The sequence below is a fragment of the Euleptes europaea genome, chromosome 13 (assembly GCF_029931775.1).
Source record: "Euleptes europaea isolate rEulEur1 chromosome 13, rEulEur1.hap1, whole genome shotgun sequence".
Classification (NCBI taxonomy): Eukaryota; Metazoa; Chordata; class Lepidosauria; order Squamata; family Sphaerodactylidae; genus Euleptes; species Euleptes europaea.
Window position 1 is genome coordinate 28,115,702 of NC_079324.1, and position 72,089 is coordinate 28,187,790.

Here is a 72,089-nt window from a genome sequence, read left to right on the forward strand (position 1 = left end):
CACCCCCAAAATCTCCAAGTATTCCCAACCTGCAACTGGCAAACCTAATCAAAACTCTCAGGTGAGATCACTTGGGAAAAGATCTCTACAAACACACATGGATGGATCCACACGGCTCTGCTCCTGGTAGGGTTGCCAAATCCTTCTTCGCCATCAGCGGGAGGTTTTTGGGGCGGAGCCTGAGGAGGGTGGGGTTTGGGGAGGGGAGGGTCTTCAATGCCATAGGGTCCAATTGCCAAAGCAGCCATTTTCTCCAGGTGAACTGATCTCTATCGGCTGGGGATCACTTGTAATAGCAGGAGATCTGAAAGCTGGCGGAGTGAAAGGGATAGTGATACATTAGTTGGGGGTAGGGTTGCCAGCTCTATATTGGGAAATATCTGGAGATTTTTGGGGGGGTAGAGCCTGGGGAGGGTGGGGTTTGGGGAGGGACCTCAGCAGGGTATAATGCCATAACGTCCACCCAGCAAAGCAGCCATTATCTCCAGGGGAACTCATCTTGGTTGTCTGGAGATCAATTGTAATAGCAGGAAATCTCCAGGTGCCACCTAGAGGCTGGCAACCCTCTTTGGTGAGCTTCCCTAGCAACTTATTGATAGTCATCTCTGCCAAGCTGGTTGCTAGAATAAACATGTGGCTGCCATCAAAATTAGCAGTCTGATGTCTAGTTCCCCCTTCAGCAACATCTAGTAGAACTTAACCCATGTCATGACACTCAGATTCTATGCTTTCTATTCTGTGCTTTCCCATCTCTTGAAAATGATACAGAATGGAAGGGTGCAGGATGACTTCAGTGGATTTAGAAGGGTGTAACTGCTTAGAATTCAACTGCTAGTGAATTTATTAATGGGTGAGGGAGATGGAACCAGGGACTTCGCAGCTTGCGTTCTCAGCCACTGTGTTCCATCAGCTGAATTTTTGCTCAGGTAGTATTACAATAGTACATACACAGTATTTTTTTAAAAAAGATACCATTCATCATGGGTTAGGATTATGCATGCTATTAAATGAATCTCGGTTATCTCCTACCCTCGGGACTCTGATGAAATTAAATTACAAGTTTTTCATGGAGATAGAAATTTTAAATTCATAAAGGAGCTATGCAAAGTGAACATTTTACTTTTATATGCTAAATAAGCAGATACACTATAGATATAAGGGTTGGATCCAGTGAACTTTTTTGCTCAGTCTCCCCCAGATCTTCCTCATTCCTACAGCTCCTGCCTCACATGGCTTTTGTCCAAGCATGTCCCATGAAACCCAGCACTGTCTTTTTTCCAATCAAAGGGGACTTTCTCCGTCCTTTTCACCAGCAGAAAAATTGGTTGTCTCCATTCCATATATTTTTATATACTTGGTGTTAGCAATAAGGGGCTGTTTCTTTTCTCTAGGGCCATTTATGCTTGGTAATTAGCACGTTTCAGGCTGAATTGCCCCGCATATATATTTTTTTAGTTTTTCACGGTGAACCGTTGATTAGGAAGTGACTGTGAAGCAGGCACATACCTGCTTTGCATTATTTGAACCCCTTTAACGTGACCTTTTGTGTTTGTTCCGCCCCCATACCGAAGAATCCCCTGGAGGAAGCATGCAAAACGACAGCCGAGTGTTAGCTATGTAAACGGTGGTTGGCTAACGGAAGGAACAAAGGAGCAGGGGGGTGGAATTTCTCCTTTTGTGTCAGGACCGTGAATAGTCATTTTAAAGGTCACATTTTAAAAAAGAGCTTTGAGCGAGCTTCAAAACTGACCCTGCATAAATGGCCTAGGTAATTTTAAAAATTCATATCCTGCTTTTTCCCCTAACAAGGAGCTAAAGCATATTATCACATTGTTCTCCCCTCCTCCACTTTATATTCAAAATAACTTTGCAAGGTAGGTTAGACTATGTGATAGACCACGGTCCTGTGAGCCAGCATGGTGTAGTGGTTAAGAGCGGTGGTTTGGAGCAGTAGACTCTAATCTGGAGAACTGGGTTTAATACCCCACTCCACATGAGCAGTGGACGTTCATCTGGTGAACCAGGTTGGTTTCCCTACTCCTATACATGAAGCCAGCTGGGTGACCTTGGGCTAGTCACAGCTACCCCACAGGGTGTCTGCTGTAGGGAGGGGAAGGTGATTGTAAGCTGATTTGATTATTTCTTAAGTGGTAGAGAAAGTTGCCATATAAAAACCAACTCTTCTTCTTCTCCAGCTAGCTTCCAGGGAACAGCAAGATTTAAACCAGATTGTCCCAGGTTCTGACAGTCTAACCATTACACTACTCTATCTCTCAGTGTGCTCTTACCTTGCCTTCATTTCTTTTATCCTACCTTTATTTTGTACATATTGCCACTACAGACTTAGCAGGATCTGGCCTTGTAGCTCAACTACAGAGTGACCACAGGATAATCTTGCAGGAACCAACTCTTGTTACATGCAAATGCATGCTAGGGTAGGGTAAAGGCCCTTTGCGAGGCTGCACTTCCGGTTCTAATCCGGAAGTGATGTGCGTGTGTCGGTGCGTGCACACACATACACACACACACACACACATTCCAACAACAGCCTGCCACCGGAGGAGAGGAGGGACCTGGCAACCCTAGCTAGGAGCCTTGTTCTTGCCACATAATGCCTAGTTCTAGCTTGACAGCAACCAACTATATTCCACATGTTCCACAGCTGAACTCTCAGGCTTTTATACTTGGCTGTTTCCCTCGCAGTCACCCCTGCAATGATTCCGGGTCTTTGTTTTCATTATGCATGCCATTTCCAACCGTCAGAGGTCGCCTTGCTTTCCCCCTGCGTTTCCTCACGTTTTGCCCGTGCTTTCAAATTCGAGATAAAACAGGTCTCTGAAAACGAGGGCAAAATGCGTAGAGACACAGGGGGAGAGTGAGGCAACCTCTGACAGTCGGAAACGGCATGCATAATCAAAACAATGACCCGAAGTCATCGGAGGGGTTACGGCGAGTGAAACAACCAAGCATAAAAGGCCCCAGTGATAACTTGTCCAGGGACTGAGAGCCAGTGATCCCTGACTCAAATATGGCTCCACCTGCTGCAGATGGCTGAGCAAGCTGAAGTGTAATTCTGTTTGTGGGATGCGCTGCGACTGACAGGCAATCCATTTGCAAAGGGGGATTGCTAGTAAATGTGCTTTGGAGATCCGTCAAGGTTTGATGTGAGTTTATCTGTCAGTATTAATTTGTCATCTTACGCAGAGCAGCAAGCTCAAACTTAGGCATTCCTGGCCAAAAGAAATGCTATATATTAGAAAATGAGGAAAGCCTTAATGCTCCCAGGGAACAAATAATAATAATTTACTCCCCCTCCAAGCACATTTATGGAAGATTAATCACTCATGCCATTGTTAGAACATAAAAATCAAGGATGAATAAATTGTGGCCAATCATAACTTCAGACGCATCTGGGTGCGTTTGCTTCCTAATGATGTGTTTCAACCTTACATTTTCCATTTGATTTACATGATAGGGAAAGATGTTAATCGTGATTTTAAGCATCCATTAAAATTTAAATTCATGGCTGCAAAAGGGGGGAAACACACAACTATGCCCCACCTTATATCAAAACACCATCCACTAAAAAAGAAAGTTAATATGGGACAAAACATCAATGTGCTTTACTTTGGTTGGATCATTGTTCAGTTTTTTAAATCGGGGGAAATCAGCACAAGGAAAGAAGATGATAAAAACCAGAGAATTACAGGTTGAATTCACACAAGAGAGATGTGAAACTGAAACATATTTTTGGATCAGAGCAGCAGGTATAAAAAATGGAAATCATTCTAGTTTCTAGAAGCCAAACTGTTGTTTTTAAAAAATTTCTTCCATTATGTCAGAATTGTGTGTTTTGTAGAGTGGCAATTTTTTTAAAAAAAATAGTATCACCATGAAACAGGATGAGATAGCTAGGGTTCAAGGTCTCCATTGTCCACTGGCAGGGGATGGGAGGTAGGGTTGCTAGATCCAGTTTGGGAAACTCCTGCAGATTTGAAGGTGGAGCCTGTGGAAAAGAGGGACCTCAGTGGGGTACAATGCCATAGAGTCCCCCTTCCAAACCATCCATTTTCTCCAGGTGAACTGATCTCTATCGGCTGGAGATCAGTTGAAATAGCAGGAGAACTCCAGCTAGTACCTGGAGGTTGACAACCCTACCTAGAGATAGCCCTCATCATAGGATAGATCTGAGTTTCTAGAAAGAATAGCAAAGTGACCCCTTGCCCACAATCTGCCAGAAGTCCTTCCCCTGGTTCCCCATATAACCCCATTAAAATGAACAGGGTAGCAACCACATTTATTACTATTAGAGACAGAGCCTTGAGGTTCTAAACAATTTTGAGAAAATTCACACAGAGAAAGCTGCTTCTGACAGATTTGTGTTATATTTTCCAACCTTTTATAAAATTTATTGAGAGACTGGGCTATAAGCAGAGTTTGCTGAGCAAGCAATGCAAGAGTATCAGTTTGACCTGTGCATGCATTTTTTGGCTTCTCAAATTCCTCCATAAACAATGAAGGAGTCTGGCTAGTTTCCACTGGGGATCGGAGAGGATCCTCATCTTCAAGGCAAGCATATCGATTTGAAGGGGGCAGCCAAAGGAAGTGGGCCTCCCAAAAAATCTACAATTCTACTTTGTTTTGTGGAACGAACAGGGTAGAACCCAAACTAGCATCATACTTATTTCAGTAAGGCCGTTGCTGGAAAACGTCCTACTGGATTGTGCCCTGTGTTAATTAACGAGAAGGAGACACACTTCTGGGTGTTTTTTTCTGCCAAAGGCTTTGGCCAGCCTGCTGGAAAAAAAATATCCACCGCACAATAGCGACTGTTCTGACTTGTAACAAGAAATCCTTGAAGTCGTGAAAATAAAAGCAGAGCGCGGGCTGTCTGCAGCAGAAGACGGACTTTCACCCCAGAGAGAGTTCGGCTTCAGTGACTCTGTGGCTGACTGCAGCTACAGCAGAAGCACTTATGGAGATCAGCAGTGTCTCAGCAGGTAAGATTCGAGCCATTTAGTGCTTTATGGTTCAAAACCGGCACCTTCACAGTTTGCTCCGAAAGCTCCAAGACAGTCAGCGCACAGAGGCTGGTGTCATCCTCGCGCTAACCGAGACAGCAGTCTGCTTTGTTCTGCAAGACCTCCAGCTTCCAAACAGCGTTGGGTCTCACACACACAAAAAAAAGAATATGCTGGCTAAAATCTGACCTTGAAAGGATGAAGGACGGTATGAATTATACTGACTGGAGAATTCCCTTGGAGAGACAGTCACCTTCTGGCCCTGTGCCAGGCAACAAAAGGTCCTCCTGCTGACTTAACTCTACTATATGCTGTAAAGACTTTAACTACATCTCTCTCTCTCTCTCTCTCTCTCACACACACACACACACACACACGTTTTAAGAGGAAAGGGTGAAGAAAGAGACTTCAAGGTCAGCTTTCCAGGTTGGTGGAGGGGGTTGTTATAAAAATTTATATAGCCCCACACAGCGATATATTTGGAGCTTTAGAACCCGACAGAAGCAAAAATTGAATCAAAGAAACTGCAGTCTAAGGGACAAGCAGTACATCACTCTCGGGATCCATGTTCAGATCTTCAGATGATTCAGCTTTAAAAAGCAGCTTGTGTGTGGAAGGAAACCAACATGGATCAGGTCAACAGCGCTGAGGAAATCAATTTTCTTCTCCCCGGTACTGTTTCTCCAATAAGTTCCCAACACCTCTGGGTGGCTTTAAGCCCATTGGGGGGTGGGGGTAGAGAAAGCATATGGTTCTTTCTTTCTTTCTTTCTTTCTTTCTTTCTTTCTTTCTTCCTTTCTTCCTTTCTTTCTTTCTTTCTTTCTTTCTTTCTTTTCTTTCTTCCTTCCTTCCTTCCTTCCTTCCTTCCTTCCTTCCTTCCTTCCTTTCTTTCTTTCTTTCTTTCTTTCTTTCTTTCTTTCTTTCTTTTTGCTTTGCCTTGGCTTCCTTTCAGCAGTGCTGTTTTGTGGGAGCATCCACATGGCATCTACCTCTTTTTGTCTTGTTTCTGTGTTTTCCAGCGCTTTGCTGCAGTCTTTTCCGAATCTGGTTTGATATGGTCTTTTTGGAAAGATCACAGCCAAAGTACCTTTGGACACTCTATAGACAGGAGGGTGCATATTTTTTCAGGTCCTGACCACATCAGCACCATTTTTCTTACCTCAGCCCCTGAGGTGGCCTTTTCCACTCCATTTTTATCAGTAGCAACTATAGCTCTAGAGAGCCAGCGTGGTGTAGTGGTTAGGAGTGGTGTGCTCTAATCTGAAGAACTGGGTTTGATTCTCCACTCCTCCACATGAGCAGCCGACTCTAATGTAGGGCTGGTTTCCCCACTCCTACACATGAAGCCAGCTAGGTGACCTTGGGCACGTCACAGTTCTCTCCAGACTCTTTCAGCTCCACAACAGACACCTTGTGAGGAGGGGAAGGGAAAGTGATTGTAAGCTGATTTGAGACTCCTTAAAGGTAAAGAAAACCGGGGTATAAAAACCAACTTTTCTTCTTCTTCTCTACCACACTGCAACAATGCAGTAGTTCTGAGCTGCTTTTTTTTTTTAAGTGACTAGACCTTCTGGATTCAGACTTATTAGACGGAGTACTGAAACCAGTACTCCTTAAATAAAAGTGCTAGAGACTACTTTTATTTTGCACTAGTCTGGTATAACGTTGTAACACTATAGCACTATAGTTATTGCTTCTTTTTTTAAGCCTGAAAGGGCCCTTATGTGGCAGGGGTGGAAATGACAGCCATGAAACGCTGATGCAAAGAAAGCAAGGGGCAAACTCGCATGCGGACGCTCTGTTGCCACCGTGAATGCCTCCGCAGTTGCAGCAGCAAGGAGACTGGTGAAATGTGTGTAGAGAGCTGACCCCTCTTCCCTAGCATGATGGCCCCAAATCCATTTCACACACGGACAAACAATAAAGCTGCTGGTTGAAGCTCAATTACACATCTGGGGATCCAAACAGGGTCACACACGTAATTAAAACAGCAAAGGACAGGGGACCAAGGGATGGATGATATACAAAAAAATCCAGCCTGAACAAAAATAGTATATATGAATGCCTCCTGGTCTTAATTTTCTTTTCATGCAGGAGGGATGTGCAAAGCGAATCTGATCAATTCACACTGCACATTAGAAACCTTTTAGGTTTTTTCTCAAAAATGCCTGAAACATTTTTGTTTTTTGAGGAAGATTCTTCAAATTCATTTCAGATTTCTCTTTTGTGGAAAGCTCCTCCTGCTTATCCTAGGAGACGGTCTTCACATCAAGAGCGTTAAACGAGGAGATACACCCAGTACAACTCTCTGGCCAAGATGACTGCAGATAGCATGGGAAATGCTGCCTAAAGCTTCTACCCTCCTTAGGTGTTGCAACAGAGTCAACCAGCTACAGGCTGGGCAGAAAGAAAACACTGAAACAGCAGCGTCAAGCTTTATGGCATTCACATAATTTATTTTATTTTATTGAGAAGAAGAATAAGGGTTGGTTTTTATACCCTGAAGGAGCCCTGTGGTGCAGAGTGGTAAACTGCAGTACTGCAGTCAAAAGCTCTGCTCACGAACTGAGTTCAATCCCAACGGAAGTCGGTTTCAGGTAGCCGGCTCAAGGTTGACTCAGCCTTCCCTCCTTCCGAGGTCGGTAAAATGAGTACCCGGCTTGCCGGGGGGTAAAGGGAAGATGACTGGGGAAGGCACCCCATGGCTCAGGAACGACCCGGTGCTTCGCACAGGGGACCTATACCTTTTTATACCCTGATTTTCTCTACCTTTTTAAGGAGACTCAAACCGGTTTACAATCACCTTCCTCTCCCCACAGCAGACACCTTGTGAGGTAGGTGGGGCTGAGAGAGTTCAGAGAGAACCATGACTAGCTCCAGGTCACCCAGCAGTAGGGTTGCCAACCTCCAGGTACTAGCTGGAGATCTCCTGCTATTACAACTGATTTCCAGATGATAGAGATCAGTTCCCCTGGAGAAAATGGCTGCTTTGGCAATTGGACTCTATGACATCGAAATCCCTCCCCTCCCCAAACCCTGCTCTCCTCAGGCTCCACCCCAAAAACATTCCGCCGGTGGCAAAGAGGGACCAGGCAACCCTACCCAACAGGCTTCATGTGTAGGAGTGGGGAAACAAACCAGATTAGAGTCCACCGCTCATGTGGAGGAGTGGGGAATCAAACCCAGTTCTCCAGATTAGAGTCCACTGCTCCTAACCACTACACCACGCTGGCCTGCACCATTCTCCCCTCCTCCATTTTATCCTCACAACCACCCTGCGAGGTAGTAGATGAGCACTTGCCCAAGCAGCTTCTTTGCAAGGCAATGATTCCCTGAGTTGCTCTGCCCTCTGCTGTATCTCACTGGGGCTTAAGCCATAGGGCATGGGGCTCCACACATTGCCCCTGCCAAGCACATGCCTGGTGAGGGCTAGGAACTCAACTCCCAGGCAAGAGGGCAGGCAACTCAGTTGGAACCACAGCAACCTGGACATCGCCCAAGGCCGTTGTAACATGTTGTTAAGTGCCCTCAAAACAGCACCCAACTCCATAAATGACATGAAGATACTGAAAAACACTGGGACAGAAAAGACCCTCTGCTACAAGTAGGGTTGCCAGCTAAGGATTGGGAAATACCTGGAGATTTTGGGGGCGGAGCCTGAGGAGGGCAGGGTTTGAGGAGAGGAGGGACTTCGTTGCCATAGAGTCCAATTGCCAAAGCAGCCATTTTCTCCAGGGGAACTGATTTCTATTGCCTGGAGATCAGTTGTAATAGCGGGAGATCTCCAGCCACCACCTGGATGTTGGCAACCCTACCTACAAGAACTATTTTAAATATGTAAAAAGAAGAAGCAGACCAATCTCCTTTTTTGCATTTGGATGAGAAGGCATGGCTTTTTGCGTTCCAATATTTTTTCTGCAACTCTATAGGCTCCAGATTTACGTTTGAGCCATTCACTGGCTGCAAGAGCACTCACGAGTACCTACAGCTCATAAATATTCCTGACTTTCAGCCTGCATTTAGGAAACACTGTCCGTTGCCTGAGCTGAACTGCTGTTATGTTTCAGAATATTAACAAAAACCTTCGCTGACGTAGGGAAAGGTCAGCTATGGAATGCAGAAAATAAAAACCGATGTCAGAAAGTAAGTAAAAGGTCAGTTTGGTTGGGAGGGGGGAGTCTCACACAGGAGACTGTGGAGAAAGGGCCATGGTGTACCTGGGAGTGTTGTGGACAGGGGGGCCAAGAAGATTGGCAGAAAACTTCATACAGAAAGTAGGGTTAAAGAGGTTCGTAAGAAGGGGAGCAAAAAGCTTTATTTTTCTCATATTGACTCAAGGCAGCCAGCCAAAACCTGGCTATAGTTTGCTACCTGTCTCCAAATATTTGTCCATCAATCAAATATGCCAATGGGTCATGCTTTTTCCTTCAGAATTTAGCGATACAGAAGGGATGGTGACTGAAAGGAAGCATTTTAATGTGCTGCCAACGTAAGGAACAGTTTTCTTTAAGGCTATTGGCATTTATATTTGAAAAGGAAGGAAGCTGTCATAGAAATTTCTAAATCCCTTTATTTCCATTCAGACTAGCAGGAGCTCAGCATTTAGATGCACTTTAAATCCTTTTCTGAGAAGAGAAAAGGTTAAATGGTCATTTTGGATGCCATTGAAATGGTCTTCAGAGGATGTATACGCAAAAGCGCGCCCAGTGTTTGTAATCATTTCATGTTCTGCCACTTACTGTCGATTGACCTTCAAAATAAAATGTAAGATATTTTAATGGTTCCAAAAAGCTGGAAAAATAATTCGCTGAGTTTTAAGAATCTTTAATGGAAACCTTCTTGAAGCTAGATCTGTATTTTCTAGTTAGAAATGTGAAGAGATCTCATATATCTTTTAATGCCACCAAAAACTTTTTAATAATGCTGAGGCTGAAAAAAGAAAAAGAAAAATCTTATGTAAGGCTATCATGTTTCCAAAGGGCAATTTTTAATAATAAACACTAACATGTAATATTGAAACTAACCATGCATACTACACTGTGTTAATCAAGCAGTAAAGTTCAATGGTTTGAATTTTTTTAATGAGAACATTCATTTGTTAAACCAAAGGCCACAGACCCAGGAATTTTAAGTAGAGGACCTGCTTTAAAGACTGAAAATGTAACGCCCTGCAATGCTAATATTTCTACCCTGAAAAAGAATTTATGTTTAACTTTCTTTTTCTTTCTACATAATGCAATGGAGTGCCACACAGTATGCCACTGGGGCCTCAAACATGGGGTTGCCAACCTCCAGGTGGTGCTGCTGGAGAAAAAAGGCACTTGGTACTTTGAAGGAAATCGGGAGAAGGTAAGTACCAATCAACAACAATGAGAATCAACAACTTATATTCTTTACTGTAGAGTACTGTATAAATTAACATCACCTGTAACCTCAATATCCGACTGAACGGAGCAGCTCTACGAGCGCTTTTGAACTGTCCTGATTCTTGCTTCACTTTTGCACTATTTTTCACTTGCACTAAAGTTGTGTTTGCATTCCATAAGTTGTTGATTCTCATTGTTGTTGATTGGTACTTACCAACCTCCAGGTGGTGGCTGGAGATCTCCCTCTATTACAACTGATCTCCAGGCGACAGAGATCTGTTCCCCTGGAGAAAATTGATGCTTTGGCAATTGGACTCTATGGCATTGAAGTCCCTCCCCTCTCCAAACCCCACCCTCCTCAGGCTCTAACCCCAAATTCTCCAGATATTTCCCAGCTCAGAGCTAGCAACCCTACTCAAACTGGGGATGCTAGAGTGTTACTCTTTGCCCCATTTGCGGCAGGAGGAAACTGCTGGCTTTCTATCTGCCACTGCAGAGGGCAGTATTTTGGCTACAGGTTAAGCAGCCCTTATCTGGACTGCCTGGGACCAGAAGTGGTCCGTACTTTGGATCTTTCGGTATATTGGAATATCTTGGAATTTTTGCATATACATGATGAGATATCTTGGGGATGAGACCCAAATTCATTTATGTTTTATATACACTTTATACACATAGCCTGAATGTAATTTTAAACAACATTTTAAATAATTTTGTGTACATTGAGCCATCAGAAAGCAAAGATGTAACTCTTACCAGAATACCTGTATCAGCTGTTAAATAAGAGCAACAACAAACTAACAACGGCAGGCTTTCAGTCTCCTCTTGCAATGTAGTGTACACTGTATTTTATTTTATTTTTTAGGTGAGAGGAAACATTGAAAGCAGGCAGCTCGGATCTGCCTGTATGCCGGCTCAAAGGGTCTGGTTTTCGGATCAGTCCAGATATGGGATGTCCGGATAAGGGATACTCTACCTGTACTAGGGATCAGGCAACATCAAGGGATAATATGGTTCTCCCAGGCTTCACAAAGCTGCTGATTGTGTGATTCCTCAATCTGCCCTATTCTCAGACTGCCTGCCTGTCTCCAATTGCCTATCTCCAATTTGCCAGCCCTGGCCAAAAAGCTAGTTTAATAAATTTGATAGCAATTGCAGGAACTTGTTAAAAATATTGAAAGCAAAGAAAACATGTTTTGAAACCCCAGGCTACATATTATGGCCCGACAGTGCATGTAGATTGACACAATTATATTTTTATCTCCAAGAAAGCAAGGTGGTAAGCATATTTCTCCCCTCTTTTATTTGATGTAGGTAGGGCCGGGAGAGAGTGATAAGTCCAGGCCCCACCTGTGTGCTTCTTAAAATTTCAAATTTCAAATACCTTTATTGGCATAGTACACTCTGCAGCCTGTGTGCTTCATGGAAGAGCAGGGATTTGAGTTCAGGTCTCTCCGGCATTCTAACCACACTGATTCTCACACATTTGCTTCTGAATTCCTGTCCACATTGAACTGTGTGAATTGTGGGCCATGGCAAAAAAACAAACAAACTAAAACGGCCATGTGTTTTTTGGAAATCCCACTGGCTGATTCTTCACTGGAGCTTCCTCCTCACTTGATTACAGCAACAACAAATCAAAGTTTGCAATTTGTGAATGGTCCATCAAATATGGAACACCATAGATAATAGTCCATATCGTCTCAAACCAATTTCAGTTGAGTAAGGTCATATGTTCAGCTGCCAGTTACCAAGTGCAAAATGAAGTCAAGTGATGGGTATCTACTTACTGGTGCACAACAGATGATGAAGTAGAGGAGGGCAGAAGCTATTTCATTCACAGAGAAGTCCATAAGATTCAGCCACTGCTTTCAATCACCTTTGATGTATGCCTCCTTCCCCACATCTCTTTATTTGCTTTTTTTGTACACAGAAAATGCTTCACCAAAACATTTTGTGGGTACAAAGAACATGAAAGAACGAGCAAGACATTGCTTTCTTTTCACAGCTCTGCACTTTGGGGGCTCTTTGCCCAAAAAGCAGGGTAGAAGCTTTATAAATAAACAAGCATGACATTAGCATTTCATTTGGTGAAGGAGGCAGGAAGTGGCTTCTATGGACCTTTATGCTGATGGCATGAAAGAAGAAGAGAAGAAGAGTTGGTTTTTATATGCCAACTTTCTCTACCACTTAAGGAAGAATCAAACGGGCTTACAATCACCTTCCCTTCCCCTCCCCACAACAGACACCCTGTGAGGTAGGTGGGGCTGAGAGAGTGTGACTAGCCCAAGGTCACCCAGCTGGCTTCATATGGAGGTCCAGTTCACCAGATTAGCCTCTGCCGCTCAAACCCGGTTCTCCAGATCAGAGTCCACCGCTCCAAATATGGTTGCCAGGTCCCTCTTCACCACCAGCGGAAGGTTTTTGGGGTGGAGTCTGAGGAGGGTGGGGTTTGGGAAGGGGAGGGACTTCAATGCCATAGAGTCTAATTGCCAAAGCGGCCATTTTCTCCAGGTGAACTGATCTCTATCAGCTGGAAATCCGTTGTAATAGCAGAGGATCTCCAGCTAGTAGCTGGAGGTTGGCAGCCCTAGCTCCAAACCACTGCTCTTAACCACTACACCATGCAGAGGATGTCAAAATCTTGATGCCGACAATTGCTAGGCTTCCACTGGAGCGCCTGTCTGCACAGCTGTCTAGGAGCTGTGTGGAATCTTTAATGAAGAATGCATAAACCTCCCGAAATTAGTCCATAGTAATTAATTTGTCCTTTGCAACTACCATGAAAACTAAGACAAGTGAAATTCCAGGTTTGTCTCCCTTTATAAAGAATCCTAACAAAATCTTCATAAAACGAGGGTGAAATAAACATTTGTTTCTAAGCAGGTAGCAATCTGAGGCTTAATAAAAACGAAACAGTGTAACCGCATAAGTGTCAGCTTGTCCTTCTACCTATAATCACAATAATTGAAGCTTCCACATTTGAAAAGCAAAAATAGCAATGTTATATTAGGAGGAGGGGGGAACCCTTCAGCAGTTTGTTAGTCATAGAACATTAGGGGAAAACACTATCTGAGGATATGTACATATTTTAAATTGTAGCTAGAAATCAAGCGTCACTTATGTGGTTTCCTTTGCAAATCTCTGGATAGTTTGCGGCACGACCTACCACAGAAGACGTTAGAGAAGGGTTGCTCCGGCACCCATCAGTTCAGCTCAGATCCTATCCACCAGTTGCAAACAGAGAGCCAGATTTTTCTCTGGCAGTTTGACTGTGAGAGCTTGAGTCTGTTCAGGAAGTTCCCTTCCATGTACTCAAACAGTATAACACAACCAACAACATTACAAGTGTATATATTCTCACACAGCCTCACAGGAGTCCTAGGGCACTTCCGCACATGCCGAATAATGCACTTTCAATCCGGTTTCAATGCACTTTGAAGCTGGATTTTACTGCGTGGAATGGCAAAATCAACTTGCAAACTGTCGCTAAAGTGCATTGAAAGTGGATTGAAAGTGCATTATCCAGCATGTGTGGAAGTGCCCACAAACCTGTTGTCAGTAGTCTAAGACGAATATATCATGGCTGGATAGGATGTGTGTGTGTGTGTGTGTGTGTGTGTTAAGTGTCGTCAAGTCGCTTCCGATTAGATTAGAGCCAGAGTAGTGTAGTGGTTAAGAGCAGTGGTTAGGAGCAGTGAGTGGACTCTAATCTGGGGAACCGGGTTTGATTCCCCACTTCTCCACATGAGTGGTGGACACTAATCTGGTCAACCGGGTTGGTTTCCCCACTCCTACACATGAAGCCAGCTGGGTGACCTTGGGCTAGTCACAGCTCTCTTAGAACTCTCTCAGCCCCACCTACCTCACAGGGTGCCTGTTGTGGGGAGGGAAAGGGAAAGTGATTGTAAATCAGTTTGATTCTTCCTTAAGTGGTAGAGAAAGTAGGCATATAAAAACCAACTCTTCTTCTTCTTCCGACTCATGGCAACCTTATGAATCAATGTCCTCCAAAACATCCTATCGTTAACAGCCTTGCTCAGATTTTGCAAACTTAGGCCATGTAAGGCTGCCAGGTCCCTCTTTGCAACCAGCGGGAGGTTTTGAGGGCGGAACCTGAGGAGGGTGGGGTTTGGGCAGGGGGAGGGACGTCAAAGCCATTGAGTCCAATTGCCAATTGACTGGATGATACAGACTAGTGGTGTACTGGATGTTGAAATGCATACTAGTGGTGAGCTATCACTTGGGAAATGTACAGCTCCTGTATCCACCCAGTATAGAATCTCTATATTTGGAGACAGGAAGAATGGATTACAAGAAGCCCATTCCCCTGTGAGAACTGATTCCGAGTTGTCAGCCACAGATTCCCCCCTCCCACAGTCAACCAATTTTATTGCAAACACAGAATTTGTTAAGGTTGAATTTAATCAGAGCAGCTAAATGAAGCATCTAACGTGACAAAACTGGGAAGAAATAAGATGAACGGGACAAAACATGCCTAAGGGCAACAAAACAGATTTTTAATTTCTTTTCTTTTAACTACAGTCTCTCTAGTGTCTGTCCCATGGTGCAGGAAGTGACACAAAATTTCTCATTAAAACCTAAATTATGTACAATGCAATGAATTAGTGAAGACCAAAGAGCTACAGCATCTTCCCTTGCGCTAATCTGTTCATTTCCCATTTATCTGTTCAGCTGATCTGGGAATGCCTTTAAGGATACATTGGCATCAGTTAAGATTCCTTAAATTACTCCCTACGTAGACTAGACAGTAAATCTTTGAAGCGTATAACAAAAAAAAAGTCACTTTGCACACCATTCCAGACATTCAAATAATCCATAGAACAATCATTAGCAGGCAGTGGATAATAGGTGCTTAGTTGACTGGCCCATTACCCAGAGTGGACTATTATCCCTTCCTCTTTTATATCATTAGGTTCTTTTGACAAAAATATATAACCTGGTTAACCTTGAAGATCTCTAACCTTGCTGGAGTTGTTCTTTGGGATTCAGCTATCTGCAGGATCTCCTAGAAGTCACATTCTTGAGATTCTTGGCTGGGGTGGGGGGGAGATGTCCCTGTCTCTAATGCACATGTATAAAAATCCACATGCATGAACCCACGTACCAGCTATTACAGAGTAAATTAACAAATGTAGCAGACAAATGCAACACATAGTGGAAGAGAAACACAAACTTGAGTAGAAGGGCTGTGGCTCAATGGCAGAGCATCTGTTTGGCATACAGAAGGTCCCAGGTTCAATCCCCAGCATCTCCAGTTAAAGGGACTAGGCAAGTAGCTGGTCGGAAAGACCTCAACCTGAGACCCTGAAGAGCCGCTGACGGTCTGAATAGACAATACTGACTTTGATGAGCCAAGGGTCTGATTCAGTATAAGGCAGCTTCACGCGTTAAGGGATAAGGGTATTACCATAAGCACGTGCTCCGAACCCAGAGCTGGCAACCCTATTCTGCACCCCACCCCACACATGATGACAGGCTTCGATGGTGCCTCATTTGAATCGAGTGAGTCATTAGTTAAAGCAAGATATTAGAGAGCCATCATGGTTTAAAGGTTAGAGCATCATACTAGGATCTGGAAGACAGAGGTTCAAAACACCAGTCCGCCATGGAAGCTTGCTAGATGACCCTGTGCTAGTCACACACTCTCAGCCTACCCTACCTCACAAGGTTACTGTGAAGACAAAATGGAGAAGATGAGAATGGTGTAAGGCACTTTGCGTCCCACTGGGGAGAAAGGCAGGGTATGAATGAAGTAAATAACTATTTAAGAATATGAAACAACAGGATCCTCAGCACCGGTGCAAACAAAGGCCTTGTCTCTATATTCAGGCACCCAGTCAACTTGTCCCCTTGGGCCTAGGCAGCCACCTGCTAATCCCTCAGCACTTGAGAACAGCTCTTATGCCATACAAGGGAATATTTTTCAGGGCAGTGATGGCAGGAGAGGACAAATGTCCTTATAATGCCCCTCTGCAGGAAGCAGGCTTCTTCCCTAGGCTCCAAAAGGGGGTGAGCTCAGAGGAAAGTAGCTCAGGGTGATACAATTTGACATATCAATCCACTTCCGCAGCCATCAGAACAGGCCCAAGATACTCACAATCAACTCATCAATGTATAGGGTTGCCAACTCCAGGTATTAGCTGGAGATCTCCTGCTGTTACAACTAGGGTTGCCAAGTACCTGTTCGCCACCGGTGGGAGTTTTTGGGGGCAGAGACTGAGGAGGGCGGGGTTTGAGGAGGGGAGGGACTTCAATGCCATAGAGTCCAATTGCCAAAGCAGCCATTTTCTCCTGGTGAACTGATCTCTATCGACTGGAGATCAGTTGTAATAGCAGATCTCCAGCTAGTACATGGAGGTTGGCAACCCTACCAGCCATGCATAGAGGTGGGAGCCAGGGGGGCTCTTGTCCTTTGGCTTTGAGCCCAAGGGTCACAGCCTTGATCAGGCAGGAAGATCAGTTAGGAGAAGAAGTCTGTTCAAAGAAGCCTCCCTGCACCCGTTTTTTGTTTGTATCTACTGCATTCCCCCCTCCTTTTTTTAATCATAAGCCAGTTTGGCTCCCCCACAGCAGGATACAAATAAATAAATAATGACTAAAAACTGCTTTCACTGTTGTGGCAGCATGTTTCTGCTTGCACCTGCTGCTGAAGGGAATTAGGATCAAGCTGCCTAAATCCTGGTTGCCAACCCTACAAGGTCAACATTGCACTGAGAAAAGACTTGCAAAGATGTGCTAAGATGCCCAAATGCAAAATGCAAATCTGGTTCCATTTGCAATGGTTGCCAAACCCCTGGAGCCTGTTTCTCTCTCCACACCACCCACACCACCCCATTCATAGCATCTAAGTCAATAGCTAGGGTTGCCAACCTCCAGGTACTAGCTGGAGATCTCCTGCTATTACAGTTCATCTCCAGCCGATAGAGATCAGCTCTCCTGGAGAAAATGGCCACTTTGGAAGGTGGATTCTATGGCATTATACCTCATTGAAGTCCCTCCCCTTTCCAAGCCCTGCCCTCCTCAGGCTCTGCCCCAAAAATCTCCAAGTATTTCCAAATCTGGAGCTGGCAACTCTATCAATAGCAAAGTTGACATTAGCAAGCACAGGCACAATGAACAACAACTTCACTCACTTTTAATATGCCCAATTCCTGGACTACTGTCCTGACAGTGGTAATAATTGAAGGCTCCTGTGGTAATGGGTGGGAATTTGGTATATGGGGAAATAACAATAAGCAGCTTACTGGAAAGACAGATATTGGGCGGGGGGGGGGCTTCAAAACACACTGCCTATCAGAGCACAACTTGGCTGCAAGTTAAGAACCAGAGCTTATTAAATTAGCTTGAACAAAGCGTATCCTGTTGGCGTGGGAAGGAGGGCTTAAGCCGTCAACAAAGAAATGCTGAGTCAAATGTCATTTGATGATGGATCTCATTAGGATTAACAAATGCTGACTGCTGGACAGCCGGAATACACTTTCAAAGCTTCTGCGGCTTTTGATGATGTGCACAGAAATTATCTTGATGGGACTGTGGGTATTGGGGGGGATTCTCCACATTGGTCAGTCATAGGACACCATGAAGCTGTATTCAGTTTAGCAGGGTATACAGCCTTCTGCTAAGGAAGCAGCCTTCTGATTACTCCAGGCGTAGAAATAGCCTCCGATTAGAGGATGCAAATACCTCTTGGTAGAAGATGCCAGCGTGGTGTGGTGGTTAGGAGCAGTGGTTTGGAGCGGTGGACTCTGATCTGGAGAACCAGGTTTGATTCGCCACTCCTCCACATGAGCAGTGGAGGCTAATCTGGTGAACTGGGTTGGTTTTCCCACTTCTACACATGAAGCCTGCTGGGTGACCTGGGGCTAGTCACAATTCTCTCTGAACTCTCTCAGCCCCATCTACCTCACAAGGTGTCCATTGTGGGGAGGGGAAGGGAAGGAGAATGCAAAACGGTTTGATCTCCTTAAAAGGTATAGAAAGTCAGCATATAAAAACCAATTCTTCTGCTTCTGCTTCTTGGAAGAGAACTTCAATTTTTTGCAGCATGTGCCAATGCAGGTGCTTGTCTGGTTGTGCACCTGCATGGACACTGTGAGGCACCATCAAGCTGCCTTGACTAGTCTTTGGTTGTAGCAGTACATTTTTAATCAGGGCCATCTCAGGATCTGAACCGCAAGGACCCTTCTGAAATTGAATTGGTGGAGAAAACCTGGAATACTGAGGGAACGGTGAAGCTAGCTTACTGATCTTTTAAGAATTCATGATGGCACAATGCACATCCATCATTTTGAGCCTCCCCCATTTTCTTTTTAGAAGAAAGCGGATAGGCTTTCAAGCAATCTCTCAAAGACACTTATTTTTTGACCCTTGAGTCAAATCTCTATGCTGATGCTTAAAGCATCATTATCCATTTCACTGTGTAACTCATTGTAAAAGATTCTCCTTCTTCTATAGTTATTTCCAAGAACATTTTCAGAATAATTTTCTCTGTATAATTTGTTCCATTTTTCCATGCTGTATATATTTTCACAATCAATTTAAAAAATACATGAAAACCCAACATGGGGAAGGGCTGTGGCTCAGTAGTAGAGCATCTGCTTGGCATGCAGAAGGTCACAAGTCCAGTCCCCAGCGTCTCCAGTTAAAGGGACTAGGCAAGTAGGTGATATGAAAGACCTCTGCCTGAGCCCTAGGACAGCTGGGTCTCAGCTCTCCTGAGTAGACAATTGTCTGAGTAGACAATACTGACTTTGATGGACCAAGGCAGTATAAGGCAGCATCATGTGTTCATTTGTTCAGAGTGGGCTTGAACTCAGTCACAGGATGCATGATGACTAGAGTGTCTTCATTTTTCTTATTAGCCGATAAGCATGCCTGCACCAAGCAAGTTTCTGATGGTCTACTGCAAGAGTTGAATATTCAGCCAGCACCACGATCAGACTACTTCTTGCTGAAAGCCAAGTTGGATATGACTCCTCCTAGATAGATAGATAGTTTATTTGCGGCCCTTGGCCAGATAAAACAAGATACATGGACTAAAATGGTCTTACCGACAAAGGTTTACAGTCCGAGTCTTAAGTCACTTAAAAAAATAATAATAATAAATAAATAACATCCAAGTTACATCTGACATTTGGACTAAGAGACTACTCTGTGGCAACGAATTTTCTTTGCAGCCGTACAAAATTTTACTACCTGAGAGGTGATTGAGGGATTATCTCCTTGTAGGAGCTTTTCTATCGTTTCTCTTTCCCTGTCGGGTCCCATTCTCAGTATGAGGGGCTCAATAAACTTAGAACGGGTATAGTGTAAAAGTTAAAGTTCAGGAGAACATGTTCAGTGGTTTCTAAATCCCTGGATTTGCAGGGGCATAGTCTCTCTGCCCTAGGTATCTTCTTGAATTTCCCCTCTAACATAGCAGAGGGTAAGGCTGCACACCTAGACAAGGTAAAAGCCCTCCTATATTTGTTTATAACAGAGATAGGCTGCCGGTGCAAGAATAAATATGGAGTTGACTCCTCCTCATCGCAGGGGTAGCAGACCCTTTAAATGGGTCTGCCCTTGAGGCTGATGGATCCAATAGATTTCAAAAATGCCCTGGGGGGATTTTGAGAGAGTGAAAGTCTGCTTCAGACACATCTGGGACCTGTAATACCAGGATTGTTCAAGGAAATAGATGGAATTGCTCCCCACTGTCTTTCCTCTACCTCGAACAGGAGACTAGTATTGTGCTCTGCCTCAGAGCTGGGAAACTGAACAAGGTTGAAAGGCATCTAGAACAACTGTGATGGAAATCTCAGGACAACAACAGCAACAAGAAGAAGAGCTGGTTTGAATATGCCTACTTTCTCTACCTTTTTAAAGGAGAATCAAACCGGCTTACAATCTCCTTCCCTTCCTCGCCCCACAACAGACACCTTGTGAGGTAGGTGTGGCTGAGAGAGCTCTAAGAAGACTTAATAGACTTAATAGACTTAATATGAAACCTTTATTGGCATTAGCTATACAAACAATATCATCTAAAGAGAACTGTAACTAGCCCAAGGTCACCTAGCTGGCTTCATGTGTAGGAGTGGGGAAACCAACCCGGATCACCAGATTAGAGTCCCCCACTCTTAACCACTACACCACGCTGGTATATGGTGCATCTGAAAACCTATGTATTTATTTATAGCACTTGTATGCCACTATTCTCTTCAAAGGGATGCAAAGAAGCTCACAGAGATTAAAGTGATAGTGGTGAAGATAGTTTGCTTCATCACTGCCACTGCATCAGCTAAATCACATCCAGCTCAATTGTTGAACATCATTTTGATATCTGATTACTACTAGGTGTGAGTCCCAAGCAACACAGTTGATCATTAGCTGTGATGTTTTACATTTTTAACACCGATAAGAGCTCTCAGATCTGCTCTGATCTAGACACCAGTTGTCAGCTGATCATGCAGCAGGAGTATCTGAAGCACCATCCAGTCCTTTTGTATGGATAATTTTGATTTGGTCTCCCTAAAATATGTTGATAGACTACTAGGTACTAGGCAACCACTCATAGTTTGGCCCCTGTGCCTCCTGGATGATCAAATCAATGGGGGTTCTTTTGATTATCACAAGTCTTTCCCTTAAAAGACCATTTCAAAAACACCTCTGAAAGAGACAGTGATAAGACCATCATTGAAGAAACCATATTATAAACAGCAACTTATAAATGCCCTATTCTTGGGGAAAATAACTAAATGAGTGGTGGCAGAGCAACCCCATGGATTACTGGATGACATATCTGCCCTTGACCCATTACAATGTGACTTCTGACCTGATTTCAGGACCAAGATGGCCTTGGGAGCTTTGAGGGGCAATCTTCACCTGCAGCCGCTCCATTCTTTGCAGCAGCTCCTTTTCACCTATCCTCATCCTGGGCAGGGGGATGCATACAACAGGTCATTCTCAAGCTTTTTCTGTTGGGGCCCCATGTTGTGGAACAGCCTATCAGTGGGGGAAAGCTCCTATCACGACAACATTCTTGTGAGGTGGCAGCTGTGCAGACATTTTGTTCCATCCCATTCATGCAAACTGGAAGCCTACTAGCATCCATTGAACCCACGTATAAAATCTATATCATACCCAATTCACATGAGATGGAGACTGCACATATCAGGTGCATCGCAGGGACCAACGCACTCCTGGGACATGCAGCTCGTGGTCTCCCCGTTCATATGAATGGAATGGAATGTCTGCCAGGGGCAACAGATTAAATTATTCAGGAGAATGTTTAGTGGCCTATGAAAGGTGTGAAATTTTATGGCTCAATAGAGTTAGAAGTTAAGCTGGAATGTTTTGTTTAGGCTTCGTTGGGCTGCTTCTGTGCTTGGTCAGAAATTATATATTATATTAGAGCATACATTCTTGTTGTCCCCCATGTGGTTTGGAATAAAGCAGGGTTTACAACTACTTTGAATAAACAAACAACAGCCATGAAAAGAAAAGAAAAAAACATTAGCAGAGAAGCCGAAGCAAGCCTATGCCACTTGAGACCTGAAGCATCCCCTCCAGTGTCAATATTGTGTGAGTGAACACATGAAGCTGCCTTATACTGAATCAGACCCTTGGCCCATCAAAGTCAGTATTGTCTACTCAGACCGGCAGCGGCTCTCCAGAGTCTCAGGCAGGGGTCTTTCATATCACCTACCTGCCTAGTCCCTTTAACTGGAGATGCCCAGGATTGAACCTGGGACCTTCTGCATGCCAAGCAGAGGCTCTACCACTGAGCCACAGCCCCTCCCTTTGTGTGTGTCTCTCTCTCTGCCTAACCTTCCTCGCAGGGCTGTTATGAGCCTGAGATAGAAGAGGGGAGATAGGAGATGGCAAATCCTACTGATACCTCTGAGGAGGAAGAGCAAGATGAAAACGTCCTAGCTGAATAAGTCCAGACTCTCCTTTTCCCTTCCCTCCTCTTACATGTTTGCAATGGCCTATGGCTAAATGCAAATAAACCTTCCCTCCTCTCTCCCACCCACCTTTCCTCACTCCAGACTACAAGAGTCTTAATGAAAAGGCGAGAAAAGTGTGCGCTTATTGCTGACGCCCGTGAGGAGGGCCTCTTTCTGCGACTTCAGCCTCCTAACGCCTCTTTCTAAGCCAAGCTATATATTCCTATAGCTTGCTTTAGAAATAGCATACATATCAAATTGCTCGCCGAAGTCCATACAAAAAAACCATCTTGTTCACACAGGATTCCTCTCAACCCATCACTGTAAAGGGATCACACTTAAAAAGTGAATTGTGTCACCCCTCATTCTGTGGATAAGTTTCAGCTTTTATTTCAGTGGTGTGTTATGTGAGTGTTAAGTGCCGTCAAGTCGCTTCCGACTCATGGAGACCCTATGAATGAAAGTCCTCCAAAATGTCCTTTGACAGCCTTGCTCAGATCTTGCAAATTGAGGGCTGTGGCTTCCTTTATTGAGTCAGTCCATCTCTTGTTGGGTCTTCCTCTTTTCCTGCTACCCTATCAGTGGTAGTTCTTGAAAACTACCAGGATTATGAAATTCACAGTGAAAATGTATCCACAAATCTGAAGGACTTTATATATGCTGGTGGATCCTCCTGCTACGAATCAGTAGCTTAGCTAGAATTGAAAGTGCCACGCCAGACCACAGCTACAGAAAATGGCGAGCAAAGCAACCGAGAAACTGCCCTTTCATTCTCCATAATGGCTGCCCAGTAGAATGCTAATGGAGACAAAATGGACCACTTAGTGACTTCTGTATCCATGCTACCAATGTTTCAAATCCATTTACATTCTTTGTGCAAAGTTAATCTTCGTTCCATTGACCTCTAACATCGATTATATCCCCCACTTTCTCTGTCAGGCAGCTCCCGGAGACAGACACCCAGCAGAGTGCGAGAGCTGATTCGTATGCACCGCAAACAAAATGGAGCGCCCAAGATTCCCTCTCAGAGAAATGTTCTTTTCCTTGCCGAAAAGTGTCGGCTGCCAAACTAAACCTGGGCATTTATTCGTTGCTAATCGAGACGTCAGTTCAGCTTCGGGAAGATTTCCCTCCCTCCAGCTGATTAAACAGGCTTCAAGGCAAGAAGGCACAACAGAGATAGAAGTGGATAGAAGTGTAATGTGGGTCTCGGCAGCTGTTCGCTATTGGAAAATAGCGAGTGTTCAGCAGGTCCAGAGAACTGAACGTTTCGTAAGGGTAGCAGGAGATGTACGACCGAAAAGATTGGCAATCATTTGTGTAATTTTCCATTTTGCATGAGAGAGATCTCCCCCTCACTGTGTGTGAGATCTCCAAATGCAGGCGGCTAAGTCTCCCCCCTGCTGGCCTTGGTAATTATGCCTTTCAATAATAACTCAAGACATCACAATTTACTCATTTCATTAGTGTCCCTTTAAGATGTCCAGGAAAATATTCACCCTACATAATCACAAGCGTCTGCCAAATATTTTTCAGCGTTTGGTCATCTTCTAAGGACTTGCTGGGCTCGAAACACCTAATTTCAGAAGAGTTTCAAACTTGCTCTAGAGTAACTCACTGCCTTTTGGGCCCCTGCCTATGCTATCCTACTTGTTTGAGAGACCTCATCCTTTCTTATCCCAGGATTCTAGTCTCTCTGTCCTTGTGTGAGCTTATTCTGCAGCTTCTGGGGAGGGGCTGTGGCTCAGTGGTAGAGCATCTGCTTGGCATGCAGAAGGTCCCAGGTTCAATCCCTGGCATCTCCGCTTAAAGGGACTAGGCAAGTAGGTGATGTGAAAGACCTCTGCCTGAGACCCTGGAAAGCCACTGCCGGTCTGAGTTAACAATACTGACTTTGATGGGCCAAGGGTCTGATTCAGTATAAGGCAGCTTCATGTGTTTACTTCCCTTCTCCTTCCCTCTCCTCTCCACTTTTTTTTTTTTTGCTTGTGCCTTCATCTTCTCTGTCTTCTTTTCCATCATGTTTCCATGTCTCAGTCCACTGGATCTGACCTTCTGCTTGCCAACCCACTTTAGGTTTCCTGCTCCTTACCTTCCCCATAGGGATGGCCAGCCTCCAGGTGGGATCTGGGGATCCCCTGGGATTACACCTCATCTCTAGCCTACAGAGATCAGTTCTCCTGGAGAAAATGGATGCTTTGGAGGGTAGACTCTGTGGCATTGTACCCCACTGAGGTCCCTGTCCTCCCCACACTCCATCCCCAAATCTCCAGGAGTTTCCCAACCTGGATTTGGCAACCCCCATCCCCAGCCGATAGCCAGAGGGGACCAGCCAACCCTACTCCCCCACTTCCAAGTCTACCTATCTTGCCAATTCACACTGTGCCTCAAGGTTTCGTAAGGTTCACTCCCACCCAACCTCACCTTTTACCTCCCTCATAGAAGCTAAACTCCTTACAAACATTCCATGGTTGAAATTTACCTTTATAAGTTAGAATAGTGGTTCTTAACTTTTCATCCCATCTCACCCACAAGTACATATAATCAAATGCCCCCTATTTAATTATTAAAATGCCTGTACCACCAAGCAGGTTGCCTCCTCCAGGTACTATAGGCTTTCCAACCTCCAGCTACTAGCTGGACATCTCCAGCTATTACAACTATTCTCCAGTCGACAGAGATCAGTTCACCTGGAGAAAATGGGTGCTTCGGCAATTGGACTCTTCGGCATTGAAGTATCTCCCTTCCCCAAACCCTGCCCTCCTCAGGCTCCACCCCAAAAACCTCCTGCCGGTGGCGATGAGGGACCTGGCAACCCTACCCATTGACCACAGTGACTCAAGGCAGCTTGCAAAACCATCTGACTCCTAGGTAACATATAATCACATTTACAGTTTCAACGCTTTCCCTCAAAATACCACACTCCTTTGGAAATACTCTGAAATTCCTCCCTAAAAGGAACAATCTGATATTGCTTGTGGAAGGCAGACAGTATAGGGCCCTTCGCACCTCCTTGGGCAGGGTGTTCCATAATGCTAGAGCTGCCACCAGGAAAAAAGCAGGCCCATGTTTGTGGCTGAGCAGGCAAGTTGAAGGGAGGGCTCCATCAAGAGGAGAGATCCTGGCAGATAGGAGGTGGTGCATAACATTTTTTTTTAAAGCACTCCAGACAAGACAACTTTATGATACATGCATGATGCACAGACATCAGGTATACATTCAGTGAGACTGTTTGCCTGATAGACGTCAGACAACTCTTTAATGTGAGTTTTGATTCCAATTTGCTGTGTGCATCTCCCACAAAAAAAAGGTTTGTGGGAGAACTCTGGGATTTTATTCTCAGATTGGAACCAACAATATAACACTATTCTCCTTTGCTGGCAGTCAGAAGCCAATACAAATGGGCAGAGTGGTTAGGGTTGCCAACCTTCAGGTATTAGCTGGAGATCTCTTGCTTTTACAACTGAGCTCCAGTCAATAGAGAGCAGTTCCCCTGGAGAAAATGGCTGCTTCGGCCTATGGCACTGAAGTCCCTCCCCTCCCCAAACCCCACCCTCCTCAGGCTCCGCCCTAAAAACCTTCCACTGATGGTGAAGAGGGACTAGGCAACCCTAAGAGTGGTCTTCCTAAAACCCTGAATGCCTCTCAAACTTCTCAATGCCCCCCAAGATTTAGAGCACTGGTTCCCAACCAGGGGTCCATGGACCCCCAGGGGTCCACGAGAATTAAATTAAGGTCCGCGAAACAAAGTTATAAACCCATAATAAATTAATATTTTCAATTAAAAGTTCTCTATTATAAAAATATATATTCAAATATTATTCTAAGTTTAATGTTTAACTAACAGTTATGATTAAAGTTTATTTTCAAATTCTCTGAATTTTTATTTTGAACCTTGGGGTCCCTGCACCGAACAAAAAAGTCCTAGTGGTCCCTGGTCAAAAAAAGGTTGGGAACCACTGATTTAGAGAATTAAGAATTACTGAATTCTATGGCATTCTAACAACTGAAGTAATCAAGTGCTGGAGGCATCACTCCCACCAAAAATGCCTTAGAATATGCACTTTGATTTGATTTAAAAACAAACATCTCATTGACAGTAGAAAATGCAAACAGTTTACATTGGCAATAGATGTTTTGTATCTATTAGTAAATTTAATGAAAACTGGAATGACTATTGACTTAAGAAAGGGAACAATGAAATGCAAATGACATAAAATCACAGTGCAAATGATGTAGGTTGTGATTAAGAGGTAACCAGGTCAGCAAAATGAGAACGTTTTTAGCGTTATTTAAAACGATGCTTGTGACAGATGACTCTTGACCCATTCCAACATGGTTTGTAATTCTGCATGCCATTTCTCATCAGCTTGCACTTAAGAGAAGGCCATGTTTCCAAGGAAACCAAAGTAAGAATTCCCACTGGCTTGAGGCAAGGTGACTGCTGCTGCTGTTAATGCAGGAGACTGTCTTTATCATCACTGATATTTATTATTATTGCAAATTCTCTCTCTAAAAATCGCAAAGTGAAGAACAGGAAGGGCCGTTAATAGATATGTCTCCTATCTAGGGTTCCCAATTGCCCAGCAAGGGTGGGCAATTACTCACTAATTCACCAGGCTGCCCACTGCCTAGGGTTGCCAATTGCCCGGTGGTGGCGGGTAAACTACCGCCCATCCACCGGGCTTCCCAGTGCATGTGCGCAGACTCGGTGCATGCGTCACTTTCGGGTAAACCCGAAAGTGACACAGACGCTCTAGCACCGTCGGCTAAAACTCTATGGAAACCATAGAGTTTTGGCTGAGTCTCCCTGTCACTTCCAGGTTAAACCAGAAGTGATGTAGGTGCATCGCGCGCACGCATTGCATGCTAATGCCACGGCCCCGCGAAGCTCCCGCCGGTAGAGCTGCGGGGCCTGGCAAGCCTACCGCTGCCCCTCTGCTGGCTGGCAGGTGGAAGTAGGCCAGCTGGGGAGGGTAAACCCGGAAGTGACCGAATCATGCAGAAGAATTTACCCCTCATGGCCGCATGGATGAGGCTTCCGCCAGAGGCCAAGAAGCAACCCTACTCCTATCACTATGAAACCATCTGGGCCAAAGTGGCAGAAAAGTAAGATATACATACGCCTAGTGAACAAAACCCGCTCAGAATGTGTGAAAGTACCATTTGTTTCATCGACTAATGACTAGGGCTGTCAATTCGGTTCGGCCCGAACTGAAAATCAGCCAAATTTCCCCTGATTCGGTGGTTTTTAGTTCGGGAGGAACCGAACTCACAACTGGCGGGCAACCGGGGGGGGGCGAATTCAGCAAGTTCGGGAGTTTGCGAATAAATTCAGCAAATTCGGCCATCAGTAAGCAGCATAACCGTCAGTAAGCAGCATTCTCCTCCCCCGGCCAATCGGTGGGCAAGCTGGGTCTTCTTCTGGCCAATCAGTCAGGATTGAGTACTGGAGGAATCAGCTGATGTGTGGCCCGGCCAGAGAGAGAGAGAGAGAGAGCGAAAGGAGGGCCCATATCTCAGCCCCCCCTGACCCAATCTTTACAAAACTTGGGGAGTCTTTCAATATACGTCCTTTGAAGCTCTGCTGAAAGTTTGGGACCTCTAACCCCAAAAATGCCCCCCCCCCAGCCGCGGAAAGGCGCGATTGTGTTTTTAACTGCTTTATTCGGCCGAATTTTTTTTCCGAACTTTGAATTCCCGCCGAATTGAACGGATCCGAAGTGGGGGAGTTCGGACTTCGGCACATCCCGAATCTAAATGGGCCGAATTCGGCCAAATCCGAACTATACCGAATTTTTAAAAATTCAACAGCCCTACTAATGACTTAATAATTTCAGCGGGTTGCCATGTTGATCTGCAGTGAAACAGCTAGATTCAAGCCCAGTAGCACTTTAGAGACCAAAAATGTTATCAGGTTTCAAGAGTCAAAGCTCCCTTCTTCAGATATATGGTATTTGAAGGGAGCTTTGACACTTGAAATCTTATACTCTGAAAATCTTGCTAGTCTCTAAGGTGAAACTGGACTTTAATCTTACTGGTCACTTGATACTGAGACTAGGTGCTTCTTACAATTGACTCTGTTGGGCACTGCTAAAGCATAGGAAGGCTGAAATATGATAGTAAGTCAATCTTCCTGCACAGCCATCAAGTAATTCAGAAACATGATATTAGAGCATTTAGAACTAGCTGTTTTTCACATGTGCCTGTCAACAACGGGAAACGGGCTGAGAAATGCTCTGAGAGACAAGATGTGAATTCAGCCTTAAAGTTTTGTAAATAAATTGCATGTATTTAGAAAATGCATATGCCACCTCTCCAGAGACATGCTCGAGGTGGTTTACAACTAAAAAAAACAAAAAACCACAACATTAACAGACAACCATTAGCAACAAAGTCATTAAACAAGCCACTAAAACAAGTCAATGCAATTAAAACAAACCCCTAAAAATAAGCCAATGCCATTAAAACAAACCAGGGCATAACAGCAGCATAAACTATACATTGAGCAGCCCAAATGATGTAGATAAAACGATCCCTTATCGCAAATAAAACATTTGGGATAAAACCACTTAGTTAACACCCTGTGTATAAAGGAATGTTGAGCCTGGCACCTAAAACCGGCTAACAGAAGAACCAGGCGAGCCACATGGGGGAGGCCATTCCAAAGATGAGGTGCCACCACTGAAAAAGCCCTGTCTCTGGTCGCCATCTGCCTCACCTCTGAAGGCAGGGGCACAGTGAACTTGCTCCATCCTGAAATCTATACTTAAAACACAACTCAGTAAGGGGTCAAGGGCTCTCCATAATGACCATCTCAGGGAATAATAAATTAAGTATTTAAAAATGGTCAAAGTAATAATATTATTTTATTGCCTTGATAACACTGATGAATCTGACATGGGGTGGGGGAGGGGATGGAAAACTAAACCTTCCCCAACATATGTGAGAAATCTGCTGTTCCAAAATCTTCTCTTCATTTTCATCATATCATTCTATATCCACGAATGTTTGGCAGAATTTTTACAAACCCAGTGGGTAGGAATGGTTTCAAATTTCTCATGTCTGCTGTTTCAATCCAAAAAAACCATTTTGATTTCTCTTCCCCACTGACAGAATCAAACTGCCAATTTTTTATTTTAAGACAATGTTTTTTCCATAGAAGTGTACACTTTTCAATGTTATTTGTCAGTCAATAAATCAGCATATTTACTACAAAACCCACAGAGAAAAGCAATTAGATGAAATTGTTAACCAAAACATAAATGAATATAAAATGAAACAAAGTAGGGAATGTTCACTCACCTCTACTGGTGGGTAGTCATGTTCTTGTTATGTAGAAAGGATCACTGAAATGAATATAGGATATCAAAGAGTGTCATATGAAGTTATAGTGTTTTTAGCCTAATCTTTGTAACGGCCATTTATCCTATGCAATAAACATGAACCTTGAATCTTTAATATAGGATTCTGAGCACAGGCATAGATGCATTTATAGTTTACATTGTTATTACAGAGTGTGCTCTTTACCTGGAGCCTAGGAAACCATTTGAGTTGCTTCATAAGCAGCAACTAGACTTTTGCTCCTAATACTATTCTTTGTATCTTAACATGGGCCACACTGGGTAATTCCCCCACCCCATTGGGTAGAGGAAAATAAGAATGATCTCTCCCCGCCCCCCAAGGACTTCTTGATGGGGGAAATTGTGACACTTGTTTGTTTAATTATAATATTTATATTGGGGCTAGAATGATGTACCAATTAACAACTTGGAGACTTCAAAATCTTTGGGGGGGAAAAAACTAGCTTTGCTTAAGAGCACTTCAGCTGCCTTGATGCAGGCAGACCTTGACCTTCCTTCATAAGGGCTCGGGTACACATTGCTTTAATTAATTTTGGTGTAAGCAGTCAAAAGCCCCAACCTCCCATCTCTCAAAGCACCTGGGCCACTAGATATAATTGTATTCTTAATCAATATTTTTTTCTAGTTGACTCCCAGGGGGTTACGCAGGTTAGCTCCAAACTCCGTGAATAGGTGTACACCTTTGATGCCTTGATGGACAGGCATACAACAATAGATTCCAAAGTGGATCACAACAGAGCCCATTACCTGTCTAGCATCATGTTTTACAACCTAAGATCAGCCATTACAGTGAATCACTTTCAACTAGAGTTGCCAACATCCAGGTGGTGGCTGAAGAACTCCCGCTATTACAACAGATCTCCAGGTGAAAATGGCCACCTTGGAAGGTGAAATCTATGGCATTATACTGCATTGAAGTCTCTCCCCTCCCCAAACCCTGCTCTTCTCAGGCTCCGCCCCCAAAATCTTCAGATATTTCCCAACCCGGGGGTGGCAACCCTGTTTTCAACTCATGAAATCTACCATGTTAACTTGATACTCTCTACTCATGTAAACAAGCTGCTCAGCATATTTCTGTCTGTGGTGTACTAGAGGTTGAAGATCTTCCTCACTACATGCTGCTTTGTCCTCTAATATTGGGAAACCAGATATAAATTTCTGGACGCCATCTTAGCCACTCTGACTGACTGCACAGTTGAAAAGAAAAGAATATTCCTTCTTGTGGATGTAGACCCCATACAATTCATACATGGCAGCCCTTTACACTCTGGCTGCCAAGAACATATGTGAAAATGTGACGTCTGAAAATTAAAATCTCTAGGTTTGTAATCCATTTTAATTTTGTGGCACCTTACCTTGATGATTGTTTTTTATTCTTCCCATGTTTTATCTATGTTTTCTTTAGACCAACTTTGTAATGGCCTTTGGCCACACACAATAAACATTTATTACTACTACTATTTATATTCCACCTGTTCCTCTGAAAAACAGGGCCACAAGTCAGCCCACAATATATGCAAAGCATAAACAAATATATAAAACGGCAGAATGTAAAATAAACACCAAAACATAATCCATCAACCAAGAAACGACCCACAATTTTTCATAGCCTGAACCAACATTAGATCTTTGAAATAATTCTGCTCTGCAGTTTTTTCTAATGACCGGGAAGAAAGAAGCTCCCCTAAGTATCTCCAATAGCCCATTCCACAGAGCAGGAGTCATGGCTGAAAAAGCTAACAAGGGAGAAATAGATTAACATACCATCCTATAAGCAAGGAGCAGGGGGAAGAGCAAAGATGACATACGAGTGCATACCAATACAGACAGTCCTTCAGGTATGTGGAGCCTAGGGTTGCCAGCTCCAGGTTGGGAAATACCTGGAGATTTGGGGGGTGGAGCCTGAGGACGGTGGGGTTTGTGAAGGGGAGGGACTTCAATGGGGTATAATGCCATAGAGCCCACCTTCCAGAGTGGCCATATTCTCCAGGTGAACTGATCTCCGTCACCTGGAGCTCACTTATAATAGCGGGACATCTCCAGCCATCACCTGGAGGCTGGCCACCTTAGTGGAGCCCATGTCTCAAAGAACTGGAATAGTAAGAACCAGCACTTTAAACTGAGCTCAGAAACAAACAGGCAAAAGTGAAGGTATTTTTACAGGATCATATGACCTCATCTTTGAGCTGTGGTCAGACAGGTCCCACATCTTGCATTGTTAAGGTTCCAAGTTGTCTTTGAGGGTAGCCCTATGTAGAGTGTGCTACAGAAGTCTGACATCCAGATCACAGTACCATGGATCAGTAAGGTCAGATTGGATGACTCCAGAAAGGGAAGATAAATTTTGCACAAGATGTAACTGATAGAAAGCACTCCTAGCTAGCACCACCACCAGCTTGCTTTTCCCTCCTACTAGAGTTGCCAGGTCCCTCTTTGCCACCGGCAGGAGGTTTTTGGGGTAAAGCCTGATGAGGGCAGGGTTAGGGGAGGGACTTCAATGCCATAGAGTCCAATTACCAAACGGCCATTTTCTCCAGGCTGGCGATCTGTTGTTATAGCAGGAGATCTCCGGCTAGTACCTGGAGGTTATACTCTATAAAGACAGCAGTATTAGACTAAAGTAACATTGCAAAAAGGTGCTATATTATATTTACAGGGAACCCTCTAACATAAACAAGTCTTATATTCAGCATTGCTTATTTAAACCAAACAAAAAAATTTCAAACTTTTAGAAGCATTTTCCATATATGTTCCATTCACAGTAGTAAAGAGTTCAATTTTGTGTTGAAGAGTGCATACGTGGAACTGTATCCCGTTAGCTGCACTATCTTGTGATGCAAGGTTGGGGTCTCTTGAACAATCCAATCGGGGGGCGTGTTTTACAGGGGTCCGGATAATTTTCGCCCTCTTTCGATCCTTTGCTTTCATCAGAACATGCTATAATTCATATGCATATGTTCATTCAGGCTGATTACTTGTTTTACCAGTACCTGGAGGTTGGCAACCCTACGTCGTACCCAGATTGGGATGATAAAGAGTTAGAGAACTGGCAGTACTGCAGATTAAGTGCCCCAGTGGATTTTGGGGGAAATGCCCTAAGGGTGGTTGCAGCAAAGGAAGTGATTACTACATTTTCCTTTTCGGAATTGTAGACTCATTATACACCTTTAAAATGTTGCTTCTCTGTCTCTTAGCCATAGGTTGGAGTTTGTGAGCATCCATTCCCTTTCCTTTCTTGCTACAGATGGGAAATGTCTAAAATGAGTGGGAAAAGGTTGAGCGTATGAAAAGAGTGCAGAGAGAGAGAGAGAGAGAGAGAGAGAGAGAGAATACTCTGCATGTAAGAAAAGCTAAACAGATACAGAAAGTTTTGTCTGTTTTTTTCAATGGATTATTTTCAGGCTCCGGCTCATTATTATCTCAACATCAGCCCAGCACTTGAACTTAACCACCAGGACTTTCTGCTCACAACACAGAGCTTTAAAATAAATATTCATTTAAGAGATTTCTAGTCCATCGTTCCGTTTTTAGCAAACCCTCAACATGATTTACAAGGTATTCAAACTACTGAGCATATATTATGTGTGTGTGTGCATGTGTGTGTGTATTAAAAAGCCTTTAAATGAAAGCACAAACAGCTACATTACATATAAAAAAGGTATAAAGCATTCATACTAATCAAATGCATAGAAAAATAATTATGTCTTGATTGGGTCGGATCCAGAGTGGCATTTCCATGAGCACAAGGATTTCCACCCACAAAGCTTTCCCCTCCAATGGCAGCCCAAAATGTCCCCCCAAAATCTTGCTCCTTGGGAACAGGAACAGGATTTCAGGGAAATTTCAGGCAGGGACGGGGGAGCTGCAACAGTCATGCTCCTTTAATGGAAATCCTTGTACTCATGGCAATGTTGTGCTGGGTCCAACCCAGCGGTTTATTATTACATGAGCATCTATGGAGAAGGTCATATCACTCATACATATACTGTATATGCCAGGGGTCCCCAACTTTTTGTTTCTGTTGTTTTAGTTTTGAAAAAAAAAGTAATAGTTATCTTGACACATTATAGCACAGAAGTTCAGCAAGCGCGCAGAGAAACACCACTTATCGTAAAAGCACCACTTATTATACTGGCCACTAATCTTCTAGGACTGACAACCTCTCCCAGTTTCCCTTGTCGGCATTCAAGTTTTAAGAAAAGAGTGTTTGAAGTAAACAAAGGCTGTTACCACACTCTGTATTCCCAGCGATGTATTAAGAGTTTGAAAATATTATAAAAAATACTGTTCGCACTTTCTATGTATTCCCACCGATGTATTAAGAGTTTGAAAACATTATAAAAAATACTGTTCGCACTTTATTTGGCCCCTTTAGCTGTGGACATCTTCCAACCATTTATTAGCCGTGGTATCCAAAAACCCTTTTACAGCGATGTTTTTTATAACATTTTCAAACTCTTAATACATCGCTGGAAACACAAAGTGCGGTAACCCCCAAAGTTAAGTCTAAGGTTGCCAACTTCCAAGTACTAGCTGGAGATCTCCCGCTATTACAACGGATCTCCAGCTGATAGAGACCAGTTCACCTGGAGAAAATGGCTGCTTTGGCAATAGGACTCTATGGCATCGAAGTCCCTCCCCTCCACAAACCCCGCCCTCCTCAGGCTCTGCCCAAAAAACCTCCTTCTGGTGGCGAAGATGGACCTGGCAACCCTAGTTAAGTCTTAAATGCTTGGGAAAGACCCATACTCAGACCAAATATATACAGACATACAGACACAAGGCCACATTAGAGGGCATGGGAGGGTAAAATCTATTAACAGGAAGAGGCTCATACATGGTCATTGTCAGAGGCATTGTGTTCAGCAAGGCAAGGGGACAGGGGGACAGCCTTTCTGCTATGCTTTCCTATTCTGCTGCATCCTGGTTTCTCATTAGAAACCTAGTTCTCCTTCTCTGAACGCTTTGGGGACTGACTGAAGAACTTTCTGACCTTTCTGCCATGGTGGGTGGGCCTCATACAGACTGGATTGCCCCCTGCATACTTGCTTTCCATGAAGTAGGCAAGGAATCCACATTAGAGCTGTTGGAGCCTAATGCTTTCCGAGGAGCCCTGGCGGCCACCGCTTTCCAATAAGCCCCACTGGTCCCCCCGCAGCCCGCCTTGGTCCGCACCATGTTGCAACAAAGCAAGGCTTCTGTCTCCCAGCTGGAGAAAAATCTCCAGGGGTCCCCAACCTTTTTGAGCCTGCAGTTGCCTCTGGAATTCTGACATGGGGTGGTGGGTTCAACCACAAAATGGCCACCGCAGGAAGTGGAGCCAGCCACAAAATGGCCACCGCAGGAGGTGGAGCCAGCAACAAAATGGCCACTGCAGGAGGCAGAGCCAACAACAACACATCAGGGAGTAAAGTTATGCATAGCCCTAATAGTAACTCTTCAACATTTCAGACAGAACCTCAGAATGCCTTTTAAAATTAACATACCGTTCTTAAACATTTTCTCGCAATATACACACAGCTTTCCTTCAGTCATCCAGTGAAGATCCTCCTGCTGTGGTGGCAGCTGCTCCCAAAGAAGCATTTTTTAAAAAATCTGCTCAGCCAATCAGAAGCCCTCCCAGGCAAAAATGCCATCTGGCCCCACTCACCTTCTAAAAACACTTGGCAGATGCCACGGCACAAATCCTGAGGACGGTTAGGGTGAGCGAGAAGGTCACGTACAATGCAACCCTAAACAGAATTCATAACCCAAGTCTATTGAAGTCAACGGATTTAGAAGGATACAACGGTGGTTAGAATTGCACTGTTACAGTGCAATCCAAAGAACACTCTCCTTGGAATAAGCCCCATTGAATAGAACTGCTTAGGATTCTCTCGTTGTGAGCTTCATGCCTGAGTGGGGATTTGACCTTGGGACCCCGCAGTCATGGCTAAGCTCTCTAGCCATTACATCATAGTGGTTCCTTGTGTGTGTGTGTCAAGTGCCGTCAAGTCGCAGCCGACTTATGGCGACCCCTTTTGGGGGGTTTTCATGGCAAGAGACTAACAGAGGTGGTTTGCCCGTGCCTTCCTCTGCACAGCAACCCTGGTATTCCTTGGTGGTCTCCCATCCAAATACTAACCAGGGCCGACCCTGCTTAGCTTCTGAGATCTGACGAGATCAGGCTAGCCTGGGACATCCAGGTCATGGCCCCTACTTTATCCACTCCCTCATCCTCGACATTCCTGTTTGGTCCTATCATCTTTTGGTGAGCTTGAAACTTTGAGTGGTGGGTCAATAAGAGAACCGCCATAGTTAGAAACGTTGGCACCCCTCAATATAAATAAACTGGCAATACTAAGTGTCATTATGGAAAGAGCTTTGGTTACAAGGTTCCAAAAAAATCTATTTCTAGTTATTTTTACTGTCCTGTAATGACCTCTGAACAGAGATTACATAACAGTATATCAGTGCCCTGCCTTTCACAATGGTGAAAAATGACCCGGCGCAATCACAAATGTGACTACGTGAGGCAACATCCTTGCATTCTGTCCTGGAATATAGTCTGTGCCACAGGGATTAAAACATCTCCTCCTTCTAGCATGTTACTGAGCGTGCTGACATGCCAAATTGCATTTCAGTCATTCAGTATGTACTTAACTTTTTGAATGAAAATGGTGGAGTGTCAAAATGACAAGATGAGGAACAAAATGGCAGCACCTCTGCCATCCACCAACGAGTCAGATCCGCACTATTAATAGCCCCCCCATAAAAACCCCTCCCCTTTGCTAAAATGCAACTGGATATAAGGTATGGAAATGAGGCAGGTGACGGGAAGCAGATTTTTTTTTTTTTTTGAGCACCACCAGAACTTTGGTGATGGTCAGGTGGTGGTGATGATGTTCAAGGACATACGTCACATTATGTTTTTATTTTGCTTTTCAGTCAACAGTATCTCCCAAAGAAGCCCACAGAATTCAAAAATTGAAAGTGTTCCAGCATCTAACCCTTTTTTGGCCTGCTTGGATCCAGTGATCAAAACTGGGCATCTGTGATGAACAAGAGTTAATCTTTGAGTGAAGCTCAGGGGGAAAACACTGGCAGGGAGTGGGTGGAGCTAAGGAGCTCACTCTCTCTTCTACCCCACTTTTTTTTTGGGGGGGGGGGGGCTGTGGCTCAGTGCATCTGCTTGACATGCAGAAGGTCCCAAGTTCAATCCCCAGCATCTCTATCTGAAAGACCAGGCACCGGGTGATATAAAAGATCTCTCTGCCTGAGAAGCTGGAGAGATGCTGCCAGTCTGAGTAGACAATACTGACCTTGATAGACCAAGGGTCTGATTTGGTATACGGCAGCTTCATAAGTTCATGTGTGTTCTCTCTTTTCTGAAAAAAGGGAGGGAGTCTGTTTTTGGTAACCTTCCCAGAGTAGGTTCAGCAGCTGTTTTTTACTCTGGGAACCTGAGGGTTCATTTGCCTAAATGGTTGGAAAACAACTCCCGTGGAGTGACAGGCAGAGATTGGGAGAAAAGGGGACCCTTTCTCAGGTCACTTAAAGGGAATAGGCTCTGGGAAGGAGATATTCCAGATACAGGGTTTTGTTAAGGGATTACTGCCACAAAAGTGGGGTAGATCTATGGAGACAACTGGAAGAAAGATTTGAGGAAGGATCTCCATACTTCTGTGTTTTCTGGGGGAGAGAGATTGTATAATCTCCATACTTCCCTGTTAGCTAGGCAGCAGAGTCTGAATGGGAACACCTATAGGAAGTTCTGTGAATTTGGGAACTTAATTTAAGAATTGTAATTCTATACTAACTAAGCCATCCAAGATCTATGACTTATCTGCAGTAAAATTTATAAACTAGCTCTGGTTCTATGCCTTCCTTACATACCGTTTCCCCTCCAGGTCTATCTCTCGTACAGTGTTTAATAAATCTCTGTTACTTAGTTGTTAACTTGAAAACGCCTCTGGTGTCTCATTTCTACTGAGGCAAAATAAGTAAAGGGACTAAGGAGAAAAATTAAAACTCCAATCCAACATTTTGGAAAGTAGTATCTCTCTTGCTCGGTATGCATGAATTGTGATATATTTGGTGGGATTCAAACCCATGCTTCCAAAAATATCGCTATCCGTGTGTACCAAGAGAAGGGCTGCTTTCCAAAGGGGGAAAGGACAGGTTTTAGAAGGACACATTTCCCCCCTTTAAAACTAATACCAGCATGAGAACTTGGTTTCAATTAGCAAAAATGAGCAGGGCCCTCATTTTTGCATCCAGAAGAATCTTTTTTTTCCCTTTTAAACAAGAGCCTTTTAACAACTGTATATGGCAGCACTGGCAAGTGGGTAACAGGAAGAGGAGAAACAGCTACATAAAAGCAGTCTAATTGCATAGCCATATCGAAACTGTCCAGATGCAAACAAATAGCCTGTTGAACAAGCAGCTCACTGGCTGTTACCCACAAACAGGAGACAAGTTGAACTGGTGGCCAACAAAGTCGAGGCCCGTATTCCCTTTCACCCTCAATTGCCCCTCAACGGCGGCAGCGCAGCCTAACTTCCAGACAACTGCCCCAGCAGCCACTCTTGATGGAAAGCCTGAGCCAAGAAATAGCTTCTAAATTGGAAAGGGGAATCTGCCTGTCCCCACCAATCCAAAACCTACTTTCAAGCTGATAGCCCCTGAGATATGCTATCTGGGAAGCTATCTAGAGCAGTAAGGCCAACTCTGACCTCATTGTTGTCAAGCTTCAAAGATGAAGAGTTCTGCCACACAATTTTGCTCCGGCAGTTTGGAAGAGTTCACAAGGTGTAATTTGTTTTTCAGATGTTATTGCCTGTTGTTGGCAAAGTCTGCTTTTAAAAACTGTTTCCTCCACCCCGGGAAAGGGAAATAACGTGCCATCACATTGCAATCTTTTGTACCGACATCTGTGTTATCACGAAAAGGAACTACGTTCATTCAGACCCTTGTTTTCTATGAAAAGCTTTAATTGTAACATTTAAGAAATCCATTGTATAGTATTATTGCAATCACAGAAGTTCAGAATAAATGGAATATGTTGAAATGAATGGTAATCTGTTAGTGGAATTGTACTGCAAAGCAAGATTTGTGTCTCATTGGAATTACTTAGACATAGACTCCACCACAATATATATAACACGTATAGGGTTGCCAGGTCACAAACCTTCAGCAGGAGGTTTGTGAGCAGATCTTGTGTGCACACGTGTGCGCGCGCCAACGCAGCACTTCTGGTTTACAACCGGAAGTGCCACCTGGCAAGGAGCCTTAGACCACTCAAACTCTTAGTGCCACAGCGACCCTTTACCACTCAAAGTGGTAAAGGGTCGCTGTGGCACTAAGAGTTTGAGTGGTCTAAGGCTCCTCGCTAGGTGGCACTTCCGGTTGTAAACCAGAAGTGCTGCGTTGGCACTAAGAGTTTGAGTGGCCTAAGGCTCCTTGCAAGGCAGCACTTCCGGTTGTAAACTGGAAGTGCCGCATCAGCGCGTGCGTGCACGATTGCCCGCCAACCCTCAGCTGGTCGGCGGGCAGAGGGGCATATTACTGGGGGTTTGCCCGCACCAGTGGGCACCTGGCAACCCTAAACATGTAGGTTCTCCCGCTTCACCAGCAGGAGGTTTTTGGGGGCCACTGTGTGAACAGACTGCTGGACTTGATGGGCCTTGGTCTGATCCAGCAGGGCCTTTCTTATGTTCTTATGGGGGCGGGGGCGGGGGTGGGATTTTCGTGCTCATATCACTGCTGGGTTTAGCCCTGGAAGCGCCACATCGCAAAGGGGCCCTTTACCCACCTGGGGGTTTGAGTAATAAAGGGCCTCTTAGCGATGCAGTACTTCCAGGACTAAACCTGGCAGTGACGTAAGCACGTCATGCATGGCCACTGCTCCAAGCAGGATGCCGGGTTGGCGAGGGCAATTGCCCGCTGGTTCCAGCAACCTGGCAACCCTAACAACGTAAGAAGTGGCAACAACTGCTGCCACTGAAGCTTCTTGCAAAATTCTGTCCCAGTGACGGAGTTGCTTCAGTAGCAGTTTGATTTGGGGCCTGCGCTGGAAGATCCAGTGCAAAAGTTGACAGGGCCTCTGCACCTTTAGCAGTCTTAACCACTGCAATACGCTGCAGTACTGCACTCAAAGCTCTGCTCATGACTTAAGTTTGATCCCAGCAGAAGGCAGTTTCAGGTAGCCAGCTCGAGGTTGACTCAGCCTTCCATCCTTCTGCAGTCAGTAAAGCGAATGCCCAGCTTGCTGGGGGTAAAGTGTAGACGACTGAGGAAGGCAATGACAAACCACCCCATAAACATAGAGCACTTTCACACATGCCAAATAATGCACTTTCAATCCACTTCCAATGCACTTTGCAGCTGGGTTTTACTGTGTGAAATGGCACAATTCACTTGCAAACGGTGCATTGAAAGTGGAATGAAAGTGCATTATTTGGCATGTGTGAAAGGAAAGTAGTTAAGGGAAGGTAGATAAGGGAAGGTAGTTGCACCTGCTAAAATTCTCTCTGCAGCAGATCTATTAAAGTTGCCTCATCCACATTTGCATCTGGTATTCTTCTCACATGCTGACTGATTATTTGTGTCATCAAAGCAAAGAAATCTCATTTAGCAACATGGGTATTGCATGCAAACAGCCATATAATGATAATGCCTGCTGAGAACTGTATGTGAACTGAAATGCTTCCTTCTGGATAAAGAATAGCTCGCAAATAACACCTGGAAAAAATGCATTAAGGTCTGCTCCTTAATGCAACAAGTCTTCAGAGCACGAAGGTCTGTATTCAATTATCTTCACCGTGAATAATAGGCAGCAAGTCACACATGCGGAGTTTCCATTTCAGATCTTTGGTTATCTTAAAAGTTCATTAATCTCAGTCTTGATTTTGTTTTGTTTCTCCTCCCCACCCACCCCCCTCCAGGTCTCCAAGCATTGCAACAAACTAAGAGATGTATGCAGTGCTGATGCCCCTAGTGGTTAAGAGGGGGAAGAGCTTGCTTGTACATGAATTGCGCTTTGTTCGAACATTTTGGTGCTGAACATGGTTGTGACGGGCCTCTCAGGACCATTTCACATTTTAGAGCAAAAGGAAAGTCCTTTAGTTTTCACTATGGTCAACCACATTCACAGACTTTTTAAAAAGTGGGAAAACACTATTGCACATAAGGTCCCCAGTGCTGCAAACCTGAATGCACCTTTAACAAACTTTGAAGGACAAGTGAATGTTCCCCATTTCATTTACTTTAATCTTCATTTATATTTTTGTCAAGGTTTAAGTTCTCTGCTTTTCACTGCTGGTTTTGTGCCTTAGTTTCTGTCATGTATGCATGTTGTACCATTTTTATACATAATCTATACAATGTGTGTCATTTATTAAGAACATAAGAAACGCCCTGCTGGATCAGACCAAGGCCTGTCAAGTCCTGCATTCTTTTCACACAGTGGCCAACCGGGTGCCTCTAGAAAGCCCACAAACAAGCTGACTGTAGCAGACAGCGCAGAGGATTTCCAGACCCCCCCCCCAGCCCTGCCGGGACTCCCGGAAGGCTGGCGGGGGGCTGGCAGACAGCGCAGAGGGTCCCGGCAGGGCTGGCGGGGGGCTGGCAAGACCCTCTGCGCTGTCTGGGTCTGCCAGCCCCCCGCCAGCCCTGCCGGGAGTCCCGGCAGGGCTGGGGGGGGGGTCTGGAAACCCTCTGCGCTGTCTGCGCAGACAGTGCAGAGGGTCTTGCCAACCCCCTGCCAGCCCTGCCGGGAGTCCCGGCAGGGCTGGGGGGGGTCTGGAAACCCTCTGCGCTGTCTGCGCAGACAGCGCATAGGGTCTTGCCAGCCCCCCCCCCAGCCCTGCCGGGACTCCCGGCAGGGCTGGGGGGGCTTTAAATAGATCTGTTTGAAGTCCCCCCACACACCTCCAGGGAGCTTAAATAGATATGCGCCTCCTGGCCGGGAGGCACAGATCTATTTAAAGCCCCCCCAGCCCTGCCGGGAGTCCCGGCAGGGCTGGGGGGGTCTGGAAACCCTCTGCGCTGCCTGCGCAGACAACGCAGAGGGGCTTGTTTAAAGGGCCCCCCGCACGCTGGGGGCCGAATTTTCCCCTGAACTCCGGATCCCCCCGAATTTCCAGGGATCCGAAGCGGGTGAGTTTGGACTTTGGCACGGCCCGAATAAAAACGGGCGAATTTTGCCGAAGCCAAACTATACTGAATTTTTTTTTCAACAGCCCTAAAGTCAGCTGTGGCTCATGAAAGCTTATACCCTACCAAAAATTTTGTTAGTTTTTAAGGTGCTACTGGACTCTTGCTCTTTTCTACGGTTAGTGACAGACTAACACAGCTACCCATCATGATTTATCTCCACAAATAAGGTTGAAAAATTAATATGTTTTATGAGGGGAAATTTGGTGCAAGGAAATAGAAAATGGCACAAAAATAAAAATTCATGGGTTCAATTTGCTTAAGGAAGATATGAAACGGGAGCAAGGCAGGGTATAAACGAAGTAAAATAAATAAATCATGTCCCCATTCAGAAGAACAGCCAGCAGTAAAACAGAGCTGATCAATTCTTGCACACCGCCAGGTGTGGTAAAGCTGCTGTCTTTTGTATGCAATTTCAAAAGAAATGTTTGCAGACGTACTGCCTGGGACACAAATTTACTTTGGTGGTGGAAATTCACAGCATCCCTACCCCAGATGTAGAAGAACAACTGTAAATATGGGGAGGGGCAGAGAAAAGAAGGGAGAGAAACCGATACTTCAGAGGCATTCTGTACTGTATTGTAAATTCACACGGTCCAGGGTTGCGCTACGGCTCACATTAATCTCTGCCACTAGCACTGTACTGATTTGCTCTATCCATACCCACTTAAAAAGGATTAGCTGTCCAAAATTGAAACAGTGGGCCCCCGAAGAACTTTACTAAGCAGGAAAGAAACAAAACAAAGAAATTCCTAATGGACCCAATAAAAACCACAAAGCACGGTTGTTATGTATAAATGTACCTCACAGGCTTATTTTTTATACATCGGCAGTTTTTGATGACTGGCGATTCCTAGCATCTGTTTCCCCAACTCTGCTGCTTTTAATTAAACCTGTATATCTACTTTCCGATTGTTCCCCCTGCCTGCGGATACTTAAATCCACAGATAGGGGGCACACTTCCCCCAACAGATGCTTCTTCAAACTTCGATTTCTCCCCAGGTTTGCAGAAAAATCTGAAAGTGTTAAAAAAATACATTTGGACGAGCTCAATCCCTCCTCAAAACAAAAATATTGTCTGTACCTGTGCAGACAGCGAACATACCTCCTCCTGCTCCAGGCACTGTCATCAGCAACAATGGGGGGGGGAGGGAGAGGAGCACAGTATGCCCAGCAGCAGAGGAAGCCGGGAGCCACTTTGGGGTTGCCTGTGGGAACCAAGACCAAAAAAGCTACACCGTAGCTGTAGAGAGAAAGGCAGGAAGGGGGGGCTGAGGTATGGCTGCACTCCCAGTAGACAAGGAAGAAGGAATGGAAACTGCTCCCCACACACACACACTGAGTGGGAGCCACCTAGGCTTGCCTGGCCCCACAGGTCCACCGGAGGGAGCTTTTCGGGCCATAACGGACGTGCACGGTGCGCACGTGCACACACCCCTCGCGACACAGATGCTCTAGCGATCTAGCGATCCTGGTCGAAACTCTACGGAGTTTCAGCCGAGGTTGCCAGAGCGTCCGCGTCGCTTTCAGGTAAACCCGGAAGTGATGAGCGTGGAGCGTGTGCACCAGCCCTCAGCTGGCCGGCGGGCAACCCGGTGGATTGGCGGGATTTTACCTGCCACCACCGGGCACCTGGCAACCCTACAGCCACCGAGTGGGTGACTCAGTAAGGGGGTGAGAAATAGAGAAGGCAGAGTGAGTGTGAGACAGGAAAGATGCACGCGAGAGAGACCAGAGGGACGGAGAAAGAGAAAATGATGACAGAGGAATGGAGAAAGAAAGAGAAATTAAGAATAGTGTGTGTATGCTTGTGTGTGAGAGACCAGAGGGACACAGAAAGAAAGCGAAATTAACAACAGAATGTGTGTGTGTGATGGGCGGCACTGGGGGATGAGATAGTGTGTGTAAGTTTCAGAAGGCATTGGTGACTCAGAAAGAGTTACCGCGGGGGTTAGGGGGACAAATAACAAGAGATCGGCATGCAGGCATTGGGGGAGGAAGAACCAGAGAGAAAGAGAGAGAGAGAGAGACAAAAAGTGAGAAAAGGGATGGAAAGGGAGTGTGGGAGAGGAGACGAAGCAAAAGCAGAGGGAACGGGATGACCACTCACCCAATTTACTTGCAGGCTCCCACAGTCTTTGATCAATATATCTCACATTTGCACCCTACCCTTTCTAGATGGATCCCAGGGCATCCATGGGGATTATACTATATTACTCACACAACAACCCAGTTAGGCAGGGCTGGCAGACAGTTGGTGAAGCCTGCCCAGTAAACTCCATGGCTGAGCAAGGATCTCCCCATATCTTATGACGCTGCTTTACATTGAGTCAGAATATTGGTCTGTCAAGCTCAGTATTGTCTACTCTGACTGGCAGCAGCTCTCCAGGGTCTCATGTACAACATGATCATTTCCAGTATCTTCTACTTGAGATCATGAGAACCTAAGAGCCTTCTGTAAATAAGACCATGGAGTCCAACATCCTGGTCCTCCCGTTGGCCAACCAGTCACTCTGAAGAGACAACAGACAAGATATAGAGGTCATGGCTTCCCCTTGATGTTGCCTCCTGTATTCAGAGGTTTACTGCCTTTCTGGATGTGGGGGTTCCCTTCAGTCACCACAGCTAGTAGCCATTCCATTATCTATCCTTCATGAATCTGTCCAATCCCGTTTTGGAGCCTGATCTGGAGAACCAGGTTTGATTCCCCACTCCTCCACACGAGTGGCGGAGGCTAATCTGGTAAACTGGATTTGTTTCCCCACTCCTACACATGAAGCCAGCTGGGTGACCTTGAGCTAGTTACATTCTCTCAGCCCCACCTACCTCACAGGGTCTCTGTTGTGGGGAGGGGAAGGGAAGGTGATTGTGAGCCGGTTAGATTCTTCCTTAAGTGGTAGAGAAAGTCGGCATATAAAAACCAACTCTTCTTCTTCTGACATCTAAAAACATCTATGCTAGTGGCCATCTCTAATCTACTAGCAGTGAATTCCACACTGGAGATGCTGGGAACCATTTGCTTGCAAAGCATGTGCTCTTCCACCAAGCAATGGCTTCTCCTCCCAAGTTTACCAAGCTCCTCCCATCCTTATGTGGTGGTTTAAAAAGTTCCATTCACTTTTGTCCAAAACATATTGATGGACTGGGCAAAAATGTGAATGCCCTATCTAATGCATGCTGCAGAACAACAACAATATGTGGTGCCATGTATTCTCTACTGCATCCCCCGACAGCTAATTCACTGCAGTTTTGTGCTGCACTCCTTTGACCTTTGCAGTATTTTATACGTTGAGCAGCTGGCTGTTCTTCACTCTCCCAGAGGCTAGCAAGGCTGTAAACAGGGAAGAAAGTAGAATAGCAGCCAATCTAATTACAGAATATTGAAAAGGTCAAAAGAGCATTGCACGCTGCCATGATTTACAGAATGGGGAGAGTCATCCAAACCCCAGTGATAAAAAGAAAGGGTTCGCAGGAATGACAACACTCTTACCTGGTGGGGCCAGAGACACTCATCTGTTCAGTGAAGTTTCCGAATGGATGTTTATGGGTTTTGCACAACACACATACAAAACCCACTTGTGCCAATAAGTCACCTGTCTTGTATGCCAAGGTGATGGCACAGTGCCTATCAGTACGGGTGTCGACAAATCAGGGGGATGGGCAGATAGTTTATCTTTTTAAATCCCTGGCCAGAAAACAAAGGGCGTGTTCATTTACTTTTGTTTTGAACTGAGTTCCCCCCTACATGTGCACTAGGGTTGCCAGCTCCGAGTTGGGAAATAGCTGGAGATTTTGGGGGTGGAGCCTGAGGAGAGATTCTACTTGCAATATTCTTTGGTTCCCACTGGAAACTCATAGCTCTAGCTTTGCTTCCATCTGTTCCAGACTTAAACTATAGTCAGTCCTTTCATGGCACAAACACTCCCACCCACCCCCATTCCCTGCCAGGGGCAGGCTGACTCATCCTTGGAGCATTGATGCTTCTTTGTACAAGAGAATGAGAGAGCAATCAGGAGAACATCTCTTGACAATTAGCTCCCATTGAGGAAACATCTACAGCCATTAAGGAACATTAACATTCTTTTGTCTATAGGCCCTGGCTCTAGTGATAGACCCATTCACAGTTCTCAGACTGCAATCTCACAATAATATTTTATTATATCTTCCACATCTTCACAATAGAGTTATTGTTCTTGTGTTCTTGGGGAAGGGTTGGCGGAGGGAAATCTATGAGATTCTAACAACAGTTCATAAAAACTCAACAGCCCTCATATTTGGGAAATACTGTTTTTCCTGTGTACTGTGCTTCATCTCTATACTGATTTTATGTTTTTTCTTATATCTGAAAGAAATGTTTAATAAAAGCTGGATTGTTTTTTTAAAAGAATCATTTCTACATTAGAAACAAGACCAAATCATTCAGAACTCTAAAATCCAGGAATAAACTGGGATGAGGAAACACCAACCCTTCAGAAAAATCCCTTGCTCTTTTTTTCCCCCTTCTGGCAACCATGTTCTTGAACAATTTCCTCTTTTAGGCAAGCCACAATCTTCATTCTAAGAGGAGTCTCCACAATTCTTTATCTGAAACACACACCATTTTACCAGTAGGTGAGCTTCTGCACGTGTGCACCTCTCTATAGTCTGTCATAAAAGGGCTCTGTGCTCCTCCCTTACAAGGATCCAGTTGGAAGGAAGGATGCTGTTGCCCAGGAAACCAGTGGGATCAAAGAACAACAGGAACACACGCTGAATTCCCTCTCTGTAGCCTGTCTGCAAAGGTGATTGGCAGGGAATGCTAGATTGTGCTCCTCCCTTTCCAGGATCTGATTGGCAGGAAGGATGGTGTTGCCCAGAAAATAAGAGGAATCAAAGAACACCATGAAGAGAACATGCTGCTGCTGGCTTAGTAAGCACCCAAACCTGAAAACAACAGGATTTTTTTCAAGGAGGTTGGTTTCATTTAGTTAAGAATCACAGATTAGTACTAGCAGTAGCAGTAGCAGAAGCAGAAGCAGAAGAAGAAGAGTTGGTTTTTATCCCCTACTTTTTATCTACCGTTAAGGAGTCTCAAAGATACTTACAATCGCCTTTCCTTCCCCTCCCACAACTGACACCTTGTGAGGTAGGTGGGGCTGAGAGAGTGTGACTAGCCCAAGATCACCCAGCTGGCTTCATGTGGAGGAGCGAGGAAACAAACCCGGTTCTCCAGATTAGAGTTCGCCGCTCTTAACCACTATACCACTCTGGCTCTTAATAATTTACTTCATTTATAGTTCCAAGAAATTGTTGTAGTGACCCGAAACTGCAATTTTCATGTATATTTTTGGCTCGCTAATGCACACCTCTAGTAACAATATGCAGTGTACAACACTGGTTCAGATCTGCATCATAAAAACTGCACGACTGCTTTTGCAGATCAGTTTTCTGAGCTTTGGCAGCAGCATATTAAAAAGTGGAATTATCCACTGTCAAAAAGGATCAGGTTTTGCACATTCTGGTATTTTACTAAACCATTATAATTATTTGGGTAAACTTGGTCATTGTACTTCAGTTCTTTGTGAGTTCTACCTGGTGGAATGTCCTATCTGAGGAGGTCAGGAAGGCTCCCGCCCATTTGTCATTCCACAGAATATTTTAAAGGGATTTCTTCAGGAGGGCATTTTTATAATAGGGAATAAGACTGTAGTCAACATCTGTGTTTAACTTTTGGTGCTCTGCTCTCTAATTTTCTAATCCAATTTTATTCACCACGTTATGCTGCTCTTATTGCATTGTTTTAATTGTGCAATCTGCCTTGAGTCTCTACAAAAAAGACAGACTCTAAAGGAAGTAAATAAATAAGAAGTGAAAGGAATAGAACCCCTCGTACATAACCAGGTATAAAGCAGTAGAAAAGAGCAAGAGTCCAGTAGCACCTTAAAGGCTAACAAAATTTCTTGCAGGGTATGTACTTTCGTGAGCCAAAGCTCACTTCTTCAGATACAGCTAGAATGTGAGTCCATCTGTCCTTAAGTAGAGAAGAGTGAATTAGAAGCGCAATGGCAGTGTAGAAGAGAAGAAGAATAGTTGGTTTTTATATGCCGACTTTCTCTGCCACTTAAGGGAGATTCAAACCGGCTTACAACCACCTTCCCTTCCCTTCCCCACAACAGACACCCTGTGAGGTTGGTGAGGCTGAGAGTGTGTGACTTGCCCAAGGTCACCCAGCTGGCTTCGTGTGTAGGAGTGGGGAAACAAATCCAGTTCACCAGATTAGCCTCCGCCGCTCATGTGGAGGAGTGGGGAATCAAACCCGGTTCTCCAGATCCGACTCCACCGCCCCAAACCACTGCTCTTAACCACTATACCATGCTGGCTCTCAAATATCAAAAGCAAGTAAATGATATTAGCAGGCAGGATTGGATTAGGTGAGATGTGCAGAGGGGTAGTAGGTGGGGAGAAATTAGCATTGGTAATGAGAAAGGAATCCCAGATCACTTAGAGCTCTCTCAGCCCCACCTACCTCACAGGGTGTCTGTTGTGGGGGGGGGGGGGGAAGGAAGGTGATTGTAAATCGGTTTGATTCTTCCTTAAGTGATAGAGAAAGTTGGCATATAAAAACCAACTCTTCTTCATCATCTCTTTTCAATCCAGGAGAATGCATTGTCGAGTTTCATTATTAGTTGTAATTCAGCAGTTTCTCTTGTCTAATCTCCCTCTGAAATCCCTTTGTAAGAGATCTGCTACTCTTAAATCAGCAACTGAATGTCCTGGAAAGTTAAAATGTTCCCCCACTGGTTTCTGAATGTTGTGGTTTCTGATGTCAGACTTATGTCCACTCAATCGTTGTCTCAGGGACTGGCCTGTTTGTCCAATGTAGAGGGTGGAAGGGTATTGCTGGCATGTGGTGGCATAAATCACGTTAGAAGATGAACAGGAGTATGAACCTGAGATAGTATGGCTGACGTTGCTGGGCCCAGTGATGGTGTCACTAGGATCTCTATGAGAGCAGAGTTGGCATCTTGGTTTGTTGCCGGCCTTGGTACCAGAGTCCATGCTACTGTTAAGTAGCTTATAATTGCAGGTGAGAAGTTGTTTTAGGTTAGCAGGCTGTCTATAAGCAAGAAAGGGTCGGGGGCTCTGTGCCTTAGCGAGGGAAGTATCACAATCCAGCACTGAAACACTGACCCGGGCTCTTTCAGTGTACAGTCAGTAGCAAGGGCACTGCTGGTTCAGGAAGAGAAAGGGGCACGTGGTCCCCGGCATCTGAAGCTACATTCATCTCTCAGTGTTTTGCGCACAGTTCCTGACATGGGATGGCAAACTGCAACACAGTGATGATCACCAGCATTGGGTGGTAGAAGAGTCAATCCTGGCTTCCCTCCTCCGCGTCCTCTCTGTCAAACAGTCTGGATTCACACCACCACCCCTCCCCACCAACTCCAGACAGAAAATTGGGATCCAGTGCTGTCAAACCTGACAGCAGCCACGTTTCACTCATTTCTCATTTATCTTAATGCCAAACATCTTGGCCATGCCTAAACACCGCCCTTCCTCTCTTCCATCTGATAAGGCAAACTACCATTGTCAGAAAGACACAGTCGTTTATGTCACTCATTGTTTGCTTACAGGCGTTTCCATTGAAGACATAATAAGCTATTGTCACATGAGAATGACAGATTTGAGAAGGGGGGCTTGCCTTGCCTCTGATTGCCAACATTGTACTCTCCTCTCCGTGGACTGGTGAGGTTCACGGACAAGAGGTGCCGTTTAATGTGCGTCACTGAGGACAGGCTTCCTCTAGCACAGTGAATGCTTCCCCACCTATCATGCATGGCGTGTGGCCAGTGGGTGGAGCCAGTCTCACTCGCTAATTAGGGCTGCCATGTTTTGGGAAGAGAGGCTTCAATTGGCAAATCAGTGGATTTCCTCATCATAGGCAGAAAAATCCACACACCCTATCACCCCATGTGTTTTTGTATATTTCAATATCCATGAATTGTTGTGGTGTAGTGGTTAGAGTGTAAGACTAGGATCTGGGAGTCCCCAGTTTGAATCCCCACTCTGATAGCCAACCAGCGTGAGAGTAGTGGTTAAGAGCGGCGGACTCTAATCTGAAGAACCAGGTTTGATTCCCCACTCCTCCACATGAGGGGCAGACTCTAATCGGGTGAACCGGGTTGGTTTCCCTACTCCTCCACATGAAGGCAGCTGGGTGACCTTGGGCTGGTCACAGTTCTCTTCAAGCTCTCTCAGTCCTACCTACCCCACAAGGTGTCTGTTGTGGGGAGAGGAAGGGAAGGAGATTGTAAACCGGTTTGATTCTCCGTAGAAGTAGAGAAAATTGGCATATAAAGAACAGCTGCTCCTCCTCCTGCTCCTTCTTCTATGAAAGTTCACTGAGTGACCTTGGACCAGTTATACACTCATCCTAACCTACCTCACAGAGTTGTTGTGAGGATAAAATTGAGGCGAGGAGGAGGACCTAAGCTCCTCTGGGTTCCCACTGGGAAGAAAGGGGGTATAATCGGAGTACATAATAAATAAAAATAAATGTCAGAAATCTATACATTGCAGAAAAAAGTGATATTTAAGTTATGACTCTTTAGCATCATTATGAACCAACACCATTCTTAAATAGTAACAGTTAGCCCTTATGCTCCCCCACCCCCTTGAATTGCCCTATGTGACATGGGGGAAATGTTCAATGCTCCCAGTGCGCTGCCCTGTTTCACTGATCAGGAGAGGCCCCTGCGGCCACATTAAGTACAGTTATTTAGTGTCACTCTTTATTATTCACAGCAGATCTTCAAAGTCCATACAATTTTACAAAGTAAAAAAAAAAAAAAAACAGGTCCCTACCCCAAGTAACTCAACCATTTGATGTGGGGAGATATCAAAGGGAAAGTTGGGAGGTGGGAAGAAACAAAAAAATAATGTGTGTTCTTTCAAGGCTTCATTTTTTCAAGGTGGGGGAACATGAAACAAAGGTCTTGCACCATAGCATGTACCTTGCCCCCAAATGAGCTGCATACCCCTGAGTCTCTCCCCTTGCAATGAAACCCAGATTGGCATACTGGAATGCGCATTTTAACTCACTACACCTGGTTTCATTTGGTATAAATCAACTTAGTTCTTCTTTCTTTGATGGAAGAAAGTAGACAATTGGTTACCTTAACACTCTGCAGCAGTGATAGTCCTTGTTGCTGATGAATGGCCTTGCTAATGAAACATAAATTCTACTAAATCAAGCAAAAGTTTGCTACCGAGGCCAGGAGACACACTCAGTGTTTGCATCTTTGGCTCATTAATCCTTGTAAAGCCAGACTCAGGAGATAATGGAACTAAGGAACTTTCCAGTGATTATGTTCCTGGCTATTTTTTAACAGTGATGTTTTTTAACTATAAGTGTGAGAGCAGGGCAACCCAAATTATTAACAATGATACGACCAAATCCCGACTGGATCCTCTTGCTTCTTGAATAGGGGTTGGTGAAATAATGTATTCACCTACTAATCTTGCAAGCAAAGATTTGTTGCAAAGAGCGATAATCCACTGAGAAGGCGGCAGCACATAGAATCAAAGCTATGTGCCAAAGCATAGATTTAGATAAAAAGCCCAACTTAAAATTCAAATCCAGAGTAAAAACTATCACTTCCACAGCATTCAACACTGTCTAAACTTTGCTTCGATATTTACTCCTTAGAATACCCTTGAAACTCTTCAGAACAAAAGGGTTGATTTGGGGTTTAATATTTGGAACACAATGCACTTTTTGGTAACACTTTCCACAGGAAATAGGTTCCAGCCAGTGAACTTTAAAAAGGCATGATTGATAGTGGGAGAAAATAAAATAAATAAGTGTAGATTCTAGGCTAATCTAGATGGAACCATTTTGCTTTGCAGTGAAATAAAGTTCAGAAAAAGCATTCCCATGGTATATCAACCAAGAAATGGAATGAATGTTGTACTTTCTCAAAGTTCTTGCTAAAATAAATAAAGGTTCTTTAAGGGAGACTTTAGAGGTGAAATATCATTGAGCTATTTGTCTCCTTAATGCAGGATCTTCACGGAAAGCAACATGACTTATTATCTCCCGCCTTTTCTAAATAAAGGAAGGGGCAATATATAGCTTTAATTATCCTTCTCTTGTTTCCCCCATGAATAGTTGACAGAAAGTGATATTCAATCATATTACATAAAAGTTCCCAAACTGCTAAACTAATGGTCAGCTACTCTGACCAGAGGGTCAAACTACCATTACAAGAGTTGAAGGAAAGTCTCTTCCTTTCTCCTTTCAACTAGAAAAGTAGTAATTTTAGTGCATTTGCAGCTGACTACTACCTCTAATTGACAGATTGATCTATACCCCACTTTTGCCCAACAGAGACACAAAGCCGTTCACATCATTTCTTCCCTCCTCCATTTCATCCTCACAACCTAGGGTTACCAGGTCCCTCTTTGCTACCAATGGGAGGTTTTTGGGGCAGAGCCTGAAAAGGGTTTGGGGAGGGGAGGGACTTCAATGCCATAGAGTCCAATTGCCTAAGCAGACATTTTCTTCAGGTGAACTGATCTCTATTTGCTGGAGATCCATTGTAATAGCAGGAGATCTCCAGCTAGTACCTGGAGGTTGCCAACCGTATCACAAACAGCACCCTGAGAGACAGGGTAGGTTGCAAGAGGATGATTGGCCTAAGGTCCCCTACTGAGCTGCCCTGAAAAAGTAGGAACCTGAACCTCGATCTCACGGATCTTAGTCAGATCCTCAACCACTGTACACTGCAGTGCCATAGTTCAGTGATACAACATATTTTACATGTCAGAGATCTCAGAGTCAATCCCTGGCATCTCCCACTAAAATGTTCAAGTAGGAGGTGTTGGGAAAATCTTTGCAAGACTCCAGAGCACTGTTGCTAGTTAAAGTAGCTTTATACCAAATAAGACCATGGGCCGAATTAGCTCATCTCAAGCAGCAGAATCAAACTCGGAGTCCAACAGGCCAAGGGGGGCTGAAATCTCATACTGCTCTATACAGGGAAGGGACAGAGAGAGGTGGACAACCATTCCAGTTGGCTATTGGCAGGATGAGAAGCCTAGAGCCTGTCCTGCTACTATAAGGGAGCAAAACAGTGGAAGGCAAGGGTGTGTGTGCATACCCTCAATCAGGGCACAGGGAGTCTATTCAACACTCAAATATTGAACCACTAGACTACCAGCCCCTTTCTCCATGCCTCCTAGTAGCTTAGACTCTTATCTGGCAGGAACTGTCAGTGCAGCCTAAGTGATCTGCCCTTCTCATCTACTCTACACTATGTCATGTAGAAACCAAGTAGGGTTGCCAGGTCTCTCTTTGCCACCAGCGGGAGCTTTTTTGGGTGGAGCTTGAGGAGGGTGGGGTTTGGGAGGGGAGGGACTTCAGTGCCAAAGAGTCCAATTGCCAAAGAGGCCATTTTCTCCAGGTGAACTCTATAGGCTGGAGATCAGTTGTAATAGCAGGGAATCTCCAGCTAGTACCTGGAGGTTGGCAACCCTTAAACCAAGCCCACTTCCACTTCTACAGTTTCTTGCTACTACCACTACCCAGACTGCCTTCCGGACACATCCAAAGAACTAAAGTTACAAGCCCATTCTCCTCCTCCAATCTTGATGTAATCTGCCACTTAATTGATCATTTCCAGATCTCATTTGTCATGTCTTCTTTGCTAAACTTGTTGGGGTACAACAATGAAATAAGAGGCTTAGGGTCTCATTGCAGTGGGTAGGGGGGGGAGACCAACATGAGAATTTATTGGGAATATAGCACTATATTAAGTACAGTGCAGAAGTACAACTGCAATTCCAGCTTCAACTGCTTGCATGGAAACGATCCGGCAGCAGTACTGCTAGGGTTGCCAACCTCCAGGTAGTAGCTGGAGATCTCCGGCCAATAGAGATCAGGTCACCTGGAGAAAAATGGCTGCTTTGGCAATTGGACTCTATGGCATTGAAATCCCTCCCCTCCCCAAACCCCACCCTCCTCAGGCTCCAGCCCCAAAACCTTCCACTGATGGCGAAGAGGGACCTGGCAACCCTAAGTACTGCAAAAGGATCTTGTCATGATGAAGCAACCCAAACCTAGCTCAGCACCCATCCTGGCTCTTGGCCTAGCTGGTCCAATATGCTTGCTTCTTACCAGTTGGCTCCTGGGAGTGGGTTGTGATACTCAACACATTTCCTGACTAGCCAACCTTAGTTGTAACCAACCTGTTGGATCCCTGATTGTTTCATTCGAAATAATCTAATAAACACACTTGAAGTCTCTGCTAAGGAAAACTTCATATTACCTCCATTCCTGTTTATAGGTCACAATATTGTAAGGAATGTATTATTCTTTATTACACTGCATGGATTTTTTTTTTTGTTAAAAATAATTATGCCAAGATTGTTCCATGAGTAAAGCAAAGTCTCAGCAGTTACATCCCAGGATAAGAACACAAGAATTGCTTTGCAGGCTCATATGAAAGATTCGTCTAATCCAGCAGATGCCTCAGCTGGGGACCCATCTGATTCACAAGCAAGACATAATGGATATAACCAGTTCCTGTTGTTTACCCCCCCCCCTTTGGTAATCAGAGGCATATTGCCTGCAAACATAGAGGCTCATTCCTAGTGTGGCCAATATGAGCCATTTATCCAACCTCAAATCAGACTAAGTTTCTAAACTATGCAGTTAAAAGGCTGTGCAATGCACATACAGAATCACATAGATGTGTAACAAACATTATTTATGCTCCTTTTTTAAAAATATCTTTGTAAGAGGAATTGGATCTGGGGTCTTGGTCTCCTGGCCATGTGCTAACTGTGAGCAAAGTGCTTGGACGGCATCTCCAAGCCTTTGGCAAGCTAGATGTGTTCATTTCCTGCAATGCTCAGGCTACAGCTTTTGGCATGTCACCACAAACATTTCTCGCGCTGAATTTTAATGGGACATATTGAGGCACATGATTAACGCCCCCGTTAAGATCCATGGGATTTAAATGGGGTTAATCTTGACTGGAATGTGCCCATTGGCTTTCAGCTTATGGGTAACATTTCCACTAAGGTCCATAGGATTTCAGTGGGGTTAATCACAGTTAGAGCCTGCCTGCTGGTTTTGGAGCATTCACAACAGTGCACTTAAACTACATGATGCCCACAAGAGGAAATTGCCACAGGCTGAGCCTCAATACCCACTGTTCTTTTCAAGGCTTTCCCAATAGCTTTGGTAGATCCAAAGATAGTATGAATAGGCCTTCAAAAACCATTTAGGGGAGCGTATTAACCAAGTATCTATTAACAAGTGGGATCCAGCTTCATATTCATTTCAAATAAGAGCCATCAACTGGCACTCAGTATGACAAAGCCATGAAATGAGAATGGATGCCTTTGTTCATGTGGAATTAGAGTCTCATGATAATGAATACACATACTAATAAAACTAGCAAAGTTTCAGTCTGTGTACAGCAAATTACATTCAGGTGGAGCAGAACACCACCACAGGCTCCTGTAATCACAGTCAACACAGACAGTAATCAAATAAAATGCCTTTGCCGTTCCTATTACCACTTGAAACCTGCTCAGCAGCCATCTTGCTTTGCTGCTCTTCAGGGCTTTTAGAAAAGGGATGAACATATGCTTCTTGCTGTGCTCCTCTGTTATTTTAGAATTATGCTTCTGTGCTACATTTTCCTCTTCCTTGATTCTAGTTTCACCTTAAAGACGAACAAAGTTTCTGGTAGGGTAAAAGCTTTTGTGAGCCAACAGCTCACTTCTTCAAATCTGAAGTTTTAGACCCTAACATTTCTAATTAAAAGGATCTCTGCCATTTAGTAGAGCTGAGAAAGACCACTCTTTGAGATCCTGGAAATACGCCAACGAAACAGCTAATAAGAGACTAGCCGCATTCCTGAGAGGAATGCGTGCACCGGGCTTAGGGGGCAATGCAGCGGCCTGGCCAAAACCTCCGCCCAGCACAAAAAACCCGTTGCACGGTGGGGAAGGGTGCTTTCCTGAGCCGAAACGGCTCAGGAGGCCACCTAATTGCGCCCCCGGCCAGCACCGCAACGCCTCAGAAATGCCTCCTGGGACACCGTTACACCCCGGGAACATCTCCCAGGTCGCTGCTGCTACATTTGCCAGTGTCTGGGCGCCAGCGTCCAGCTCCGCCAGCATTCAGGCCCAGCGCTACCACGCGTGGGCCTTCGCCAGCCTCCAAAGGACGCTGGGCATGGCCACCAGCACAGCTCAGGAATGGGCTGTAGATGGGTCAGTAGGACTGACCAGTGTAACAAGTGCCGTTCATACATACTGGCAAATGTGTGGCTATCCTCACAGAAATAGACAAGCTGTTTCTTTTCAGCCCTCTCTATGCAGGTTAAATAAGCCATAGTTAGTGCCCACCAACCCTTAAAAGCCACTGCACAACTGTCTTCCAGATAGTAGTGCCCATTAAATCATCAACTATCGATCAGGGGGGGAAAGATGGTCTCCTTGTAATGACCATAATAATTTTACACTGCTACACTGGTGCATGGGCCAGTGCTTAGACATGGCAAAACAGTGTAGACCAAGTTTACACCCTGTCTGGGAAAGATGAGACATAGTAACTGCATCAGGTTCACAACCAGGATGATATCCACACACACCCCATTCTTCCACCTATCCCATAGCATCCTGAAGAGGATATGATGCCCCAGAAGGTCCCTACTACTTTCTTAGTCTCTGGGTCTCTGAGGCTCTCTTCTAGAAGAGGTCTTCTCTTCACAGGCTGGCATTGCTGAAGATATGCTGTTTCTTTATTGGTCTGACAGTTACTCTCACCTGGAATCATCTTGCAAGAAATGACTGTTGTGGGATGGGTTTGCTTCTGCTTGGCAAGCAGTTCATCTCAGTTTCCCCAGGTTATGCCTCCCTAGGGTTGCCTGATCAGTTTGTCTCAGCCCTGGAGGGTTTTCCATCTCCAAGAATCTTGCCTAGATACTAAGTGGGGCTCTGCTGAAACCACTGGCTCAGTGCCAGCATCTGGGAGAAAAAAACTTCTTAGTTCTCATTGTTCTTTAGCTCTCTTCTCTCCGTCTCTTGCAATCTTATCTACTTAGCCATGGCATCCTTTAAAGCAGGGATCAGCGACCTGTGGCTCAGTATGGGACCAACTATGACACTTTTAAAAAGAAAAGAAAACCTTTAGGTTAGGGTATATTCAGGCTTTCCATTTGCCCGGTTATGGCGGGCAATTGCCCGCCAATTAACTGGGCTGCCTACCGACCCTCAGCTGACCGACGAGAGGACGCAGTCCCGGGGAAGAGAGGGGGAGCAATCGGCATCATCTACATGATGATGTCACTACTGGTCTATGTGAAAGTGGCATCATCGCACAGATGACATCAATTGTGGCAGCCCCCAAACCCCACCTCCCTAAACCTGGACCTGGCAACCCTAGGTATACTGGAAGGGTAGGTGGGAAGCTAAAATAATCAGTATATGACAGGAATGGTAGGCAAAGATTTTGATGGAACTAAAGGGCTTCTTAGGGAAACGATAGAGGTGAACAGTTGCAGTGATCCAAGTGTAAACCATGGGCAGATTAATACCAGTGCACTAAAATAACAGTGCAGAGTGCTCGTTTGTGTACTGATTGTGAGACCTTGTATGTGCCATTTCCCAGTAAAGGACTTACTACGCTTAGTAGCTCTGGCAGCAGAAACTGTAAGGATCAATGACGCCTATTTTCAGCTATGCAAACAGGCTCCTTGTTGACCTCTTGCTCTGAGTTTTGATATGTTTGGCTCTTCAGTTATAAAAGGCTGCTGTTTGAAAGGGCTACAGAATGGAGGCATTTGGAGCCTGTGAAGCCCTCCTTTTCGCTAACCTGATGACTTTTAGCTGGGACTGTTCGAGCAAGGCAGTCCCCCAACCCCCTTAGCTCCAACTTCACAGGCCTACCCCAACCAGTCAAACCAAAATTATAGCTGGAAGTTATAAATGTGAGATCCTTATTAAACATGATACCTTCTTTCTCGCTTCGCTGCATAGCATTCATAAAGGAGCTGAAAGTTTCTTGTGATGAACGGTCTCCGTAAGCTGCCTCCTAGATGCTGTACTACACTAATTAGAATGTGAAAATGCTCTGTCACCGTGTTTAATCACTTGAAGGTTAGAAAATGACAGTAATGTAGTCTGTACTGACTTCAGGGATGACTTCAGCATCCACTGAAATCTGAACATTAAAAAAAACAAACCCTAAATTATTAGTCAAGCTTTGGTAAATCGACACAAGCCCCAATCCTCAAAGCACTCTGGATTAACCCATACTTCATTCATTTAGTTACGATCTGTGTAGCCTGTGCTTTCTCCAAGCTCTGAGTGCACCATGCCTGGCCTGTGGCAACTGGGCAAAGATCATATGGGGTGCTATAGGGCTAGGGTTGCCAACCTCCAGGTGGTGGCTGGAGATCTGCTATTACAACTGATCTCCAGGCGACAGAGCTCTGTTCGCCTGGAGAAAATGGCCGCTTTGGCAATTGGACTCTATGGCACTGAAGTCCCTCCCCTCCCCAAACACTGCCCTCCTCAGGCTCCAACCCAAAATCTCCAGGTATTTCCCAACCCAGAGCTGGCAACCTTATAGGTCCAACTGTGAATCTGAACCCAGATCTCTCTGGTCTGTGCCCTACACACTAGCCATTGCACCACACTAATTCCCAACCGCATAAGCCCGTGTTTCCTGTCAGTGTAGGGTATGGAAAAAATTGAGCCCAGGCAAGACAGAGGTGCTGTATAGGGTTGCCCACCTCCTGCTATTACAACTGATCTCCAGACGATCAAGAACAGTTCCCCTGGAGAAAATGACTGCTCTGGAGGATGGACTCTATGGCATTATACCTTGCTGAGGCTGGGAAGAAAGCTTGCCACCATAGTCCTATCCCCCCCCACACACACACACATACCCAGAGTCATCATTCCACTCCCTTTGGATGTCTGATGACTACTCATGTGCTTCCACTGTCTGAGATATGATGGGTGGCCTGTGAGACAGAGAACTCTGTTCAGGCCATTCAGCCTGGACTGCCCCTGTTCCACCCACTGCTGAAAACAGAGGTCTTTCAAGAGTGATTTTGCAATGAGGACAGCTGTTGATTAAAGCATATGATGGGCTGTTGACTAGGGCTGCCATAGAGTCCAATTGCCAAAGCGGTTATTTTCTCCAGGTGAACTGATCTCTATCAGCTGGAGATCAGTTGTAATAGCAGGAGATCTCCAGCTAGGACCTGGAGGTTGGCAACCACACAGATTGCTGTTTTTTGTTTTTATGACTTTACCTTGTAATTATTGAGTGTAACCTTCCCCAAGGACTCCAAGATGGAAGGGTATAATGAAAAATAATAAGTGGACCTGAAAAAACTATGGGTGCATAAACAAATGCACCAAAAGTAAAGCAAAGCTTCTGAAACAAAGTAAGTACCTTTCTGACAACAAAAAAGGATCCAATTCACACTTGGTGCATGGCTATCAACGCTGAAAATATATGCACAGAGTTTCAATGGTGTGTACCTGTTTAAATGCCTCCTTTCCTCTTAATGTCAGAGATGTAACATTTCTGGAAATTCTGGATTCCCGTTTTTTTCCTGGGGGGAGGACAAATTGAGAAAAATTGAAATATATTCAATATTTGCTCTCATCAATAACCACACATTTCTTTTACTGATTTGACAATATGATATGCATCAGCTAGTATATAAAATTGTACTAATTGGATATTTATGAAACGTAAGTGCAGATGCCTCAATTTTCTACAAGCAAATTACAAATACACACAATATGAGAGCAAGAGATGCAAACTGTAGCACCCTATGTTATCTCTTAGCACAGCTTACAATCACCTTGTTTTTGCTGACTGAAATGGAGGGGAAATGAACTGAAAATAGAAAACAAAAAAATTGTAGTAAACAGTGTATCATTAGGACAGAACCAATCTTGTATAGGACTAGCAGTATTTTTGGATATTGATAAACTTTATAACATTGAAAACAAAAAAATCTTCAATTCTGAATCATCACACACACACTGTAGTACACTAATTGTGGGGGGAAATTGGTCATACTGAAACAATAAATATGCCCTGAAAATATCTGTCTATGGTGTATATGCCCTGACCTGGATGGCCCAGGCTAGCCTGATCTCATCAGATCTCAGAAGCTAAGCAGGGTCGGCCCTGGTTAGTATTTGGATGGGAGACCACCAAGGAAGTCCAGGGTTGCTGTGCAGAGGAAGGCACTGGCAAACCACCTCTGTTAGTCTCTTGCCATGAAAACCCCAAAAGGGGTTGCCATAAGTCAGCTGCGACTTGAAGGCACTTTACACACATGGTGTATATAGGATTTATCATTCCCTAATGGAGAGCCAGCGTGGTGTAGTGGTTAACAGTGGTGGTTTGGAGCGGTGGACTCTGATCTGGGCTGTTACCGCACTAGGTGTTCCCAGCGATGTAAGAGTTTGAAAATGTTATAAAAAATACTGTTCGCACTTTCTACGTATTCCCACCAATGTATTAAGAGTTTGAAACTGTTATAAAAAATACTGTTCGCACTTTGTTTGGCCCCTTTAGCTGTGAAGACGTCTTCCAACCATTTTTTAGCTGTGGCATCCAAAAACCCTTTTAAAGTGATGTTTTTTATAACATTTCCAAACTCTTGATACATCGCTGGGAATACCTAGTGCGGTAACAGCCCTGGAGAACCGAGTTTGATTTCCCACTCCTCCCCATGAGCGGCAGAGGCTAATCTGGTGAACTGGATTTGTTTCCCCACGCCTACACACAAAGCCAGCTGGGTGACCTTAGGTTAGTCACAGTTCTCTTAGAGCTCTCTCAGCCTCACCTACCTCACAGGGTGTCAGTTGTGGGGAGGGGAAGGGAAGGTGATTGTAAGCTGGTTTGAATCTCCCTTAAATGATAGAGAAAGTCTGCATATAAAAACCAACTCTTCTTCTTTTTCTTCTATATTATCCTGCATTTTTTTTAAATGAATTTTTTTCATGACTCCTTGGTGTGGAAATGAGTATTACCCCACACCCAGTTTATGGGGTGTTTCCATCTCTGTTTGCTGTAAAGGGAAATTCTTTCGATATCTGTGTGCCATTGAGAATTGTGGCACCACATGGGAATGAAATACTTGGGGGGAAAGATGCAAAAGTGGTACTTTGGAAAAGAGATTCAAATGTAATATGTAAATTAGCTCCAAGTTCCACTGCTAATGTGGCTTACTGACTAGGCTGTTAGCTTCCGTTGAATAGAGTTCTTCTCCAACAAGGAGCTGGGTTGCAATCACTGTTTCCATTAAGCGTGGAACCATTTTTGTAATGGAAGTAGGACTCCCTGAGGCTACTTCAAAAGCCTGATGCAAACCTGTTCATAAGGGATTCATGGCTGTTTGCCATGCACCAGACAAGCTGCGTGATTGGCTTACATCTGACCAATACAGGAAGTTTGACTGTCCAACACATCTGTGGAGTAATTTACAACATCCTAGTGAAGATTGTTACAGCCAGGGTCTAACAGATGTCCTTGGTAGGGTTGCCAGCTCCGGGTTGGGAAATACCTGGAGATTTTGGGGGCGGAGCCTGAGGAAGGCAGGGCTTGGAGAGGGGAGGGACTTCAATGCTGTAGAGTCCAATTGCCAAAGCGGCCATTTTCTCCAGGGGAACTGATCTCTGTCGCCTGGAGATCAGTTATAATAGTGGGAGATCTCCAGCCACCACCTGGAGGTTGAAACACAAGTCCTTGGCCATATTAGGACTGAATGTTGGCCCAAGGACATGACTGTGGATTTGGAAAACTTACTCTTGTACATGTGCTGTGTGCATGCTCAAGACACAGCTTTCAGCCTCAAACAGAAGCTATCTGCAAGGAAGTCAACGCTGTTTGGGGCCTAGTGTGCACCAGAGAGTTTACCAACTCCCACTCTCAGTTGAATGTGCCGTGAATGACGTATCGGTCCACACACTGGTAATAATTAGGAGGCTCAGGCTCAGTTTTAATGAGTTCCCTTCATAAGAATGTGTTAAAGCTTATTTTCACAGAATAACGTTATCTCGATATCTGTGTTTATTCAAGGTTAATAGAATTTTAAACGACGCCAATTGTCCAAGGACCACCCAGCACATTTGATATCAGTTCGGCGGGCTTCAGGTGCATTTTGATCTTTGCATCATTGCAAGGGCACCCTGGAGCACATCCTAATGTGAGTTAATAAAAGCATACTTCTGGGTTGTCCTTGGTGGATACTAATGGAGGAGGGGGTCTCAGCCAAACACATGGGGGAAAGGAAGTGATTACAAGTTTAAATTAGAGCTCATTAATTAGCAGCATTGCTAATATAAGCAGCTAAAGTGCTGAGCATCGGGGGGGATGGTGGCGGGAGCCGGCGGGTGAGGCAGATTGTAAACTGTGCCTGATACAATGCGAAGGGAAAGGGGGGTAGCAGAAAAATAGAATGTTAAATTAGTTTCAAGAGACTGCAGCAGTGCATGAAATTATTTCTTACGGCACGCTGCAGAGATCTGCTCCCCATGGGAGAGCAGGACTTGAATCAAAGAACGTGCACAGAGAGAGCTGTATATGCAGGGGAAAACAGGAAACAGCTTAAGACAGAAAGCCTTAGGATCTTCCAATGTGTGGCTATTAAGAAGTTGGCACCTCCTCATGAAGGACAGATGTGTCAAAAGACATACAATAATGTCCCGGGAGAATGACCAACAGCATTTCTGCTACCAGGAACAAGGTACAAGCCCAGCAAGATTCTAAAAATGGACCTGGGAACCCCGAGGTATTTTCAAGGAGTGAGCCCCTCCCCAAATTACACAAAATGGTGCCAAGGACATCTCTTCAAACCTTGGTCTGCCCCAATCACATTTAAACCATAGGGCGCAATATGTTTGAGCAGGGACAGGCTTAGGGCACCAAAGTCACCAAAAAACAGGCAGCCATGTGGCACCTTAAGCCCCAGCGCCATGGCCTGGGTGGCCTGGGTGGCCGTGGCTCAGGGCCAGCTGAGAGGCTAGTGGCTTTGGGCTCATTTCCCCACCAATGTGGATCATGAAGGGGAGGGACTTAAATGCTATAGAGTCCAATGGCCAAAGCAGCCGTTTTCTCCGGGGAACTGATTTCTAACACCTGGAGAGCAGTTGTAATAGCAGGAGATCGCCAGCTACCACCTGGAGGTTATCAACTCTACTCACACAGTAAGCAAGACAGGTGGGAATGACAAGTAGGGCTGTCACTGCCAGCCCTCTACTGGCGATCCCCTGGAGCTTTATGTGGGTGGAGTCAGGGGAAGAGGAATGTCACAAACACTGTGGCACCACTTCCAGTTGAGTGGCCAGAAATAAGGCTGTCGGGTCCAAGACACTCTCAGAATTCCCCAAATCTCTGTAGTAAATGCCATAGGTATTTGTGGGATTCCTAGCGCATTGCAGACACAGCTATGTCACTTCTGGACTCTCAAATGGAAATGGCATCATGTTGTTTGTGCCAACATTCCCCCCCTTTTACTCTCCCTTGCTCTGCAGAGCAAGGATGGAAGCCAGAGTGTGGGGTGGGAGGTTGCCTGCCATTCAAAGAGGCAGTTATCTGTCCACCACTTACCCAAAAAAACCCATCCATCCCTACAGAAAAATCATGTCACCAATCGCCCTGTCTCTAATCTGTCCTTCCTAGGCAATGTAATTGAGAGAGCAGTAGCAGATCAGCTCCAGGTCCTCTTGGATAACTCATCTGCCCTAGACCCCTTTTTTCAATCTGGTTTCAGACCAGGCTGTAGGACAGAGATAGCTCTGGGGGCTTTAGTTGATGACTGCCGTCTAAACGTAGGCAAAGGTCAGGCCTACCTGTTGCTCCTACTGGATTTATCCATTGCCTTTGACACAGTGGACCATGCCGTCTTGTTGAGGCACCTGTAGGGAGAAGTAGGCATCAGGGATTGTGCATTGGATTGGTTCAAATCATTCCTTATGGACCAGACCCAAAGAATTGCCAGTGGAGACTAGTTATCATCAGTGTGGGACCTATCCTGTAGTATCCCACAGGGCACGATCCTATCTCCCATGCTCTTCAATATCTATGTAAAGCCCTAAATCCAAATCATCTGTAGTTTTGGGGTTGGCTGTCATCAGTATGCAGATGATACACAGCTACATATATCCTTAACCAAATCTCCTAGTGATGCGGTAGAGGTCCTAAATTGCTCCTGGCTGCTGTGGTTAAATTGCTAGGAGTGAACAAATTGAAACTAAATCCTGGAAAGACAGAAGTAATGCTGGATGGGAAGGTGGAGGTCTTGAAGGACGTTATGCTCCACACTTTTAATGGAATTCATCTGACTCTTGCCGACTCAGTTAAGAGCCTCAAGGTTAGGGCTGTTGGAAAAAAAAATTCGGTATAGTTCGGCTTCGGCAAAATTCGGCCCGTTTTTATTTGGGCCGTGCCGAAGTCCAAACTACCCCGCTTCGGATCCCCAGAAATTCGGGGGGATCCGGAGTTCGGGGAAAAATTCGGCCCCCCGCACGCCTTCAGGGGGATTCCCAGCCAGCCGGCGCAGATCTGTTTAAAGGGCACCCCGCCCCCCTTCAGGGAATCCCTGGAGAGGCGTGTGGTGCCCTTTAAACATATATGTTGCTCCCGGCCGGGAGGCGCAGATCTGTTTAAAGGGAACCCCTCCCCCCTTCAGGGAATCCCTGGAGAGGCGCGGGGTGCCCTTTAAATAGATCTGTTGCTCCCGGCCGGGAGGCGCAGATCTGTTTAAAGGGCACCCCGCCCCCCTTCAGGGGGATTCCCTGGAGAGGCGCGGGGTGCCCTTTAAACAGATATGGTGCTCCCGGCCGGGAGGCGCAGATCTGTTTAAAGGGCACCCCGCCCCCCTTCAGGGAATCCCTGGAGAGGCGCGGGGTGCCCTTTAAACAGATCTGCTGCTCCTGGCCGGGAGGCGCAGATCTGTTTAAAGGGCACCCCGCGCCTCTCCAGGGAAGCTCCCTGAAGGCGCGTGGGGTGGGGGAAAGGGGCCGAATCGGCCGAATTTATTCAGGAACACCCTGAACTCGGCCAATTCGGTTCCCCCCTCCCTTTTTGAGTTTGGTTCGTCCGAACTGAAAAACCGCCGAATTGAGAGAAATTCGGCTGTTTTTTGGTTCAGGCCGAACCGAATCAACAGCCCTACTCAAGGTTATACTGGACCCAACATTATTGCTGGAGAACCAAGTTAATGCAGTTGCAAAAAAGGCTTCCTTACAACTCAGCCTAGCTCGACAAACGGCCTCTTATCTTGATTTGGTTGACCTGGCCACCTGGCTCCATGCCATGGTGACATCGAGCCTAGACTACTGTAATGCACTCCCCTCAAAATCAATTTGGAAACTCCAGCTGGTGCAGATCGGAATGCCGCAACTTGGTTTGTAATGGGCGCTAGATGGAACATACATATTACTTCCATTCTGCAGTCACTCCACTGGATGCCCAGTTTTAGGTCGCGTGCTAGAGTGTCTCCCTGGTGCGATGCCAGCACTTCCACATCGCACTAGAAGTGACATCATCATGCAGGGATGTGGAACGCCACCCCTTGTACCCACCTCCCAAAAGCTCCCCCCATCAAGTCGCTTCAGGCTTATGGCAACCCTATGAATTAATGACCTCCACATGTACTATCATTAACAGCCTTCTTTTTGAAAGCAGGTTTTCATGGGGGGGGGGTTGTGATATCAGAACCAGCCAAAGTCTCGACCACAGGGGCTGTTCTGAAGGAGACTGCTCATCCGTGCGGGTGAAGAAGTCTCCTTCAGAAGCCTGGTGGTGTGAGCAGCTGTTGAAGCCGGTTCTTTTTAGATGGAGGGGACATCCCTCTGGATGGGATAGGGTGAGCCCTGTCTTTTAAATAACCCTTATGCTTGATCCAGATTAACCCACAGAAAGGTGATGGTTGGTCAGACCAAGCTTGTTCTGATTACATGACCCCTACTAACAAAACCAGTCAAAAGATAGACAAATGGGAGAAAGCACAGAGCCATGCATCTGAGCAAAGGCGAATATCCGAACCCTAAAAGCTGAATATCTATTTCTATTCAGCTTTTTGGGAATCGCCTATTCGGCATTGAGCAGATTCCCAGGTTTGGGTATTTAGTCTACCTAAACCCTGAACATTGCCAAAACAGCTAATTTCAGGTTTATTTTCAGTTTGGGTATATCGATATGCCCAACCCTACTGGAGACCAAGCCCTATGAGGAAAGGCTGAGGGAGTTGGGAATGTTTAGTCTGGAGAAGAGGAGGTTGAGGGGGGACATCATTGCTCTCTTTAAGAATTTGAAGGGCTGTCACTTAGAGGAAGGCAAGGAGCTGTTCCTGTTGGCAGCAGAGGATTGGACTCACAATAATAGATTTAAATTGCAGGCGGAAAGGTCCCAGCAGGATATTATTTTTTTACAGTAAGAGTTGTTCAACAGTGGAATCAGCTACCTATGGAGGTGATTAGCTCCCCCTCACTAGCAGTCTTTAAGCAGAGGCTGGACAAACATTCATCAGGTATGCTCTAGGCTGACCTTGCATTAAGCAGGGGGGTTGGACTAGATGGCCTGTATGGCCTCTTCCAACTCTATGATTCTATGCTTGGCATGGAGAACATCCCAAGTTCAAACCCAGGCAGCTGCAATTCAAGCAGGTGTTAGAAAAGGCCCTTTTCTCCATGAGACCCTTGTGAGCAGATGTCCCTCACAGTAGATAGCAGTAAGCTAGAGAAGCCAACAGTCTGACTAGGTATAAGGCCAATTTCATGTGTTCAAAGAAAACCTCCAGTGTGACTGGAAGTTGCAAAATTCTGACTTTCCAAATGAAGAGTGTTTTAACACAGCAAGACCTGATAAATGCTTCACTTTAACTGCAGTACATTCACATAACCATGATATACCCTGTGTTTGCAACAGGCGCCTAAGTGAGACTGCAAGTATAACAAACAAGGCTTCGCTTTAAAAAATAATCTTTCACATAGAACTGCCACCCATTTTAAACAGCAGGAGAGGTCTGTGCAGGTCAGATTTCCAAGAACTTAACTCTTTCTCAGTCAGTTCCAGGTTTTTTTTTGGGGGGGGGGGTTGAGAATGATGCAGCTTATCCGTTTAATCTGCACACCCATATAAGCCCTTCTGAGTATCTTTGCTACGGTGACTGCACCGCTTTTCTGTGATACAAATGTGACCCAGGTGCTTGCAGAAGATTAAAAACACACAGGGCAGCATAGAGGGCAGGTGGACAATGTAAAGCCACAGGGAAAAAAGCCTTTAACTTCTTCCTTGGAAACCTTTCTCATAGTTATATGCATGCAAATCCTATTGATCGCATTTGAAACAAAGGAAAAATAATATCTCAAGCTCGCTTGGAGGAAAGGTGCAAGCTTTATGAAACCTTGCACTGGCAAACATATTGAGCAAGGTATGAATTTTAATAGGGCAGAATATTTTACCAAAACAGATTTAGATTGAGCATAAAAGTAGGTAAGAAACACCCGGGGGGTTATGGAATCTGCCCTCCTCAAGGGGCTTAAAAGGACATGATCCAGGCCCTCTCTGTGCAGCGGGAAGGGCATTAATCATGGGGCAGACAAGGAAGGAGATGGCTTCCGTGCCTTCTTCACTCTCCTTTTCACCTACTCTCCCTTCTCTTGCCACTCAAATCTAACTGTGCTCCCCATTCCCTTACATGTTTGTAGTTCATACTAATGCAGCTCCAAAGGAGCACTTCTGGGGCATGGAGAAACTGGCTGCAGCTTCTCAGCCCAAAAGTGCTCGCATGGAGCCACCATTTGTGACAATTTGGCTCCTTCCCATGAAACATTGCAATGGCCCTGATTCTCAGGTCTCCATGTCAGCACAAGTTATACACAGGGGTATTCTTCATGGAGATTTGGTGCTGTTTCGACGCTGTTTTGCGTCGGAGGCAAATTTTGGTTATTCACTGCAGAGCCGTGTTTCACTGTTTTCCCCCACTGAGCAAAATAAGCCGGTTTAAAAGAGAGGCAATCCAAACCACTTCTGAGCCGTACTTTCCAGTAAAAGAGCATTTTGTTGCTCGGATGCCCATGAAGAAATGTTTGCTTTGCTCCCCGGGACGTCTCCTTTCTCCTCCCCCAAGAACGGTGATTGGCTGGGGGAGTTGCCACTCTAACAGCATCGCACCGGCAGGAGGGAGACCCAAAGCAGACTGGCTGCCCCTCTTCAGAAGGGTGATGGGGGTTTTGGCTTGGATTTGCCGCTCTCAGGATGCCCCTCCCCAACACACACACACATAGGATCGCACCGGCTGGAGGGAGACCCAGAGCAGACTGGCTGCCTCTCTTCAGAAGGGTGATGGGAGTTTTGGCTTGGATTTGCTGCTCTCATGGTCCCCCCCACACACACACACACACATAGGATCACACCGGCTGGAGGGAGACCCAGAGCAGACTGGCTGCCCCTCTTGAGAAGGGTGATGGGAGTTTTGGCTTGGATTTGCCGCTCTCAGGATGCCCCTCCCCAACACACACACACACATAGGATTGCACCGGCAGGAGGGAGACCCAAAGCAGACTGGCTGCCCCTCTTCAGAAGGGTGATGGGGGTTTTGGCTTGGATTTGCCGCTCTCAGGATGCCCCTCCCCAACACACACACACATAGGATTGCACCGGCTGGAGGGAGACCCAGAGCAGACTGGCTGCCCCTCTTCAGAAGGGTGACGGGAGTTTTGGCTTGGATTTGCTGCTCTCATGGTCCCCCCACACACACACACATAGGATCACACCGGCTGGAGGGAGACCCAGAGCAGACTGGCTGCCCCTCTTCAGAAGGGTGATGGGAGTTTTGGCTTGGATTTGCTGCTCTCGGGATGCCCCCCCCCAACACACACACACAGGATCATGGGAAGAGTGGGCGGGATTAGGCGGATTTGGAGCGGTGAGTCATGAGCGGCAGCAGACGTAAGCAGCGCAGAGAAGTGCGCTGTTTCTCCCGTGAAAAATTGGGATGGGGGGAGAATCTGCACTGCCATGAAAAAGCTATTTAAATCAGTTTATTATTTGCTCTGATTCGAAACCGAAGCAAAATCCACCGTGAAGAATACCCCACAGTGTCTGTATGGAGGCACTGGTAAATGTCACTTCCCTATGAGCTCTGCGCAATATAGCTAGGGTTCCAGCCTCCAGGTGGTAGCTGGAGATCTCCCACTATTACAACTGATCTCTGGGCAACAGAGATCAGTTCCCTTGGAGAAAATGGCTGCATTAGCAATTGGACTCTATGGCATGGAAGTCCCTCCCCCTCCAAACCCCACCCTCCTCAATCTCGACCCCCAAAACTTCCAGTTATTTCCCCACCCATAGCTGGCAACCCTAAATATAGCCCCCAAGTGCTCTTAAAAATAGGGCTGCCAGCTCCAGGTTAGGAAATACCTGAAATTTTGGGGGTGGAGCCTGAAGAGGGCGGGGTTTGGAGAGGGGAGGGACTTCAATGCCATAGCGTCCAATTGCCAAAGAGGCCATTTTCTCCCGGTGAACAGATCTTTATTGGCTGGAGATCAGTTGTAGATGCGGGAGATCACCAGCTACTACCTGGAGGTTGGCAACCCTACTTAAAGAATATGTGGGCGGGACTGCCACAGAGTCTTCCCCCAGTGCAGGTTACTCACACCATGAACACTAGCAGCTCCACCTCAAGGCCTGGAATGTGAAATGCACCCAGGAAAGGAGCAGTTCTGCTTAAGCTTCAAAAGCAGTGACAGACAACATCAGATGTGTACAGACCAATTCCCTGAGATAAGGGCCTTTGCAACATTTTTTTTTCTTTTTAAAAGCAAAAAATAATAATATTCTGAACAGAAAGCAGTCTACATCATAGCAGGAGGTGGCAAATTAGTTTAACGCAGGAAGCATCCCAAGAAACAGGAGAACGGAGGAGAAGCAAAAGCTCTGCCAGCAAATCTTGCCAAAGAGAATTAGCTGAAGTGAGCCTGTGGAGAAAAATGGAAAGGGGGAGGGAGGGAGGAGGAGGAAATGGCTCATCAGCTTCTGAATATGAACTAGGAGATGACATAAGGTGGGACTCAGAGAAGAAAGAGAAGGAAGGAAGTTTAGGGGTTTGGAAATTAGAAAATAACCCTCAACAAAAGAGAAAGGCAGCATGACCAGACGAAAGGAAGAGCTGAATGTACAGGTCTTCCATACGCCCCGAGGAAGTGTTCCGATGGAAAATAAGACAACAAAGCATTGCTGCATTTGCACAGCCAAGGGGGGTGGGGGGAAGAAGAGCTATAAGCAGAAGATCGCTGTTGAGGGGACAACGGCAGATGTTCTCCCTCAAGGCCAAGGATGACACAGTTCGTATGTTCACACACATGCACACACACACACACACACACACACACAGCTTGGAAACATTTCTTCAAAATATTGGCTGGTTTGTTCTGGCAGCCTTAACCCAAATTCATTGTTGGAAATATGGAACACGTTTGCCTCACTGGACTCAAAAGAGAAGAATGATACAGACACCATCCATGTCCTGGAGGGGGAATGGAGGGTTGACAAAACTATTTGCAAAACAAGGTTACAGTGAGCATAAGAAGGTATTTGGGAGGCAGAAAGTCACTAAGATGTTATTTTAAGTTTGATTAAATGCAGTCTAGCGTAACCACAGAGCTGGTTGCAAAAGCTTTCATTTGAATGAGTGTTGCAGCTATCTGGCTCAGTCTTCTTCATAATGGAATGGAAAATAACAACAGGTGGAGTTTTTAAAAATCCATTGGTGTTTGTTTGTTTGTTTGTTTGTTTTTCACATTTATACCAGGCTCAGGGTGGGTAACAACCATTACATGTTTTCATGTAGGAGTTACCTCCTTCCGGGTGATTCTTCCTACTGAACAGTATACAGAGCATATAGTACAGCACTTAGTGTTCTTTTTCATGAACAGCGGAATAAGAGATGCAAAACTCTTTAATACGCGAATTAAGCCCGACTTGCACAACTAAGGCCAGCCTAGTAACTACGTATGTCAGCCCAGCAGAACATGAGAAGATAAGAAAAGCCATGCTGGATTAGACCAAGGCCCATGAAGGCCAGCAGTCTTAAGAAGCAGAAAAAGCGAAGGAAAACATGGCACACCAAGAGATACAAAGAGAGGAAGAGAACATGAAAAAGAAATGTTTAATTACAAAATGAGGGAAATACAGCTGAGGGAAGAGTTACCAGTTCCACAGAGAGGTGGGGAAATCTCCTCAGGGGAACAAAAGAGATTTCCACAATATCAAAAGGGAGATGATGTGGAAGCTTTTCTGCTCAGCTTTGAGAGAACTTGTAAAGATTTGGAAGTTCCAGATGAAGCCAGAATGTTGTATTTGCACCCACAAATTTGTGGAAGTCTTAGGGTGAAAACCCACGGTCGCTTTATCCTCCTTTAATCCCTGTTTTAGCCAGGATTGAACGCACATTAGGCGAAACGCATGCATTGAATCCTGGCTGAAACAGGGATTAAAGGAGGATAAAGCAACCATGCGTTTTCGCCCTTAGTGAGGTTTACGCTGAAATGTGAGAGGAAGAAACCTCAAATTATGGGTTCTTTAAAGAAAGAGTGAGAGACGTTTGGGGCTTACTGCTGAACAGATCAGGAAAACATTCAGAGAAATGAAAAGAAAGCCTGGCGAAATGTATGCCCAATTGGGATGCCATATAGATTAGGGTTGCCAACCTCCAGGTAGTAGCAGGAGATCTCCTGCTATTTCAACTGATCTCCAGCCGATAGAGATCAGTTCACCTGGAGAAAATGGCTACTTTGGCAACTGGACTCTATGGCATTAAAGTCCCTCCCTTCTCAAACCTCGCCCTCCTCAGGCTCCACCCCCAAAACCTCTTGTGGTTTTGGGGGCGGAGCCTGAGGAGGGCGGGGTTTGGGAAGGGAGGGACTTCAGTGCCATAGAGTCCAGCTGCCAAAGTAGCCATTTTCTCCAGGTGAACTGATCTCTATCGGCTGGAGATCAGTTGAAATAGCAGGAGATCTCCTTGAACAGGTGGGTTGAGGGAAGTAAACAGGTGGGTTGAGGGAAGTAAAGTTCAGACATTTGAAGAACTTAAAAACCTTGTGGACTTGGAACAGTTCTACAAGCTCATTCCCAAGTTCAGTTGGTTCCTGAGGGAC